Genomic DNA, 70,055 nt, shown 5'->3' on the forward strand with positions numbered 1-70,055 from the left:
GTGGGCTGTGCCTTTAAATCTTCAAGGCGCGGGGTGGGGGGGTGGGGGGGGGGGGGTGGGGGTGGGCAGCGTTGCCCACAGGGGACTAATTATCCTTCAGCCTTCAGCCGGCTCTTACTCAAACAGACAAAAGGGGGCTCGAAGCCCTGGTGGCGCTAAGCTTCTGCGGCACAGTGTTTTGTTTTTTTTTTCACCCTCCGATATGCAAATCCACCCTGATGTGTGGTCACTGGGGATGGCCAGATAGCGGCTCAGGGATTTTGAAAGGCCAGCCAGGGCACGGGCCTGGCAGCTGGACCGCCTCAGAGGACTGATGTGGGCAACTGGCGGCATCTCACGGTCCCTGAGTCCTGCTCCCCGCTGGAGGAGAGTCTCCTGGAGGCCAAGATGAAGGTCCCTCCCTCTCACCTTCCTTCAGAGGTGGGGACTCCTGTGGAGTGCCGGAGGGGCTCCCTCGGAAAGCCAGCTCAGGGTCCAGGAGCCAGCAGTCCAGATGGAACTCTCCTGTACACCTGACCCCCTCTGCCTTGGCACAGAGCCACCCGGCATGTTGCTCCCAAAGCCTTCCACAGTTCCCGTACCTGCTGCATGAGCCCCTCGGCCTGATGACCCCTGCAACCTCTGAAGCCTGTGCCCCAACCCAGAATATTCTACCCACACCCAACCCTACTCATGCTTGCTCACAGATCAAGGCCTTTGCTCCTCTGCTCTCTCTGCCCACATTCTGGGGAGCCTGGATATATGCTCCATAAATGGATCCACAGATGCTTAAAATGTCCCTCCTAAGCAACCACATGACCTGGGGAGAAGACAGGTCTGGATCAGAGACAGAAAGTTTGCTTCCCACTCGGTACCCAGCCAGCAGCTATAGGACCCTCAGTCTTTTCAGCTGTGAAATGGGAATAATGATAATGCTTACACTAACGCTACACACTAGCTTTAAAAATCCCGTGGTGCCTGGAAAGGGTTCTGTGAGGTGTGAAGGGGCTCAAGTGCCTTAATATTCACAGCAGGAAGTGAGGACAGTATGGGAGAGTTTGGGCAGATTTCCTCTCTCTCAGCCCCTCCAAGACCCTCATATCAGACTACATAGCCACTCCCTTGGGGAATCCAGTCCCCTACTGTGTTTGGATCTCTGCCTTACCCAACCCAGACCCCAAATCCTCTGGAGCATGTGATCTTACTGCTGTCTCAGCAGGAGGGACTTGGGACCTGACATTAGAAGTGGGAGGGGAGCTGGCCCTGAGGCAGGACTTCTGCTTGGAGCAAGACTGACTAGTCAGGATTTGAACCTGGGCCTTAGCTGGCCAGGGGCATGGGCACCCCGAGAGACTGGGTAGAGAGGGCCCTCAGCAGATGCACCACCACCCACCTCCACCGCCCCATGAAGCCCATCCCTTCATTCCTGCCTAAGTCTGTGAGGACCAGGGCCTGGTGTGCGGTGAGTGGGATTCCCAGGATGGGGAGGGGGCAAGTCATGAGGGCAAAGTGCCTAAAGAGGCTGGGTCACCAGTCAGGTGAGAAGGAGCTTTGAAGGAACCCACTGCCTTGTGGCTCAAGCCTCTGAAGGCAAAGCGTAACATGGTTGTCCAGAAGCACCACCCAGGAGGCTGAAAGCAGAAACACTCTGTGAAGCTAGGGGATGAGCCTGGAGCCTGGCAGAAATGGAGCCCAGTGTCTAGCACTTCTGGGCTGGCTTGCAGACAGGAGAGGACAATCAGCCAGAAAGGGTCCAGACACTGAGGGCGTGGGGCAGACGACATAAAGATTTCTTAAAAAGAAATTCAATGTGGCTAGAGAGGCAAAGACAAGGTCGGTGAGCTCCCAGGGGTGGGGAATTACACTTGCCCATCCCCAAGTACCCTGGGGCATTGTCCAGGCATGCCAGCCTCCCCCAGAAAGCCCTGGGAGTCTGGCCCTTGGGCACATCAGGTCCAGGCATTTGGAATAGAGAACCTGGCTTTCCAGAAGCTAAGGTGAGCCCTGGAAGGATGGAAGAGAGACCCTACCTCCAACTCCTCTGTACAGTTGGCTGTCACCCCAGCCCCTCCCCATTCACTGTCTCTCTCTCAGCTCCAGATTGACTCAGTACCCTTGAATCACGCAAGAGGTCCAAACATCCAGCCTGGGGCTCCTTCCTCCACACCAGAGACCTGGCAGGTAGCCTGAGGACCTCTCTCTATTGCAGTCTGCTCCAGGGCATCTTTGCTTCTGGCCTAGGGAGGGGACACTGAATGGGAAGCGGTGGACACACACGCCTTCACAGAAATGATGAATTGTGGAGGGGAGGGGTTCTGAAAATGAAAGTCTAGAATTCACGCGTGAAGCACGCTAATCAAAACAAATGATGTTCTACTAATAATCTCAAGTCATCTAGCCAAAGATGACTGAGAAGGTGGGTGGGGACCTCAGGAAGTTGTGCTGGGAAATGACAGGAAGGACTCAGGCTCCCGTTGGGTGATTCAGGGGAGACTTCAAGGACAGAGGGCTTTTCTCTAGTCAGATGCTCTCAGGACGGGGGATAGTTCTATAAGCAAGGATTTTAGTGATTCTCATCCGGAAGGCAGGGAAACAACGAAAACTACAACCGTTCTTGGTAAAGAAGCAGCAGGCACTTGTATTAGCCAGGGAAGGCTGCTGTCTTGTCACCCTTGTGGTTTGGGCAATGTTCACGTTTCAGCTGTGTTCAGACACGATTACGGAGTGTCTTGCTGGTCAGAGAGTAGCCTTGTCGATGCTGTGAAATTATGTTCAATAGGAGAACACCAGGGTCCAGGTGGGTGTGCCAGGCCAGCTCCTGGCATGTAAGGGGCTGCTGCCTTCTTTCTCGGTGACTTCAAGCAGAGTGACCAAGAGGAGAGGGAAGGGCTGTGTTGCACACGCACCAGGGCCAGGCCTGGTGCTCGACTGTTACAGACACTGCCCAGTTCATCTTCACCCCAGTCCTGTTCCCACTGTACAGATGAGAAAACTGAGGCTCAGAGTGGCCAAGTGCCTGGCAGAGCCAAGAGTAACTGGCAGGCGAACCCTGAGCTCCCTGGCCTCAAAGTCTCTTCCACCCCGCTGCCTTTCGTCTGGAGGCTGAACCTCTGCCCACTCTTTGGGGCCTGGGACCCTAAGTCGTGTCCCCCTAGGCATCCCAGCTCGGCATCTCTTGCTGCAGCGGCTCAACCCGCTGTCACAGTCCAGCCGGAGTGTCAGCAGCTGCCACGGCTCAGGCTGGTCCCCTGTGCCTAGAGGTGTGAGGGGTAATGAGGCCCCGTAATTAAGGTTTCTGGAGACACGGCCAGGAGATTTATAGACAGGCTTTGTCAATAACCACGTTAGCAACTGCAGACCCAGAGAGACATCGATAAGTGCTCGTTACAGCTTCTCACCCGTCCTCACCGCCCCCTCCATCCCTCCCAGGCCTGTCAGCCTGCCTGTTCACGGCACCTATGTACACAGGCTTCGCTCAATTAATTTGCACTTGTTGGTACCATCTGTTCTTTTCATGTGTCCTTATAGGGAGTGTGTGGGTCCTGCCTCCCTGCCAGACGTGCTCCTGAGCAGGCCCATAGCTCCCCCCTCGGACTGGGGCTCCCCAGGCAGGGCGTCCCCTCCCTCAATCTAGGACCACCCCCCTGAAGGTAGGACCAAGTCTTCCTCTTCCTTCATCTCCCTCCCCACCTCTAGCCCCTCAGCCCCGTGAGCTGATGAGCCGGGCCTGACCTGAGGTCCCTGCAGAGCCCCCCGAGCCCTCCCCAACCAGGCAGGGCCTTGGTCCTCCCATCCCAATCAAACTGTCCCCCAGAAAGCTGGCTGCCCCGGGGGCACCTAAGAGGCACAGCCTGAGGTTTTCAGGTTCCTGCTCTAAGAAGAGGGACATCACAGAGCCACAGGGTGGGAGGGTGAGAAGTCACAGCCAAGTCTGCTTCCTGTGAGGTGAGGTGGGGCTGGCCTGGTGGCTCCAAGATGTCAGGATAAGTGGCCCACCCAGAGAAAGGGCAGTATCCTAAGTGCACCTGCCGGAGGCTGGCTCCCCATCATCCCCAGGTTCTCAGCGGCCAACATCCCAGCCCAACCCTTTCAGGCCACTCTTTCCTCCAGAAGGTCTTGGTCCTTCCAACTCTGATAGACTGTTTTCCAGCCCCCAGCATGGATCTTGAAGCCTCCTGGCTTTCCCAACCCTGATGAGCTATGAATGCCAAGCTGGCTCTGCCACTGAGGTCTGTAGGAGGCAGGGCAACTCCCTGCCGTCTCTGGGCTCTGGTGCCCTCTGCAGCTTGCTGGGCATGGTTACAAGGCAACCAGGTCTTATCCTGGGAAAAGTGTGAAAGTGTTAGTCACTCAGTCACGTCCAACTCTTTGCAACCCTATGGACTGTAGTCCACCAGGCTCCTCTGTCCATGAGATTCTCTAAGCAAGAATACTGGAGTGGGTAGCCATGCCCTTCTCCAGGGGATCCTCCTGACCCAGGGATCAACCTGGGGTCTCCTGCATTGCAGACTCTTTACTATCTGAGCCACCAGGGAAATACCCAAAGGTCTCGGGAAATTCATCATCAGGCTTGGTGCCAGCATCTAGCTCCAGCCCAGCCCACCTCTCTTGACTATGATGGGCTTAGATCTCAGCCTGGCATTAAAGTCCCCATGACTGGGCCCTGCAGCCACACCAGCCTCATCTCTCACCACCCCTCCTCAGCACACATCCGGACTGTCTGCCCTTCAGCCAGTGTGCCAGGCTGTTTCTCGCCTTCCCTCCTTTGCTCCTGTGGCTCCCTCTGCAGGAACCCACTGCTTCCTCACTCCTTTCTCACCTGACACACTCCTACTCACCCTTCAAAACTCGTTTCAGCTCCGGGATACCCTCTCTTTACTCTTCTGCCTACATATGCATCCTGGGGTGAGGAAGGGCTGGCTGAGGGGCTCCCCCACTTATGCGCTGACCATCCTGTGTATCATATCACACTCTGCTTGCTGCCACATCCACTACAGGCTCCCCGGAGACAGTACAAGCCCCAAGCATTGATCACATGCGTGTCCCTGGTACGCAGTACAGGCCTGGTCAAACGGGGCTGCTGGGCAGTGGGTGCTGAATAGATGGACCCTAGTGCCCTTATCCCAGGTTGGAGAAGAGAGATACTTAAGCCTCCCCCACAGATGGGGGGCTATGTGCTTTCTCCCTGGGCTGCCTGCTAATAGAACCCTGGAGGCCTCAGAGGGGGCTGTGGATTCATTAGGGCCCAGTGCCCCACCAGGGAGGCACCCAAGGAGGGGGCTCTACCCAGCTCCCTGCCCACCTCCCCCAGCCCGACCCAGCGGCAGGCCCAGCACAAGAACCCCGTGTAGATGTTGGTGTTAGAGTCATAGTGAGTCCCCTGCCCAGCTCCAAGCTTATCCTGCCGGGGCTCCTGGAGCAGGGGTTTGCCTGGGCGGCAGAAGGGGAGGGACGTGTGATTCATGGCTTCCATGTGTATTTCAGACCCACTGGTGGCATTTCTGCCAGGAGAGGCTTTTAGAAATGGAGACCCACACCCCCTTCGCGTATGCCACGCCTCCAGGTGCTGATGTCTGAGCCCCCACACAGCCCATGTGCAGGGACACAGAGCCTGGGGTGCCCACAAGCCCCGTCCCAGGCTGAAGCAGAGGCCCATTGCTTGGCAGGGCCCGAAGAAATACGGCAACGTGCCAGAAGCCATGGGACAAATCACCTCGGTCCCAGCCTCCTCCTCTCCCGCGTGTGGATGTGCTTTATTGCAGGGAAGGGCAGTGCCCAGGACAGCCTCAGAATGTTGGAGCCAGTCTTGGAGCCTGTAGGGTGGGGGGAGTAGGTCAGGGTGGGTGTTATGAGACCTCCAGGCCCTGCTCTGAGTTCCCCTGAACTGGGAGCAGCGGAGCCCTAGGCCCTGCAGTGGCAAGATCCCAGCCCTAGTGAGTGAGGAAGTGGGGAGCATAAGCCCTGCCTCAGGGGACCCGAAGGCCAAGTGAGGGCAGGAGAGCCAGCCCCAGAGTCTGAGCAGGTGGTTAAGAGAGTGGACTCGAGCCGTCTCCTCCACTGGGACGGGTTCCTGCTGCACTGCCCACCTCTGTAGAATGGATGCAGTGGCAGCTGCCTCACTGGGTTCCTAGAGGGATGAAATCAAATTCATCTCTACAAAGTACTTAGAACAGAGCCTGCCCATGATGAGCGTTTCGGGTCTGGTTCAAGCTCTGGAAACTCAGCAAAGGAAGCTGCCATCGCTTCTCGCCAAGGAGAGTGGAAAGGCTTTGTCAGGAGGGAGACTGTTTAAGAAGGGATCTGCAGAGAGAGGGTGAAAGCGCCTGCATCTTGCCTGTGGAAGAACTGTGATGGCTCAGAGGAGAACAGGAAGAGCCTCTGTTCTTCCCCCAGCCTTGGTTCTGAGATGACAGAAGCGCTCGTGGAAGGGGAGCTGGGCTTTGAGGCTGGAGGGGGCAGGGCCAGGGCCACATTGGACCTTGACCACGGAGTTGGGTGAATAACCTCTGCCTCAGTGCCACCAGGCTTCCCTCTTCTTCCCTCAACTGCCTCCCCACCCCAACCTGGTGCCTACCCTGCTTTCCTGGAATCCACAGAGGAAGGACATCCCCCAGCCCCACAAAGAACCCTAGAATTTCCCTAGCAACTCTGCTATGCCTCACCATGCTTTAAGGAGTAGGGGGCTCCTCAGTACCCATTCTACGGATGAAGTGACTGAGACAAGGCTTCAAGGGGGCAGGTTCAAGTCTTTGAGTCCAGCTTCTTCCCACCTCCCAGCATCCCACATTTATGGGGTCCAGTGACGGACCCCCGAGGGCTCCACTCCCGCCTCCCACCAGAGCAGACTGGAAGACAGCCGTGTCTGGGGCCTGGCTGAGCTCAGCAATGCCTCTGCACGGTGCATTATTGATGGGGCTTCTAATTGTGCGTTTCCCAAAGTCTACAGGCCTTTGATGAAAAATTCATGGCACGCCCGAGGATGGGAGCAGATTCAATCGATAGGCAGCGCGGCAGGCGTGCGAGCCCAGGGCCCCTCTCAGTGAGGGGGCGGGCGGCTGAAGGCCCGGCTAGGAGGGGGTGTTACTCTGGCTTTGCCTATATCCCAGGCTTCTTCCCCGGGATCTTGGGATGGAGGTGGGTGGAGATGGGAGATACAGCAGAAGGCAGCAGCCTGTTTCCCCTGCGGGGACGCTGAGGGGCAGGATCAGGAAGGTCTAGGCCCATATCTGGGATGCCATCTGAGAGGCTGGCGCTGCCCAGAGAGGGTGGCCAAATCCCTCACAAGGCTCATTTCCTTAGAGAAGGGTTAGAACCCCCAGGGGTCCCACAGAGGAGATGATAACATTTCCAGAGCTGCTCATGTGCCAGGCACTCTGATTAGAGCTCTACCCGCCCCCTTGCCCCAGCCTCAGTATCCCTGCCCTCCAGCAGCTCTGGGAGGTGGGTGTGGTCACACTCTCCATCTCAGAGACGAGGAAACTGAGGCCCAGGGTGGGACTCGAACACAGTGCTGAACAAACACAAAGCCCACTGCCTTCCCACAGCTCCCAGCCAGCTCAGGTATAAGCCCCAGAGCTGTGTGGAGCTTATCCTGCTCCAGACTCCTGCCTTTATGATATCATATTCCAATGATAGAGAGGAAGAAACCCTATGAGGAATGAGTGAATTCTACAGGGTCTCAGAGTAAATTCAATGAGAAATGAGGCCTGCCAAGGAAAGGAGTAAGAGCCCACCTACAATACTGCCAGGGGCCCCCACCCACACAGAACCCTGGGCTAGCACCCAGCAGTCGGGGGTGGGGGTGCCTTAGACAGGCTGGAGCTCTGGAAACAGGTCAAGCTGTCTGTCTTGGACTGTCTTCTTGAACCACCACTGAAACCCCAGAAACCCCCATCGTTCCTCCACTCATTTATTAAATAGATGAGCAAATATATATGGAGTCCCAGCTTCATGTAGACATCTTGCTAGGGGCAGATGGAGGGGTGGGGCTATCAGAGGAGGCTCTGGGACCAAGTTTGCCTGAGATAGACAGGCTGGACCCAGCTCAGCTGGGGCAAAGCCAGACAGAAAACGCCAAGCCCTAGGAGAGTGTCTCGGCAGTCCCAGGCCAAGGGCAGTTGTAGCAGATGGCTTTGCCTTAGATACCAAGGCCGTTTCTAGGTGGTGGGCTGCCTTGTTTGGGTTTGTTTTCCATTTGCTTCCCAGGGAGTTCCTTTTAAAGACATCCACCCATGCTGTCTCCACTGAACTAACAGGAAAGGAATTTGTCCAGACTATCAGGACAGCAGAGATGGGAAGGCCCGGGGGGCAGGCTTGGGGCCCTAGGCCTCACTGTGCAGCTGCAGGAGAAAAGTGAGCCCGGCCTGGACCACTGCAGAAGGACTGTTGAGGGTTCAGGGGCCAGAGAGAAGGGATACTGAGGGCTAGAAATAGGAGGAGGCTAAAGGGAAGAGGAGAGGGGAGACTAGGCTACGGGGTAACCAAAAGGCAGAGACAGTGGGAATGGATGGCGAGACTAACGGGAGACTGAGGTCTACACAGAGGGCAGGTCAGGGGGGATGCTGAGACTGGGGTTGGGGAGACAGAAGGTCGGAGCCCTTCAGGGTCTTGCCCGTTTCCTGGTCTCCTGGCGCCACAGTCCTTTCAGGTCCTGCCATCTCCTTGCAGTTCCCTGGCTAAGGAATAAGCCTAGCCTGATTCCAGCTACCCCACCCAGATGCCCTCACCCTGGAACAAAGCGGGAGTGGTCCCCTGGGCCTGCCTGCTTCCAGCGCAGGGCAGGGCTTAGTCACCAGGCAGGCACTTGTTGTAGCAACGGTCCCTGGGGGCCCATCCTGGGGAACGGAACTGCTAGCAGGAAAGATGGGGGAACCAGAGTCTCCATCCCCTCCAGCCCCCCAGGCTGCCCCAGGCCTCCTGGACAGCCACTCTGTAAGTCTGTCCCCTAACCGCTGGTTCTGGGAGCATGGGTTGGCTCACCTAGCAGCCAGGTGTGTTGGGGTGTGTTGCCTAGCAACCCATAAAGGTATTCCCAGAGCAAGGTAGAGGGAGCAAGGTAGTGGCAGCCTCTGGCCACTGGGTGCCTGTGGTCACTGGAACCTCCGTGGGGCCCCCAGGCCCAGCCCAGGCTACCCGAGCCCACACCTGGGAACCCGGAAAGGGAAGAGAGAAGGACTTCCGGAAACACCCCTTAAAGTGACCACTGCATCCTGCTAACTCAGGGCTTGTCTCTGGTCTCTTGGAGGTCCAGCCCTATATCCTAGAAAGTGGCTGGGGCTGTGCTAGCCTGGGGCAGTCAGGCCAGGAGGTCTTGTTGATAGGGCCAGAGCTCATAAGGGCCAGTGAGGGTGAAGAACAAAGCAGATTATTCAGTCATCAAGTCATGTCAGACTCTTTGCAACCCTATGGACTGCAGCACGCCAGGCTCCCCTGTCCTTCACTATCTCCTGGAATTTGCTCAGATTCATGCCCATTGAGTCAGTGATGCCATCCAACCTTCTCGTCCTCTGCTGTCCTCTTCTCCTTTTGCCTTCCATCTTACCCAGCATCAGAGGCAGGTGGGGCCATCCAAAAGGAGGGGAATCAGCCTTAGGCCAAGGGGCCTGCCTTGCCTGGGATAGGGACACCTTTCTCCTTCAGACTCCAGGAGCCAAAGCCTTTGTTCTTTCTTCATGGCAAGAACCCAGAGCAGGCCCATGAGGGAGCATATCTCCAGCCCACAGATCAGGAGACCTGGAGTAGGTCAGAGCCTTGCTTAGGGTCACACAGCTGATTTGAGCAGAGGCTAGATTAAAACCCAAGATTGTGGACTCCAACCAGGGCTCTCCTCACACCCCACATGGAGCACTCAGGGACAGCAAAGCTCTAACCAGGGAGGAGGCTGGCCGGACATGAACACAGGGGAAGGGGTCCTTATGGGAGAGTAAGCAGAGCCTGTAAAGCCAGGGCAGGGATCTGTCTGCTCATCAATGCCATGAGTGCCTGTTCCTCAGCTTCCCTGGGCTGAGGTCAAAGGCCAACCCCAAGCTGAGTCTAGGAGAGGCAAGTCTCTGATCTCCAAACCTGAGGAGGTATAATGGAGGTGTGGCCCAGGAGATCTTCCTGGAGGAAGAGGGTCCAGAGTGGAGCCTTGAAGGTCGACAGGGAGGCCTGGGAAGGGAAATGGGAATGGGAGAAAGCATCCTTCAGGAAGCCCCTCCCCCAAGCCAGCTCCACCCCCCTCCATTGTCCAGGCCCTGCTCAATTAGCCAGCTGACTCGGCAGGGGCCACCTAGGCAGAGCTTGGGGTCAGCAACCAAGGCCTCGCCATCACCCCTCCAAGCTTCACTGTGCTGAACACAAAAGCTTTCCAGGTGCCGTCTCTGCTGCCACTGGAAGGAAAAGAAAGAACAGAAGGAAAGGAGATTTCACTCCTTTCGTTTCATTGCTGTAACCTTGGGCTGAACAAAGAGGCAACTGCCTCCCCCTCAGGGAACCTGTTTTGAACTGCAATTTGCACAGATTTGCTTGTGTTTGGGAGGCTCAGCTGACATCTGAGGTGTGGAGGTGTCGGGTGGAGGCACCAACTGGAAAAAAAATATTGCACAAGCTGAGATCTGTGAGTTCAGTTTTATGTAGGGTCTTAGGATGATAGCTCAGGAGACAGCCTCTCTCCTAGCTCTGATGGAGCTCCTTCAGAGAGGTAGTGGGGGAGGTCAGCAAGCACATATGTGACTGTGGAGAAAGGGGTCCATGCCACCACGCGCACATTTCGGTAGAAGGCTGCTCTTAGTTACGAGGAACAGATATCTCAGTTCATGGTTTTAGTGCTTTTCTAAGTAGGGGAAGATGCAAGATTCTGGATTCATACAATTTTCTCCTGAAAATGTACCTAACTATCTGAAGGCTTCTTCTGCTATTTTTCCCAGAGCACAGAGTGCCTCATTCCTGATTTTTGCCCTGAATTTCTTTCAGGGTGTACTATACATGGAACTGGATGAGGGAAAACATTCATAAATTCGACCAAGGTTTGGAAGGCGTTGCATGACCAATTTTTAGTAGAAATCCTCGTTGCTGAGTTGGGCAGGGATTCCATTGCTAGGTCCCTCGATGGACTATTACTGGACTAGACCCTGTTAAACGCACCCAGAAGTCTCTGGACATGTCTAACTAATCTGTTACGGTCTGGGAGAAGATTCCCTCTTGTTGCTTCTTCCCATATCTGCAACTACACTGTTGCAATCATTGATCCATTCATCTGGTCGGTCATTTCAAGTCACCCAGCCATCATTTTTATCAGTAGCTGTCACACATTGGAGAATACAAGAAATAATAATCTTGTCAAATAGGCAGAATATAATAATATGTGAGTGAGTGTTAGTTGCTCAGCTGTGTCTGACTCTGAGACCTCATGGACTGTAGCCCACCAGGCTCCTCTGTCCGTGGAATTCTTCAGGCAAGAATACTTGAGTAGGTTGCCATTTCCTCCTCCAATATAACTAGTAGGCTTTATAAGGTCATAAGTAAGAATTTAAGCCAAGAACTTCCATTAGATGCTGCCCAGTACATCCCTGGTCAGCTGACCCAATCTGTTTAGTATCCATCTCTATCTTTAAGGGCAATGATGTATTGGCCCTGTTCATAAGGCACCCAGCCCCAATTTCCTAGTGTTATTAGGCTGATTATCCTTAGTATGATTTAACTGTCCCTGACATAAGGGGAGAGGGGGTCCCTTCAATTTAAGCCATAATAGCCTGATGTATAAATCCATCCTATAACTGAGGGGGGGGGTCCCTCCTAATAATTGAGAAGTTGTATTCTTTGATTGAAATTTAGGTCATTTCTCTGATTGAGCCTGAGTAAATTTAAAGATCTTGCTTAGAGCCAGTATGATTGATTGGCCAAGTGGGTTCCATCTAGTAAGATCAATAGTGACTCAGACAGAACTACAACTTCTTTCTTCTAGAATAAATTTCCTAAGGGCTATCCAATTAGAGCCTCAGAAAGGAGAAATCCACCAAGAAGTACTGGTCATATTGCTAACTGACCATAAACCCAACACTTGGATTAATTTTGAAGTTCTGCATAGGCTTATGCTCATGGTAGAAAAAACTTTTGATTCATATGCAAAAGTTCAAGACCACAAAAACACTATAGATATTCACACAGATCAGGTCCAGCATCTCGGAATTGCTGTTGACTGCTGTGGTCAGGCACAACCTCTGTCCTCTCCCCTGCCTCCCTGAGACAGCTCCCCTGAAGTGAGCTCTTGCTCAGACTTCTGATCTCAGGAACTACAGAAATGACACCAATTTGTACTGAGTGTTTCCATTTTAAAGAAATGTGGTTAATTTCCCCTTAAAGCTACAGATTAGCTAAGAGTGACCTCTCAGACATCCTGAGGGGACCTATAGGAGTTCTGCCCATCAAATGATGACCAATCTGGCAGGGTCCTTGGCCACCAGTCCAGGGCTGGGGCGGGGGTGGGTCTTCCTGACCCTACTTCCCCAACTCAGAATGGCAACCAGAGGTTGTGGAGAGGAGGAGAGGTCCTTCCATAAGTCAGGATCTTCCACAAGCTAAGGGCTTCCTTGGTAGCTCACACTGTAAAGAATCTGCCTGCAGTGCCGGAGACCCAGGTTCGATCCCTGGATTGGGGAGATCCCCTGAAGAAGGGAATGGGAACCCACTCCAGTATCCTTGCCTGGGAAATCACACGGACAGACTGTGGGGTCACAAATAGTTGGACATGACCGAACAACTAACACTTTCCAGGAGCTAAGCGGAGACTGGTAGGATAAGGAGTGCCAAGCTAGAGTGGGCGTGGAGGTCAAGGATGTCTTCTAGACAGAGCAGTAAGATTTCAGAGATAGGGAGGAGCCCGGGAAGGCTGGCCCCTGAACTTAGTGCCCAGGTGATATGGTCGTGCTGTGACAGATGGCCTTGAAATTGAGTTGGAAGCTTATTATGCAGGCACGTGGAGCCATTGGAGGACTCCTGAGGCCAGGCAGAAGGTTCCAGTTACCTCTTGCTGCATAATAAGCATCCCGAATTTAAAGCAGTAATGTCTTCTTTTATCATTCTCAGTTTTGCGGGTCAGGAGCTAGGCCAAGGCACAACAGGGAGGCCTGGTCTCAATCCATGATATGTGGGTTCACAGCCGCCGTGACTTCCCAGCCCGGGGAGGCTGGGGCCAGGCAGGCATCTCTCTCCCACACACTTAGTTTGGGCTTCCTCACAGCGTGGCCACCTCAGGGTAGTGGACGTTCTTCTCTGAGGGAACAGCAAGGCTTCCAGGAGGAAGGGTGGATGCTATGAAGATTCTGATGACCTGGCCTGAGAAGTCCCAGAACTTTGCAATGTGCCATTCTGCAAAGTCTCTGAGGCTCATCCAGATACACGGGGAGGGAGATTAGATTCAATAAGAGGAGGAACACAGCCTTTCTAGCCCCCTTTCATTGATCAGAGAGGTAGGCTGTGTATTGAGGGAGCACAAAGAAAGACCAAACGTAAGAGAAGCGGAGAACCATGAGGCCTGCCTACAGAAGGCTCCAGAGATCAGACCAGTCAGCCAGGAGCAGTGGAGGAGGCTGCCCCCCTCCCTGTGCCCTTCTGGGCAGAGGGAATTCCTGAGGGGAGGATGGATATACCTACATTCTTAGCTGGTTTCTCAAGGGCCGGGGGCTTCCCAAGTGGTCCTAATGGTAAAAAACCTGCCTGCCAATGCAAGAGATGCAAGAGACGTGGGTTTGATCCCTGGGTTGGAGAGGTCTGCTGGAGGAGGAAATGGCAACCCACTCCAGTATCCTGGCCTGGAGAATCCCATGGGCAGAGGAACCTGGCAAGATACAGTCCACGGGGTCGTGAAGAGTCAGACACGACTGAACACACACACACACACACAAAGGCAGAGGGATTATGAGGGAATAGAGATGGGCCCTCTTTGCTTGTGTAGGAGTCCAGGAACACCAAGGCCTGGCCAGACCAGGTAAGGGGGTATGTGGGTAGGAATGAATCTTTCTGTCTCTGACTCAAAAAAGCAGCTTCTAAGGGCTCCAAAAACACCTTGCTTGACGGGAATGTGCACACACCCACCCCGAGGCAGACACGTTACCTAGGAGATAGCCCCAGTCCTTGGAGAATGGAGAAGGTCAAGGGCAGGGTGGCAGCTCGTCCTGTCCCCTTGGAGATAGCAGCTCAGTAACCCTACCCCAGGCTTGGCTTCCTGGGCACCATAGCAGCCTCCCTCAACAATGCTCAGAGCGCCCCAGGTAGAACTGCAGCTCTGCCTCTGTGAGTGGGGCAGCCTTGAACACATCACTCAGCTCCTCCCACTCTGGGCCTCAGCTTCCTCCTCAGCAAATTGGGTCTGAAAATGCTTCCCTTGCAGACTCATTGCTCAGGTCAGAGAAAAAGTATATAAAGGGCCTGGCCAGTGACAGACGTTCCACAAAGGGGAGCTGCTGTCATGAGGCTCCGTGACCCTTACAGGTCAACCTGGGCTTTGTGTATCTTCCTGGGTGGATGGAGGACTTGTAAAGATTTAGGCTTTGGGGTGTGTGCGTGAGGGGGTGGCGTACACGTTTTAAACTGCACCCAAGTCCCTCTCAACTGTTCCTTTGGCACAATGGTCAGCTATGTATGTGTATGTATGTCAAGGTCGCTTCAGTGCTTTGAAATGGCTCTTGTCCCAAGTCCCATCTCTCCCTACTCAACCCCATCATTTTCCCTGGGGCTGGCTCAGGACAGAAGTCCCAGCTGAGGATCAGGATTTGCTGTGTGACCTCTGGTAAACTACTGCACCTCTCTGGTCTCCATGGGTAGTTCTCAGCAGAATCTCCTAGATAGAGTTCTGGGGCAGGAGGTGTGAGATGGCAGGTTGGACTACTGGGGGGAAGAACATGTGTGCCTGCGGCTGGACAGCACCCCTAGACATGCTCCCCAGGAGCACGGGGCCCACTCAGGCCATACTTCCCACTGCAGGCCGAAGCCAGAGCATCTGTGGAAGGCGAGTGCCCTCTGCCGGCTGCAAAGGCAGACCACACTGGAGGTAACCTGCCAGTCAGGGATCCCTGAGGCCTGGGGACCCAGATGTTGGGTGGTTTCCCAGGAAAGGGCAAAGTTGGAAGGGTGCATGCGCAACCCTGCAAACCCACCCGCTGGCTGGCTGGGCCTCCCACCCACCCTCTGCACCCACTCTACCCCCTGCAGAGCCCTGTCACCCATGCCACCTTTGATCTGCACACCCCAGGATTCTTCCTTCCCCTTGGAGCATGAAGCCCCTGCCAATGCCCTAAATCCCTCTGCTCCAATCCATGACCCCTAAACACCTCTCCCTGCATGTCTCCTCATCCTCCAGAAAACCCCCTCTCCATCCCCAGGTCTCTCTTCTACCCGGTATCCCCAGCTACCTCTGTCCTTTTTCATCCTCTGTCCTCCTCCTGCACACCCTCCTCCTGGCACTCAGAGTGCTGGCCAAGGTCACCAGGGGCCATTTCCTTCAGGTCACGCCCAGAGGCTTCCTGTATAGATTGGAAAGCTAGTAAACCTCACCTTTTATCAAAACCCTTTTAAATTGTGAAATACAACCCCTATGGAGACAATTGTGCTGAACAGAAAAATTAAACACAACCAAATTATCTTAAAGTAAACATCCATGAAACCAGCACTCAGGTCTAGAAATGGAACATCACCAGCACCCCAAGTCCCTGGTGCTGCTCATCTCCTAGACATGACCCCTGGACCCGCTCATGTCTTATACTCTGCTGCTGCTTCTTATTCTTCTTCTTTTTTTAAATTTATTTGGCTGTGCTGGATCTTACTTGTGGCATGTGGCATCCTTAGCTGAGGATACAGGGTGGAAAAGAGACCTAGGGATGGAGAGGGGTTTTCTAGAGGATGAAGATTTTTCGTTGGCCGCCCATGGGATCTAGTTCCCTGACCAGGGATCAAACCCAAGCCCCTGCACTGGGAGCTCAGTCAGCCGCGGGACCACCAGAGAAGTCCCATTTGCTTTATTTCTTTATATTATCAGCACCTCCGTACATCTCCCTCATCACTACGGCCTAATAGGCCCTGTTTTTAACTTTCTATAAAGAGCATCATGGGATGTATGTTTTATTTTGTGTATGGTTCATTTGCTCAGCTTTATGTGTGAGAGTCATCTGTAGGGTTGTGGGGTGCTGTGGGTCCTCTTTTACATTGTTGTATAGTATTCTATTGTATGGGTTCCTCCACCCCACCCCAGCCTCCTCTCTTACCTATTCCATTAATTCCTCACTGTCACACCAGTCCTTTATATGTTTAAGAAGGTAATTTCTACTTTGTATCCAGCTTTGCAGCTTATCTACAGGGAAAGTTGGTCTATCTTACTGCATGTGCCATTATCCAAGTTCAGTTCAGTTCAGTCGCTCAGTCGTGTCTGACTCTTTGCAACCCCATGAACTGCAGCACACCAGGCCTCCCTGTCCATCATCAATTCCCAGAGTTCACCCAAACTCATGTGCATCGAGTCAGTGATGCCATCCAGCCATCTCATCTTCTGTCGTCCCCTTCTCCTGCCCCCAATCCCTCCCAGCATCAGAGTCTTTTCCAATGAGTCAACTCTTCCCATGAGGTGGCCAAAGTATTGGAGTTTCAGCTTTAGCATCATTCCTTCCAAAGAACACCCAGGACTGATCTCCTTTAGAATGGACTGGTTGGATCTCCTTGCAGTCCAAGGGACTCTCAAGAGTCTTCTCCAACACCGCAGTTCAAAAGCATCAATTCTTCGGCGCTCAGCTTTCTTCACAGTCCAACTCTCACATCCATACGTGACCACTGGAAAAACCATAGCCTTGACTAGATGGAACTTTGTTGGCAAAGTAATGTCTCTGCTTTTTAATATGCTATCTAGGCTGGTCATAACTTTCCTTCCAAGGAGTAAGCATCTTTTAATTTCATGGCTGCAATCACCATCTGCAGTGATTTTGGAGCCCCCCAAAATAAAGTCTGACACTGTTTCCACTGTTTCCCCATCTATTTGCCATGAACTGATGGGACCGGATGCCATGATCTTCGTTTTCTGAATGTTGAGCTTTAAGCCAACTTTTTCACTCTCCTCTTTCACTTTCATCAAGAGGCTTTTTAGTTCCTCTTCCCTTTCTGCCATAAGGGTGGTGTCATCTGCATATCTGAGGTTATTGATATTTCTCCCGGCAATCTTGATTCCAGCTTGTGCTTCTTCCAGTCCAGCGTTTCTCATGATATACTCTGCATATAAGTTAAATAAGCAGGGTGACAATATACAGCCTTGACGTCCTCCTTTTCCTATTTGGAACAAGTCTGTTGTTCCATGTCCAGTTCTAACTGTTGCTTCCTGACCTGCCAAAGCAGAAGGCTATCTCCCCTCCTTTCTAAAGCTCTGTGGCCTTGACCAAGTCGGCCTGCACCCACCCCTTTTCCTCCCACCCTCTGGCAATTTCCCTGAACTTGAAGGCTCCTGTCCCACCATCACCCTTTTCCTTTGTCCTTGAACCCCTCTCCCCACCCTACACTTCCTCTGACTCTGGAAAACCTCCTCCCCGTCAAGGTTTCCATCACACCTGGGAGGCTGTCTTCCCACCCCTTTTTCTCCAGCTGAGATTCATTAGCTTACCACCATCAGCTGCTTGTGACCACCTTCACCTGGAAGCCACACAGGTACCTCCCACCCAGCCTGACTGCACCTCAGGCCAACTCCTCAGCCTCTGTACTCCATGCACGCGCCTCCTCCCCTGAAGACCCACTGCCTCCCCCTGATACAGGTCCCAATGAGTTCACCTGGCTCGCTGTTCTTAGCCTTCATTCTCCTGATTTATCTTCTGGGCTCAGCATCCTGAGAGGTCTTATCACAGGCACCCCCTGCCCCACAGCTTAGGCCCTTCCATGGCCTTCAGAACAGAGTCCTAGGCCCTGAGACTGGCCTTCAAGGCCATCTTCTGTCTGCCCAACTACCTCTCCAGCTGAACCCCTATTTCTCCTCCCCGCACCTGCTCTCATCTGCTTTGTTCCTAATCTCACCCTCTCTCACCTCCTGTCTTTGCCACAGCATCTCTTCTGCCCAGGGGCTCCCCAGGTGTCTCAGTGGTGAAGAATCCCCCTCCCAATGCAAGAGATGCAGGAGACTCTGCATCTCCAGGGGCGGGAAGGTCCCCTGAAGAGGAAAGGGCAACCACTCCAGTACTCTTGACTAGAGAATCCCGTGGACAGAGAAGCCTGGCAGGCTACAGTCCATGGGGTTCCAAAGAGTCAGGTATGACTGATCGACTGAGCAGTGTACACTCCTTTGCCGGGAGAGCCCTCTCTCCACCTCCAGAGAGCTCATTCCCAAGAGTCAACTCAGATGATCACTTCCTCCAGGAAGCCTTCCTGCCCCACCCTGCCCCGAGGCTGGAATAAGACTCTGAGTTTCCCTCTGTCACAGGCACTTCCTGCCACCTCCTCAGTGTAGAGGGGAGCCCACCACGTTCCTGGAACAGTCTGGACTCTTCTGGGCTCTGAGGCCCCAGCACAGCTCACATGTGGCACTCAGCAAGTGCTGTTTGACTGGGTGTTTGCTGAGCTGCTTCCAGTCAAGGCTTTATGACTGAGTTTCTGCGACCTTGGGCACACTGCCGCCTTCTAGCCTCCACTTCCCCATCTGAACAGTGAAGGTATAAGGCGTACCTGGGCTTCCCTGATAGCTCAGTTGGTAAAGAATCTGCCTGCAATGCAGGAGACCCCAGTTTGATTCCTGGGTCAAGACTCACCAGAGAAGGGATAGGCTACCAACTCCAGTATTCTTGGGCTTCCCTTGTGGCTCAGCTGGTAAAGACTCCGCCTACAAAGCAAGAGACCTGGGTTTGATCCCTGGGTTGGGAAGATCCCCTGGAGAAGGGAAAGGCTACCCACTCCAGTATACTGGCTGGGAGAATTCCATGGACTATACCATGGGGTCACAAAGAGTCAGACACAACTGAGCAACTTTCACTTTCACTTTGGCCAACATAGTTGGTTGTGGCCCCAGGGATATTTGAACAACCTCAAATGGCTGAAGTGCCTCTGATTCCACCGTAAGAAAATTCTTTGTGGGGGAGAGGGGCAAGCATTGTCCTCTTCAGGCTTTTGTGAAAGATCACCACCGCCCCTCCTCTTTTATTAAAGGTGAGGGAGGCTGAGGTGGATGCTGGGCCTCAGCTTCTGTAAAATGGGAGCAGTCAGATAATCATATCTTCTGGACTTGGTACTCAGGGCTATCACACAGATACTTTTTTTTAATCTATGTCCAATAATTCCTCATTGTCTCACCTGCTCTTTATATGTGTAAGGTGATTTCTACTTTGTATCCAGTTTGTAGGTTATCAAAAGTGGTACAAAGATGGGAGGTAGAGGGAGATCCCTAGCGGCCTAATGGTTAGGGTCCCAGGCTTTCACTGCTGTGGCCCAGGTTCAATCCTTGGTCAGGGAACTGAGATCCCACAAGCCAAGGTGGCCAAAAAAACAAAGATGGGATGTGGTGTCTTCAGGCAGCCTATATACCAGAGCCAGGCAGGCCCTCATCACACTTCCTGATTCCACAGCCACCGCTTGAGATGAGACTATTTTCCCATTCCACAGATGAGGACACTGAGGCTCAGAGCATAGTTACTACCCTTCCAGAGCCAGAGAGGAGGTGCATGCAGTAAAGGCCACCAACACCCTGTAGCAGGGGAGTTATGAACCCAGGGCCACCTGGTGCTTCTCACCTCAGCTGCTCAGAGAGCCGGGGTCCCAGTGGGTGAGGGGGCTACAGTGGGCACTCAGGGTCGGGCACAGGTAGAGTCCTTGTCCCTAGAGGATGTACAGGCCCAGAGAGATAGGAGTGAGGCTGATGTCCTGCCCATGACCCCCACGGCAGAGCAGCCTGGGAGCTGGAGCGGGAGGGGGCAAGTGGAGGGCCGGCACACCACAGGAATCTGGGTCATGGTGTCCTGGGTTTTCTCAAGGCTGCACTGTGACGCAGAGCGTGGCCCTGAGCCGGGAGCCCAGCCCAATCTGCTTGGAGAGGTCAGGGCTGCCGTCGAGAAGCACAGCTCAGCTGTAGGGGTGAGTGGAGTTGGAGAGGAAGGGAGGTTGCCGCCCCTCTGGGTCTCCTGGGATAGAGGAAGCCGGCAAGAGTAGAGCCTGAGGGCAGGTCATCCAGGGCCAGGTCCCTCTCCACCCCTCCAGGGGAGATTTGGCTGGGGGTGGTGGCGGGGCCTATGGAAGCTCAATAGGGCTAAACTCGGAGGGATCGAGCCCCCAAGAAACCATCGGCCATGTGGCTGATGTAAGGCCCCCCCACTTCAGCAGGAGCCACACTGTCCTCCTCCATTTCTTTTTTTCCCTTCCTCTGGACCTCATCTCTCGTTCTTTGTCAAGGAGGAGGTGTGTTAAGAATAGAGCTTTGTTCACCCCCAAGACTCCTGAGTGAGAGGTAATAGAGCATTAGAAAGGGTGAGCCCAATAAGAAGAGGAGCTGATTAGACCCATGGGGTAGGCCAAGGCCACAGCCCCTTCCCCAGGACTCCCTCCACGCACACATGCACAGGTGCACACACATGCACACTCAGGAGCACACACACTACCAGTCCTCATGCAATTACAAATTACTGTTGTTGTTCATTCACTCAGTCATGTCCAACTCTTTCTGACCCCATGGATTGCAGCACGCCAGGCTTCCCTGTCCTTCACCATCTCCCGGAGCTTTGAACCCATGTCCATTGAGTCGGTGATGCCACCCAACCATCTCATCCTCTGTTGTCCCCTTCTCCTGCCATCAATCTTTCCCAGCATCAGGGTCTTTTCTTCACATCAGGTGGCTAAAGTATTAGAGCTTCAGCTTCAGCATCAGTCCTTCCAATGAACACTCCAGATTGATTTTCTTTAGGACTGAATGATTTGATCTCCTTGCAGTCCCTTAGACTACAAATTACTGAGTGGACTATAAAAGATCAAAGATTAGGTAGTGGAAATGGGGGAGAGGTTCTCTGCAGATATTAATAGTTCAGCCTGAGTAGAGATGTGAAGGGGGAGATAAGAGTGCTGGAGGGGAAGGGTGGGGTTGATGGGCATAAGGGGATGGCTTGTAAGAGGCCTTGAATGCCAAGCCTTAGACTTTGCCTCTAAGTTTAAGCAGGGAGGGAAGAAAGCTGCTCCAAACCTCAGGCGTTCGTTCTGAACCACAGCTGTGATGATCTCAGCCCTCCCCACCCACACATACATAGACTAAGGTACCCGGACCCCAGCATCCAGCAGGGTTCTTCCCTGCCCAAAGCCTCTCTCCCTCCACCCCTACCTTGAGCAGGACCTACTGAAGGAGAAGCTGGTGAAGCAGCAATGGGATCAGGCCAGCAGTTTTCTCACTGTGCTAAGCAGGCTGCATGCCCACCTGTCCCAACACAGGGAGACCTGGGCACTTCTGGCTCCCTGAGGAGCAGGCTGGGGATGCCCTTCTTCCACCTCCACGGCAGGCAGCCTTGGCATCAGGGACAGAGGATACCCTGGGACCTTGGGACATCATATGGACACCGGTGCCTGTACTGGCCACCACCCCCATCAGTGCCCCTCAATTTCTGTAGACAGATTCAGCTACTGTCAAGGAAGGATCCCAATCTTCTTCCCTCTGGATGAAGCCCCAACCTGCCTCAATCCAGTAGGTGCAAAGAGCACAGGTTTTAGTGGGGTCTGGGTGCAAAGGCTCGCTTGACATTTGCAGGCAATGGGAAACGTGAATTAATCTGAATCTCATAGGATGTTCTGAGGCATCCTTTAGGCCCTCAACAAGGGCCAGCGTGTGGTCTGCTTGCTCTCAGGGGGCCCTGCCAGGGAGGTAGAGCAGATCTGGCCATTTCTCCCGGACAGGACTGGATAAGCCTCACAGGGTGGAGAGGCTGCTATCAGGGCCCAGAACCAGGGCCCACAGGGAGCACCCAAAGCTCAGGGCTGGAAAGGATCCCACTATTGCTGAGAACCAGGATGATCTCCAAAGAGGTGAAAATGTGGAGGCTTCCTGTATTTAACTGAAGTTGAATCAGGATTTCATTTCTTTTTTAATTCATTAAACGTTTTTAACTTTTTAATGTGAAGTACAACACCCATTCAAATAAACACGCAAAAGATAAATGTATTCAAGGGATGAATCATCGCAAGGTGAACACACACGTGTAACCCCCTATAGGTCCTACAGGTCAAGAAGAGCACTCCCAGCACCCCAGAAGCTCCCTCATGCCCTCATCGTCTCTCTACCTTCCCAAGGGGATCTAATACCCTGATTTCTAACTCGTCAAAGTGTACTTGCTCTTGGAGAAAATCTGTATGGAATTGTAGAGTAGGGGCTTTGTGTCTGTCTTCTTTTGCTCACGATTAGTTTGAGAGACTCCTCCACGTGGTTTTCCATGACCATCATTCATTCATTTGTATTGCTGTATACCGTCTTACTGTATGACTCTCCCACCATTCTACTGCAGTGGGTACTTGTGTTATTTCCAGTTTAAGATTATTACAAATAATACTCCTAGTGATGTTCTTAAACCAGCTTCTTGATGCATTCGCATGTGCATTTGGGGGGGTGGTATATACTCAGGAGTATAATTGCCAGATCATAGGCTATGCAGGCATTCAGCTTCAATAGGATCCAGTTTCTGATCTGTGAAAGGATGGTGGCACTTGACGTTCCCCCAGCAGGGACTAAGAGTTCTACTTGTGCTACCTCATCACCAACATTTGATATGCTCAGGGTTGTTTTGTTTTTGTTTTAGTCAGTGTGGCAGGGTATAGCAGAATCTTTTGGGTTTTAAAGGACTAATGAGGGTGGCCACTGATTCCGATGCTTATTGGCTTATTTTGTTGAGGGCCAGTTCAAATCTCTTGCCCATTATTCTCTTGCATAGTCTGTCTTTCTCTTATTGATTTGTGGGAGTTGCTTTTTTATAATTTTATTTATTTATGTCTTGTGTATTCCCTGGCTATGCTGGGTCCTCGTGGCTGTGCAGAGTTGTCTCTAGGTGCTTTCAGCAGGGATGACTGTAGTTGTGGTTCGCAGGTTTCTCACTGCGGTGGTTCCTCTTGTAGTGGAGCGTGGGCTGTAGGGCGCTTGGGTTTCGGTAGTTGTGGTTCCTGGGATCTAGGGCGCAAGCTCAACAGTTGAGGCCCTTGGGCTCAGTTGCTCTGCAGCATGTGGGATCTTCCTGGACTAGGGATCAAACCTGTGTCTCCTGCACTGGCAGGTGGTAAAGAATCCTCCCAGAGAAGCCTGGGAGTTGTTTTTATATCTGAATATGAGTTTATCTTTGGTTGTGTTTGTTTCAAGTATCTTCTCCCAGTTTTCTTGCCCATTTCACCCTGTTAAGGATGTCTTTACATGAATACAATGTCTTAATTTAAATGTACCAATTTATCAATCTTTTCCATCCCGATTTGTGCTTTTTAGGTTTGGGGTTTTTTGTTGTTGTTTTGGGTTTTGTTTTGCTTTTTTTTTTTTTTTTTGCCACACTGTGTAGCTTGTAGGATCTTAATTCCCCGACCAGGGATTAAACCTAGGTCCATAGAGGTGAAGGCCAGCATCTCAACCACTGGACCATCAGGGAAGTCTCCCCGTTTTTTGAGATGTCCTGTTTTGAAATACCTTTCCCTACCCGCAAGTTCATAAAGATATTCTTACCCTCATCTCCTGGAGGCTTTATTGTTTTGCCTTTTACACTTAGACCTACAGTCCATCTGGGTTTATTTTTAATTATGGTATGTAATAGGAGTCAAGTTTCCCTTTTCTCCAGATAGATATCAATTGATGCAGCACCTTTTATTAAAATGACTATCCTTTCCCTACCACCCTGTAACACCATCATATGTTAAGGGTCCATATATGTGTGGATCTGTATTCAGGCTCTCTCATGCTTTGGCCTGCTTGTCAAACTTTGCAGTTAGATTACCCTGTCTTAATTACTGTAGCTTTATCATAAATCTTGACAGCTGATACAGCAAGTCTTCCCACCTTTTTCTCTTCAAAAGTATTTTGGCAATACTTGTTCTTTTTATTTCTCATAGAAAGAGTTCATCTGTTTCTCCACATATACAAGAGGGTTATGATCTTAACTGAAAATACATTGAGTCTATGAATCAGTGTAAGGAAGAACTAACTCTTTAAACATTTCGTCTTTCAATCTGTGAACATGGTATAGCCCTCAATGTATTTCGGTTTAAATTAATTTTAATTAGACGAATAACATGAATAAATTCTTAGAAAAATGCAGAGATTAAGCAAGTGTTCCTTTTCCTTCCCAAACTGAGCAGTTACTACTGTTACTATACATCTGTATGTATGACTCATGCACACCTGTGCACACATGCATTCACACATACACATACCAGTTGAGGATGTGATCATATTAATTTGCCACATTGTTACTTTTTTTTTTTACTTAAAAATACAGTGTGGACATCTCTGCCTCAGAACAATTGAATCTAGGTCATTCCTTGTAAGTACTGCCTGTATCCAGAGACTGAGAATTTCCTAGAATAAAATCACACATTGCAATGTGTGGAGCATCCTTGAACTTGTTTTCTTGGACAAGTTGTGTTTTCTCTAAAAGATAATTCTAAATCAAGGAAACCCACTTGGATACTGCCGTAATTGTTCAGAGAAGACATGAGAAGAGCGTGAACTAGGCTAGGGAGGGAAAGGAGAGATGAAGTTTCTTTTTCAAAAATATCATGTGATTCCTCTTGACAGTGTACTGAGCCTCCCAAACCCCTGTCCATCAAGGGGCTGCTATACATCAAAGATGTAGAGCACAGCAGAGGAGGGAGCAAGGGAACCCAGGCTGAGGGTAGCAAGGACGAAGAGGAAGGGGTCTGACCTGTTAACTAAAGCTGGTGCTAGAACAGTGATGGGGTGGGATGGGAACTCAGGGCCCCTGAACTCTGACCTTGCAGCAACTCCATGCTCCTCCTGCCAGAGGAATCTGAGGCTCAGCAAGATGAAGGGGCTCGTCCAAGCTCACTCAGTGAGTCAGTAGCCAAACTGGGCTTCTGCCTGGGACCCGACCACAAAGCCCTGAGGGGGTGCAGTCTCTGGGCTGAGTGTCCTAGTTAATATAGCTGTCTGAGGGCACCAGATGGGCAAATCTACAGGAGCCAAGACCTGAAACTTGACTGGGGCAGGTGCTGGGGAGATGGGCCCAGCACTGGCACCATTCAGAGGCAGTCTAGCCAGAAGGCTAGACAGCAGCAGGTGACAAGTGGTATCTGATGAGCCCCTGCTGTCTGGAAACCCCGCCCTGGGAAGCCAGCAGCCCACCATGCAACAGGTTGCAGGCAGTGACTGGGAGCCAGGCCATATCCCCAGTCAGCATGGGGCCCAGGTGGGAGTTGGGGACCGAGCTCTGCTTCCTGAGGACTTGGGAGCCCCTTCCTGGATGGAGCCCCCACCCCCCGCCTGCAAGGCCTGCACAGTCTCAGGAAGGCCACAGGCCACAAGATCCCCCTGGCCTTGCTTCCCTCCTCCTGCTCCACCCCCAACCTAGCTCCTACCTCCTCCCCCTCCGTGGACCTTTCTGGCTTCACTCTTTTCTATTATGTTGTACTGTTTATATTTAAGAAACTACCTTCACAAAAGTGTTTGTAAATAACAGTAGGGAATTTCTGATTATAAAACAAATAGTGTAAATATAACCTATGAATTCTCTTATGTACACACAAGGGTAAACATGAATTTTTTCCCAAGTTGAAATCATAATTCTTTGTAATAATCTGTTTTCATCACTTCTCAAAATATTCTGAAGTTTCCCTATATGGGGCATCGTGACAGGATTGCACAGTGCTTAAGAACAAGGATTCAAGGGCCAGCAGGCCTGGATTTCAGACCCTGACCCTGCCACTCATTAGTTTTGTGACTGAGCAGGCTACTCACCTCTCTGGGCCTTGTCTTCATCATCGGTAAAATGAGGATGATAATAGCATCCATCCTCACAGGCTAAATGAAGGAGGCGGGCCTGACCTAGAACATGGTAAATGCTCACTGAACACCAGATATTAGTACTGCTGTTACTCCTAACCTAATGACAGAGCCTGGCATCCTGGCCCCACCTCATACCCTGGATCCTATAGCTGGATCCCAGCGCTGACCCTGAGTCCTTATCTGGGTCTCCCAGGCTTACCTTGGGTCCCTTCAAGACCCCTGGGCTGGCTGGGAGGCTGGTGCCCAGGGCCAGCTCCCAAGGGGCCTTCAGGGAGATTTCAGAGAGATTCTTCCCTGGGTTCTCAGTGACACAAGGAAGAAGAGGGATTAGAGAAGGAAGAAAGGAGAAGGGAGAAGGTCCTGGAGAGCTGGCCCGGAGCTTTTCAAGTCTCCATCGCTCAGGGGCTTCCTCAATGGTGTCTGAGGCCTGGGTCCCCCCTAGAAGGCATCTCATGAAAAGATGTAAGCCCCCAGAAGAGCACATTTACACAGCTGTTCTCATTGACCAGGAGGGGTGAAGACCCTGTCATGACCACCCCTCCAAGGAGTTGCTAAGACTTGAGGGCACAGCTTGGGATTCTCTCTGTTCTTTGGCCTCGGGAGTGACCTGCTGACCTCTAAGTGTGAATGTCGATATTGGGTGGCAGCCACAGTGGGGCTGGGGGTTCAGCTCTGAGCTCCGGGGTCCGCAGGAGATGAACAACTACCGGCGGGCCATGCAGAAGATGGCAGAGGACATCCTGTCACTGCGGAAACAGACCAGCATCCTGGAGGCAGAGAACCGCATGCTGAGAAGCCAGCTGGCCCAGAAGGAGGTAGAAGAGGAGTCAGCCAGCCCCGACAAGGCCCAGAACCTGGGTGAGGGCGTGCAGACCACCGAGGGAACAGGGAGGTGGGGACCTCTCCCAGGTGTGCGTGCTGCGGGACACAGGCTAATCAATAGGAGCCTGGGGTCTCTCCGGGGAAGGAAATTGAGAGTCCAGTCCTGTCTCAAGCCCCAGGACTGAGAGACTTCTGCCCTCCCCACCTGCCCACCCTCAAGTATTCCAATTTGAATTGGGAGGTGCCTCCTCCCTGAGCCAGCTCCCCCACCACCACTAGCATCCATGAAGCAGAAACTGCTGCTGACTGAGCTGGACATGAAGAAGCTGAGGGACAAGGTGCAGCGTTTGCAGAATGAACTGATTCTAGTAAGCCAGGGCTCAGAGGGCAGAGGGGAAGGGTGCTCAGGAGGGAATGTCTGAAAGAAAAAGGGAGAGGGACATAGGGGCCAGGGGGCCGGGGCAGTGGAGGACTTCGCAGAGGGGGCTAGGGCGGACCCTCGGGGCCAGGAGCACCCCTGTTCCCCCTTCTCTCCCCTCTATCCCCCCGCCCCCCACCATCAGAAGAATGATCGAGAAAAGGAGCTGCTCCTCCTACACCAGGCTCAGCAGCCACAGGCTGCGCTGCTGAAGCGCTACCAGGACAAGCTGCAGAAGATGAAGGCGCTGGAGGAGACCGTGAGGCACCAGGAGAAGGCAGGTGGCAGAAAGGCCAGGCTGCCCAGACCCGGCCATTGAGGGGAAGGTGTGGCGCCCCCGGGCCAGCCCAGCCTCTGTGCTCCACCCTCCAGGTGATCGAGAAGATGGAGCAAGTGCTGGAGGACAAGCTGAGCAAGAGGGGCAAGCCCCTGCAGGACAAGCCGCAGGGAAAGCCCAGCACGCGTGAGTCTGCTCCCCGGCTGTCGTCCTGCCCCTGGAGGCCCTGCCTTCTTGGAGCCTCTCAGTTTCAGCAGCACCTTCAAACTGCCCAGAGGTGCTAGTTCCCCATTCATTCAGACCCTCAGCACGTCCAGAGGCCCCCTGAAACTCCCTTCTCCTGCCAGGGAGCCCCTCAACACAAGGGAGGGCCACAGCGTGTGAACCATGCTAGAAAGAGGCTCTGACCTTCCAGAAGCAGCTCTGAGACTCAAGTGAACAGAGATGGGCTACCTGCAAAGTGGGGCTTTCCCAGGCAGCAGTTCCCAACTTCTTAACTCCAGGACCCTTCAAATTATATGCTCATCTCCCTATATCTTCAAAGAGTCTGCTTCTATAAAATAAACAGGAAAAAAATATTTTGGTTAAGTCCATGATTTGCTTTCTCCATCGATGTTAACCAAAGCCATCCAGAACTGCCCATCCGGGGCAGCTCTGATGAGCAGAAGAGAACCATGTCACATGGGATCAGGTCAGCCCAAGCAGAGGATTTCTGTGCCACATCACTGGGGACCCCCGTAAGCCCAGCCCTGTGACAGCCTTCACTGCATGGGGGTGTCAGTCGGGGGGGGGCATTTTTGAAGGCCTTTAACAAACAATGAAAGTTGAGCCTGCCTTTCAGGAACCCTGAGGTTAGCATGAGAGATGAGAAGGCAATCTTGGGAGAGGAAACAGTCAGGCCCTGGCTCAGGGAGTAAGGATGCCAGAAGCAGAGAAAGGAGGAGAGAGAGAGATGAGGAGCTGAAACAGACCCAGGACAAAGGGCGGGGTAGTGATTAGGGAGATCACCCAGGTCAGATTCTAAAGAGCCTAGAACGATGGCCTCAGGAGGCGTGTGGACCTGATCTCACTGGCAGTAGGGAGCCATAGCAGGCTAGGGAGCAGAGGACGAGCAGAAAGAAGGAAAACCCGGAGGCAGATTGGACCAGGCACATGGAGGCAGGAAAGCCCATCTCATGCACATCTATGGTCACATTCACAGCCTTCCCCATGCTCTGGGCCTCTGGCCTTCCTCTGGGTCCTACGGGCGAGAATCTGCCTATTGATGTCTACTCAGTGCTGCTCACGGAAAACTCGAGACTCCGGGCAGAGCTGGATAAGAACCGCCACCAGTCGGCCCCCATCATTCTGCAGCCGCAAGCCCTGCCGGTAAGAGCCACCAGCACAAGTGTGGTCCTGGGCCTGCCTACCCAGGTCACCAGGTGCCCAGAAACCACTCACCACACAATCCGAGGTGAAGCCCCAGACCAGGAGCTAGGTTTCCCAGGGTCTTCAGTGTGCCTGCAATCTCTGGAGAGTCTCTAGCTCTCGGGCCTTGGCTCTTTTCCCCGGGAAAACACTACGAGTCTGAAAGCTTCACCCTTACCCTCATATAGTATCCTGAGAGAGCAAGCAAGCCCCTAGCTGACCCCTGAGCCCATTTGCCACTGGCTGGCCTGCAGTGGGGCTCCACACAGGGCTCTCAGAACTCCATCCTGGAGCATTTCCTGGGATTGGTACAGCCTTGGAGAGCCCTTTCCTTGATCCCAGGTGGACCCTGGGGAGTTGGGAGCAAGAGGAGACCTGGCAGAAAGCCTGCAAGAGACAGAAGCCCTGGGCCACTCCAGGGGCACCCTGCCTGCGCAGGTGGGTGTCCCTGGCCCCTCTCTCCTTCTGAGGCTGTTACAGGTGTCCCTGCTTTATGCAAACCCAGAGACCGAACATTTGGAATTACAAGCCAGGTGGGCTGGGCACAGCAGAGTTTTTCTCTTCATCCCAGGATTTGCAGGAGGTGAGTTCTGTTTGAAAGCACCCTCGATGTGTGGACATCCAGGTAAAGTGCGGAAGACGGGGAACCCTCACTTTACAAACAGATCCTTTACTTTACAGGAAGATGCCCGCCCCCCACACCAGCTCAAGATTCCCTTCTGTGCACTAACCTAGTGCTCCCTAGTATTAATACATTTTTTCTTAAAAAGGATTTGTTCATTTACTTATGGCTGTGCTGGGTCTTCATTGCTGTGTGGGGGCTTTCTCCAGCTGCAGTGAGCAAGGGCTACTCTTCGTGGTGGTGCGTACGCTTCTCATTGCAGTGGTTTCTCTTGCTGCAGAGCGCGGGCTCTAGGCATATGGGCTCAGGAGTTGCAGCTCCCAGGCTGTACAGCGCAGGCTCAATAGTTGTGGCACATGGGCCTAGTTGCTTTCAAGTATGTAGGATCTTTCCAGATCAGGGGTCAAACTCATGTACCTTGCACTGGCAGGTGGGTTCTTCACCCCTGAGCCACCAGAGAAGCCCTCCCTAGTATATTTTTAAATTGTTAATTAATGTACAGAAATTTCATACACTCAAAATATGTGGGGAGAACAGCTGTGAAAAAGCCACATGCTAAGTGTGAAACCCTGGACAGGGGCTTTGGCCCTGAGTCTGAGGTTCTGCAAAGAGTCGGACACGACTGAGAGAACAACCGGGGCTCTGCACTGGGAGCTGAACTTGGGGCTTGGACCTGGCTGATTTCTCCCTCAGCGTCACCTGGCCTCCCAAGCTCACACAGCTGCAGCCCCTGACGGGGACCATGTGCCAATTTCTGCTGTGCCCACAGGATCTCCTTGCCAACGATTCAGACAAGTTTAACCTCCTGGCCAAGCTGGAACGAGCTCAGAGCCGGATCTTGTCCCTGGAAAGCCAGGTATGTGAGGCGAAAGGGTCACACAGGCCAGGGAGTCTCCACGCAGTCAGAGACCTGGCTCCACCTCTATATTTCACGAGGGTTGGGGCTCCGTGTGTGAAGAGGTTCAACTCCAAGTTCAAGGAGGGTTTGGGTCCATTTGTGGCCAGAGTCGGGGCTCTGTGTTTGAAAAGGATCAGGGCTGCATGTGTGAGGAGGGTCAGGACTGAATTCATGACCAGGGCTGGGGCTCCCTGTATTTAGAGTATCAGGACTCCCTATTTAACTACATTTGGGCTCAGTGTGTATGCATAGGGTCAGCACTCAATCTGCATCCAGGGTCAGGGGTCCATTTGTGACCAGGGCCCGGTGTGTGACTAGGGTCGGGGCTCCCTGTGTGATCAGGGTTGGTCCAGTGTGTGAGGGGGATTGTGTCTCTGGCGGTGATCAAGGTGGGGATTTCCTCTGTGAGGAGGGTCGCGGCTCAGTGTGTGACTAGGGTCAGTGCTCTGTATGAGAGGAGGGTCAAGGCTTCGTGTGTGATCAGGGTGGGGGCTCTGTGTGTGTCGAGGGTTGGTGATGGGTGGTTTTATTTTTAATATTTATTTATTATTCGGCTGCTTCGGGCCTCAGTTGCAGCACACGGGGTCCTCATTGTCATGCAGGATCTTTCCTTGCAGGGCACAGACTCCAGCTGTGGAGAGCACGGGCTCAGTAGTTGTGGCACACGAGCTTCATTGTCCCGAGGCATGTGGGAGCTTAGCTCGCCTGCGTCCCCTGCGTTGCAAAGGAGATTCTCAACTGCTGGATGACACGGGTGTCTCAGTAACCAGTTTTGGTCTCAGGTCTGGACTTGCTGTGTGAGGAGTGTCAGAGCTCAGTGTGTGAAGAAAGTCGGGGTTCCCTTTGTGACCAGGGTCAAGGCTGCACGTTAGAGTAAGCTAGGGCTCAGGTCAGTCTCCATGCGTGATCAGGGTAGAAATTCCCTGTGTGACCAGGGTCAGAGCTCTGTGTGTGGCCGGCACTGCTGATCGGTGTTTGTTAGGGTCGGGACTCCCTGTATGAGGAGGTTGGGACTCCAAGTGTGAAGAGGGTCAAGGCTTGCTTTGTGAGCAGGATTTGTGTTTCAGGATGGTTAGGGCTCTGTGAGAAGAACTGGGGCTCCACCAGTGACCAGGGTCCGGTCTGCATGTCAGAAGAGGCTTGGGGCTCAGTGTGAGGAGGGTTGAGGCTCCGTGTGTGACCAAGCTCAGGACTCAGTGTTCGTCCAGGGTCTGGGCTCCCTGTGTGACCACGTCTGGGCTCAATGAGGAGGGTCAGGGTTCAATCTGCATCCAGAGTCCGGGCTCCATTTGGACTAGTGTCCGAGTTTGGTGTATAACTGGGTCCGTGCTCCGTGTGTGATCAGGGTGGTGGCTCAGTTTGTGAGGAGGATCTGGGATCTGTGTGTCAAGAGAGTTGGGGCTCCATTTGTGATCAAAGGGGCTTCCTTGGTGGCGAGACCCTGGGTTCAATCCCTGGGTCAGGAAGATCCCCTGGAGAAGGGAACGAACAGCTACCCACTCCAGTACTCTTGCCTGGAGAAATCCATGGACAGAGGAGCCTGGTAGGCTACAGTCCATGGAGCTGCAAAGAGTTGGACACAACTGAGCGACTTTCACTTTGTGACCAGGATCAGGGCTCCCTGTGTGACCAGGTTTGGGGTCAGTGAATGAGGAGTTTGGGGACTCAACTCGTGAAAATGGCAGATGGTGAGACAGGGCTTCCCATACGTATAAGGAGGGCTGGAGCCCCGTGGTGGAGGATTGGCTGGACTCATTATAATAGTGTCTGAGCTCAGTCTGCTGGTGGAACTAAGAGAAGATCCATCAGCCACAGTCAAGCTGTCACTTAGTCCCTCTTCACCCACTCTTGTCACCCTGAGGTCTCTAAGGAGGGTAGCTAGCCCACATGACCCAGGGTTTTGCTTTTTCCCCAAAGAGCAGGCTCAGGTAGGTTGTCCTAGCTCTCAGGGAGGGGCCCTGCTGCCTAGTGGTTCTCCATCTATGCCTCTTCATGTCTATAGTTAGAAGACTCAGCTCGGCGCTGGGGACGAGAGAAGCAGGACTTGGCCACACGGCTGCAGGAACAAGAATATGGCTTGTGGCACCCTTCCAACATGATCGCCACAGACATGCCCGTGAGTAATCCCCATGGGGGAGCTCACTGGGGCTCGGGTGGTGGGTCTGGCAGCCATCCCACCTCCAGAGTCACTGGACCCTGAGAAAAACTGTGCAGGGGGTCCTACTTCCCGGCTGGTAGTCAGAAGACCCAGGCTCAGCTTCTGCTCAGTGCCAGCTGAAGCTCTTGCCCAATCTCAATGTCCCTGGTCTAAGGGGAATAGTGAATCCTGCCAAGGCATGCCCTCCCCTTCAGGTAGTGATGAGTATCACCAATGAGATGGCTGTGGTTGACAGGTTGCCCACGAGGGCATTTCTTGAATGCCCTGGCACTGGCTGTACCTTAGGACTGGATTTGCTCATGGGCAGAGTGGCTGTGGGCCCACCCCACCCCACAGTGCCTAAGATTCTCCCATGAACATGCCCTTCTCAGGCAAGTGCAGTGCTGCAGACCTGCCAGAGATGGGATCGTGCTGCCAGAGAGAAACCTTGCCAAGAACAGATAGGCCCCTCAAGCTCAGCCCTGGGCCACCCAGCCCCACAAAGCAAACCCCCTGAATGCTCCTGCTCTTGAATTATCAGTATTCTGCTTCTTTCCTGGCTCCTGGACAGATCTGAAAAGGATGGGGGAGCTGGGGGGTGGAAGGAATACCGAGCTACCTTAGTAGACTCGCCCACTGAGCCCTGGACACTCTGGGAGAAATTAGGTATGACCTACTGTGGTTAAATGGGTTTGGAAATATTTGAGAAGCCATGACCCACTGGATTTCGAATTGTCTGAGGCATGACTTTCCAGGAAAGATGCATTTTATTGGATCACTCCTCTGGGGGCAGGGGCATACTCACTTCATCTCACTTTGCCACCACAGAACCCGTCCAAGGACCAAACGCAACCCTCCAAGTTGGATCCCTTGATGCCCAGCTCAGAGACTAAGCTCAACAAGCTCTCGAAATCTCAACAGACTAACTCCTAGCAGGCCTCCCCCTCTGTGTGCTGGAGTCTCAGCCCCACCCCCTTAAAACGACTTTATTAAATGCTGTATGTCAGTGAACATTCACCCTTTTCCCAGAGCAGGGCAGCCTGGGGTACCTAAGCTTCCTCCTTCCAGACCCCACTCTGGGTCTGGGCCCTCTGCTGTAGCCCTATAGCCTCCTGCCTGTCCCAGGAGCTACCCTCTTTAAAGAGTCAAATGCCATAGTGGACTCAGGACAGGGGTGGGCAGGGAGAGGGAAGAGGCCTTTCAAAGCATGAACCAGGGAGACAAGCCCCATTCAGACCTCCAAAAGAATTGAGACCACCAGAGGTCAGCTGGTAAGAGAGACTGGGATTTTCTACCTGCCCCTCAACATGTATCATATCTGAAATCCTTTGTTTCAAGTTTGGTTTATCTGTTTCTTGGGAAGGAAAAGACTTGAAGCCTGCCTGTAATAATCAGTTACATGTTAGTATGAAATACTCCATTCACAAGGGATAGGCTGAGCTGGCAGTGTTGTGTCTAAACACATCCAGGGACAGAAAAGCAGAAGGGGCTAGAAGAAGGAGCCCTCCACTGAAAGTTAGGAGGCCTGGCTTCTAGCTACAAGCATGCTGTGTGACCTTGTGTGACCCAAGCAACCTCTCTGGGCTAACATCTGTGACTGTAAGGCCCTCCAACTCTATCATTTCCAAGCAAAAATGACTCAAGCCTGGAGAAAGGAAAGGAAGCAGGAAGGAGAGAGAAAGACAACAAGGAAGAGGATTGTGATGAGGAAAAGCAGAAGGGCTCCAAGAGTGAATTCAGAACCTGCAGATCCTGGTAGAAGAGGCCAAGCCATCTGGGCTGCTATCCTGAACAGCACTAGCCCCTTATGTCTGCCTGACTTGGACTTGGGTAGCCAAGGGTCAGGGAGGATCAGGTACCTGGTCAAGTCAGGAGTCACAGAACTCAGAGGGGGCCAAGGGGGTTAAAATTGAGACCATTTTCAGGCAGTCCAAATAATGCACCAGAGACTCTGCCCCAGTCTCCCTGCCTAATGCCCAGAGCTTGGACCTGTGGGCCCATCCCACTGGTGCTGGAAGTTAAGGCCTGGGGAAGCCCAGAGAAGGGTGGTCAGGTGGGGTAGAGAAAGCATGCTGGCCTCTTCTTCCCAGAGTCAGTCACCTCACACCAGCCCCTCACCCACATCCTCTTCACCACATCATCCCCAGATATCACACTCGAGACTCCCATTGGCCTTTGGCAGGACGTCCTCATGGCCCCACTTGGCTACCCAAGGCTCAGCCAAGCAGAGCACTGTAGGAACCTCACCCATGATGAGCGGGCCTGCCCTGGGAGCCAGGATTGGCCCACACCTCTCAGGCTGCTCTGTTCTCTCAGCAGAACTCGGCCAAGTTCTTTATCCCCATGCCAGCTGCTCCAGTGGTGCAATGGCAATAGCCCTCCATCTGCTCTGCCTCATAAGCAACGGGACAACAGGGAGGTGGAGCCTGTTGGCTCCTGAGCTGCTATAGGTGGGTGGGTCCCGGCAAAAAAGGCTTCAAGGGCAGCAGCTCTCCATTCATGCCCAGATCTATCTGCTGACCTGGGTCAGAGAGCATCTCTCCAGGAGTGATGACTACCTTAGGGGGTCAGATGGAAAATGAAAGCACTTTGCAGTGTTCACCCGTTTATTGCCTTCATTGGGTGGGCGAAGAGGGGGAAGAGGTAGGGTGAGACAGAGGTGCCTCAGCTGAGCGGAAGCAGCTGACCCCTGAGTGCCAGCTCCATCTGGTCACAGCTGGCCAGAAAGGTGCAAGGGGTGTGGACTGAGCGAGCAATGGAGGTGCGGGTACCTCCATGGCCCCACCCCCTCGGGCCGTCCTCCCACACCCTGGCTAGCTGGATTGGTGGAAAGGGGAGTGCCCGCCCTCTCCGGTCACGCCTGGGGCGGGTCCTGGTTGACGGGTCGGAAAACAAGGAAGATGGGCTTGTCCGGAGTCAGGATGAGGTTGAATATGGTGCTCACATCACCGATATGCTGCATTTCAACCTTGAAGTTCTCCAGAATCTGAGAAAGAGGGGTGGTGGGCTTAGGGGAGAGGCGAGGCAGGTCTGTCTCCCCCAGCCCAGGCTCATTCACCTGGGAGCAGTTGCGAGTGATGTGAGATGCTCCAAGTGGGTCTACCTCCAGCTCCTACTGAACCCTGACCAGAGCCTGAAAATACCACTAACACTCTCCCCCTGGTTCAGGCTTTCACTTTGGTTTCTACGAAACCTTTTCCACCCCACCCTCCTCCCATCGTAAGTTCTGCGGAAACTTATGGCCAGGGAGCACCCGGGGATGGTGAGTGGATGTGCCCCAAAAGGAGACCGCAGGAGGATGTGGGGGAGGGGAGACCAAGTCCCGGGAGACAGATGTCCCCAGGTCAGACTCACGTGGATGAGGAAGAGGGTCATCTCCAGCTCGGCGATCCGCCGGCCCACACACTGCCGCACTCCCCAGCCGAAGCCCAGGTTCCGGAAGTGGATGAGGTCCTTGTCTTTACCCAGCCACCTGGTTGGGTCAAACTTGTCCGGATTGGAGAAGAAGGCAGGGTCTCGGCCCATGGCATAGATGGCCACTTGCACCAGTGTCTGAGGACCAGGTGAGCCGAGGTCTGAGTAGGCCTTACCTCCTCACACCAGGAACAATACCAGCACAGCATAATACCCACTATGTGATCTTGAATAAGGCCCCACCTCTCCCTGAGCCTCGCCCATCCAATGGGCACCGCTGAAGACACTAGGCTGGGGACGGGCCAAGGGATTGTCCTGCCCCTTTCCTCAGTCCCAGAGGACCCTCAGAAACCCAGGCAGCGCATGGAATCTCCCTCCTAACTAGAAGTCCAGCAACATCCCAAAACCACCGTCCACTGTGACCATCCCCTCTACCCTTCATTCACACTTGGACCACTGCTGCCAAGGACCCCACCAGCCAGCCCCAGGAAGAAAGGCAGGACAGAAGCCCCCCTTGCCACTATCTTATGCAATTGCAGTCTGCCCCTGGCCTCCCCTGTCTGACTGACAGAGCCTGCAGCCTTCTTGCCACACCTACCTTGGCAGGAATCAGGTAATCTTGAAGAACCAAGTCACTTTCAGGGTATCTCTGCAGGGTCACGGAGATAGGGTGGAGTCTGCCAGTGGAAAGCATTCAGAAGCTGATGCCCCAAGGGCTGGACAAAGGCCCGGCCCTCAGCATGGCAGCTCAGCTCCAGCTGCAGCACCCCGGCGGGGGATGGTGTTCTGGAGGCAGGACCCCTCCTCCCCATTCCCAGCTGTCTTCCCCAGACTCCTCACTTCCTGCTACCCATCTTCTCACCAGCCCATCCTTGTAACCCTGTGCTCAGGCAGCACCCTATCCCTGCCCAGGGATTTGAGGGAGTGGGGTGGGGCGGGGCAGGCATAGGTGGGAGTGGGCTTGCCTCAGCGTCTCCTTGATGCTAGCTTTGAGAAGTGGGACCATTTGCAGCATCTTGCTTATGTCGCCCTCTGCCTGGCGTCGGGCATTCAGAACCTCCTCCCGCAGCATCTCCTGCACATTCAGGCTGCGTGCCATCTCGTACAAGTGCCACTGCAACGTCATGGATGTCTGGTGGAGAGTGTGGGGGTGCAGAAAACCCAGAGGGCTGGTTACTCATGGGGCATCTAGACCCATGCTAAATTTTCATTGCCAAACACTTCCCCTCACCCTTGTCTAGGGATCCAGAAACCACTATCCACATAAAGCAAACCACAATTCAGAAGGCAAATGTCAGGACTTCCCTGGTGATCTGGTGGCTAAGACTCTGCATTCTCAATGCAGGGGTGGCCCAGCTTCAACCCCTAGTCAGGGAACTAGATCCTGCATGCTGCAACAAAGACCTGGTTCAGCCAAATAAATATTTTTTTAATTTTTTTTAAAGGCAAATGTCCAAGAAACTTTTCTTGTGGTCCAAGGAGGAATGTTTGGGGCTGCACTTATCCCTGCCCTCCCCACTCACATCACCAGAGCCCTCCCATCTTCGCAGCCAGTAAAGGGTCATCCCCTAACTAATGCCTTCTTCCAAAGGACTCCAGAGGCCTTAAGAGGCCAAATCCTACTTCTGTAATGGTTGTACTCCTGATGACTGCCGTTCCTCTTGAAATGCCTGTTAAATGAGCAGCCCTTCCCCAGTAGAACTTCCCTCTAAATGTAGCATCTGCCTATAGTAGTATAGCATAAAGTGAGGCTCAAAAATGCTGAAACCAGAACAACCAGACCTCTTTTATGTCAGAGTTGCAATTAGCATGTGGTCTATACTGAGACTGACCAGCTAATCTCAGTTAAGGTAGTGAGTGTTAACTTTCACTGGAGGTATGAGTGATCCTCCTCAGGCCCCATAGTACAGATTCTTCAGTGATGGAACTGGAATATGTCCTAGGGCTAGACACACAGTGTTGGCATATTAACTTGCCAAGGATCATATTTTGGTCCAAGAGGTTTGGACATGCTTCTTCTTCCTCCCAGTGGAAGCAGTTGTGAAAAAAAAATGCCATCCAGTCACTTCCCAGCTTGAAATCCTTGCCTGGATCCCTGGAGTCCCCAGATCAAGTCCAGAGGCTGTGACCAGACCCATGGACCCCCTCCAACACCTGCCGGTTGCTCTCAGCCCACTGCCACCTCTCTCCAGCATGCTCCAGCCACCTTGAGCTACACGCAGCTCCTGAAGCCCAGAAATCTTCCTCATGCCATTCCCTTTTCCTACAGTTCCCTTCCCCAGCCTAGGAAGCAGGTGTGTACCCCTCCCTTAAGGCTCAGATCAAATGCATGTAATTGTCTCACTCCTTCCAAGCCCTGACACAGCGTGGGTACTCAAGAGATACTTGTTTAATAAGTAACAGGGCTGAATGACGAGGCATCAGGTACTGACAACGCTGAGAAAAGAGGAGAGACCGACATGGCTTTTGCAGGATGAAGAGAGAGACTACTGGCTGTATTCAACTAAGTTAGGGCTTCCCTGGTGGCTCAGATGGTAAAAGAATCTGCCTGCAATGCACAAGACCTGGGTTCGATCCCTGGAGAGGGGAACAGCTACCCACTCCAGTATTATTGCCTGAAGAATTCCATGGACAGAGGAGCCTGGTGAGCTATAGTCCATGGGGTGGAATAGAGTCAGACATGACTGAGTGACTTTCACTTTCACTTTTCACTTTCACCTGAATTACTGGTTGTGTGACCTTAATGAAGTTCCTTAACCTCTCTGTGCCCCAGTTTCCTCATCTCAACAAAGGGGAGCAGTAACATACCGCAAAGTGTTGTTTGTGAATGCTAAACGAGTTAAAAGAGTTAATGTGAAAAGCTTAGGATCCTGCTTGCTGTATAGTGCTTGCTTAATAAATGTTACCCAAGAAGAACAGCTGCTCTGGTGCAGGTGAGCTTTTAGCGGGGAATCCCTTTTACATGACTGACAATGAACTATGTTTAAAATATGCTCAAAGTCTCCATCTGCAGCCCAGGAATGGAAACTCCTGCATTAGAGATTAGAGCACAATGTAAATAGAATACCTAGGAAATGAAGTTATTCACCGAGGGGCTTTGTCACCTGCTTCTCCCCCGTCCTGAAATGCTATTTCCTCTCTCTCCTCCTGGCACAAGAGGGAAGAGAAGTTGACTCCTCTGGGGAGTGCTCTCCCCGTCCTGCAAGGCCACGCTGGTCTCTCCCCTCTTCTTAGCATTGTCAGCACCCAGTACCTCGTCATCCAGCCCTATAAGGTGAAGAGGTGGTCGTCTGGGCCCATGCTGCCTCCTTGTCCTGGGCTGAATTATGTCCCTCCCAAATTCATATGTTGAAGTCATAACCCCCAGCACCTCACAATGTGACTGTATTTGGAGACAGGGCCTTTAATAAGGTAATTAAGGTAAAACGAAAGCTTCCCTGGTAGCTCAGCAGTATAGAATCTGCCTGCCAATGCAGGAGACACGGTTCGATCCCTGAGTCAGGAAGATCCCCTGGAGGAGGAAATGGCAACTCACTCCAGTATTCTTGCCTGGGAAATCCCATGTTCAGAGGAGCCTGGAGGGCTGCAATCCATGGGGTTGCAAAAGAGGCGGACACGACTTAGCTATTAAACAAGGTAAAATGAGGTCATATGGGGGGTCCCTAATCGAATAGGATTGGCGTCCAGGTAAGAAGAAAAGGGAGTGTTAGTAGCGGCACAGGAACTCTTAGTTGAGGTATGTGGGATCTTGTTTCCCAACCAATGATCTAATCCAGGCCCCCTACATTGAGAGCAAGGAATCAGAGTTCAAATGCTGCAACTAAAGATCCTGCATGCTGCCACTAAGACCTGGCTCAACCAAATAAATAAACACTTTTTTGAAAAGAAAAGGAAGTAAGGAAAATCATGTGAAGATGTAGGAAGAAGACAGCCATCAACAAGCCAGGCGGAGGGGCTTCAGAAGAACGCAGCCTTGCTGATGCCTTGATGCAGAATTATGAGACACTACACTTCTGTGGTTTAAGTCACCCAGTCTGTACTTCTTTGTCATGGCACCTCTCACAAACTTATACATGCTTCCTGTCTGAGCCATTTAGGATATCTGAGGTCTGCTGTATTCATCTTTATAGTCTTGGGGCCTGAATCATAACTAGCAATCAAGAAACGCTAATGAATTAACCCTCACCGTCACATTCGCTTGAGGAAGTTTAAGGTTTAGGAAAAGGGAAGGCACACAGGACAGAGAAATTTTGACATTCAAGAACAGAAGCTTCTGGGACTTCCCTGAAGATCTAATGGTTAAGACTCAGTTCCCAGTGCAGAAGGTCCAGGATCAATCCCTGGTCAGGAAACCAGACCCTACAGGCCACAACTAAAGATCCCACGTACCACAACCAAGTCCTGACACAGCTAAATTAATACAGTAAAATAAATACTAGAAAAGAAGTTTCTTGGATATTATTCTACCTGTGGACCTCTGGGAGACACCGTGCATGATGCCTTCAGACACTGGGGGCATCAAGGGGGACTGAGGTCTGGAAGAGGGGCCATGGAAGGCAACAAAAAGATTTGGAGGGCAAGCCCAGGGCAAATTCCACTGGTTGGGTCCCAGCTGCTCAGAGACCCGCCTGCCTTCCTGATACCGAGTGACCTGTGTCACCCACCTGAACCTAGTCACACCCTCTTCATTAGCTAAGAAAAAATGGTGGATCAGCCTCAAGGCACGCTCAGTGGATGACTGACTTGAGCTCGCTCTCCTAGATTAGCATCTAGGAAGTGGGGTCAGGAGGGGGAGATGGAGCCCTCATGGACAGGGGTTTCAGACAATGAGGAAGGCTGTGGGGAAGGGGCGCAGGAAGGGACCGGATGTACCCCTACGGCCACCTCACTGGGTCCTCACCGTGTCCACACCCCCGGCCAGCATCTCCGTAATATTGGCCTGGACATCCTCCAAGAGCATCTTCTCACTTTTCAGGAGGCGGTAGAGGATGCCTGGGTAATTCCTAAATTCTGTTTTCTGTCTCAGGTCCTGGTAGAAGATCTCAGTGTATTTTTCAGCTGTGGGGCAGAAAGAAAGAAAACAGAGGGAGGCCAGGAATTTCCCTGGCTGAGCAGGGGTTAAAAATCCATGCTTCTCCTGCAGGGGAGCACAGACTCAATCCTTGGGCAGGGAAATAAGATCCCACATGTTTCCAGGTGGCCAAAAAAAGAAAAAGAAAAAGCAGTGAGGCTCTCTGCAGAGGGGCAAGAAGGAGCACAAGGGCTTGAGGATTCTGGAGCCCTGCACTTTCTTAGCTGCTGTTTCTCTGAGGAGCACACTCTATAAATTTCCTCATATCTGTTGTGTTTTTTTTTTAATTAATAATTATTTAGGGTAAATGCTATCATGCCCATTTTACAGATAAGGAAACAGAAGTCCATCTAAGAGAATAACTTGCACAAGGTCACAAGGGTGTCCGGGCAGAGGCAGGATTTAACTCCAGACCTGGCATCATCACCACATCCCAGTCAGCTTTCTCCACCCTGTCACCAAAGCCCTGCTCTGTCACTAAGCACAGCTGTGTCTGAAATGCTGGTCTTTAACCCATGTTGGGAATCCCGAGCTCCTTGGAAGAATATGATAGACCTCTTTAATCCTCTTTCTTCAGAAAAATCTGATCATCCCCAGGAGCCAGCTTTCTGCCTACCATATTCAGGGGTTCCTGGTCCTTCCTGATGGCCATCCATGGGTTTTCTACACAGCAAGTCATAACTTGGGACAAAGCGGCAGGCCAAGGTCTGAGGCTCCCAACTTTCTCTCTCCCTCTGTGTCTTTCTCCCCACTCCCCTAACCCTCAACCTTCCAACCCAGGTCTGGATTTCCCATCTCCAGAGGCAGACAGGACTCTCCTGGCTCCCACCTATGACTGCCCAGGGTACAGCCCTCACCTTTATTGAAAATTGTGTCCCATGCGGCTACATGGTCCCTCCAAGTCTTGGTTCTGAACAGACGGTACAGTTCTGGAGGGAGGTTGAGCAGAGGGACACTGGTATGGAACATCTTGTAGACGGCATCAATGAACTTCTGGCCCTCAGTGTTCACTGTCTCCTCCAGCATCCCCAGGCGCTCCCCAAACATGATGTTGGTGATGGCTGCAAAGTTGAAGAGTTTCATCCAACCTGACCATCTGAGAGCCTCAGCTCCTAGGAAACCATCACCCCCTCCCCAACACATGGGAGCCCTTGCATCCAACCTCAGCCTCCTTCAGTAAAGAAACTGAAAGCTGAGTCCCAAAGGGCTGAAATTGCAGGAATAAGGAAAACTGCCTTTGTGGCAGCAGTCAGGCCCTTCAGAGGGTCATAGGACAGACCCTAAAAAAGGATCCCTCAAGTGGGAGGCAGAGCCTCCAGCACAGCTGAGAAAAGGCTCAGGCTGGGAGGAAACTGCTCTGTCCCCCTTCCACCAGCACCCCCCAGCAGCCTCTCAGCTTTCCTCCTGGGAAGAGAGACTTCTCATCTATAACTGACCAGAGTGGCTAAATACTTCCTGGAACAGGTCAGATGGGTGCCTGGGGGGACATCAGTCCCCAGTAACTGGCCATCCAGGGCCTACTCCGGCTGGTCATAAGAAGTCACAACCCTCAAGGGTTTCCCGCCTCTGGGGTCAGGAATTTTATGCCAAACCCTGGGCACTCCAAATTTCCTGCAGTGACCACAGGATCCCCATCAGGCCACAGGGCCTTTGCATGTGCTGCTCCCTCTGCCTACACTGTCCAACCTCTTTATTCCATCTGGAAAACTCCTACACATCCTCCAATACCCTGTTTCAATTACCCACCCAACCCTCCCCTCTCCTCCCAGACTTCGAAGGGAAGGTCTCTGTCCCGAGAGAGAGATCTGCTGAATGAAAGGCCAAGTCAAACCCTGGCATTTGGAGGAAACTGGTGATAGGGACCCACATTTTAGAAATTCTTGCCCCCATATCATGAATCAGATGAGAGCGTGCAGCTCTCCCCCGGGTAGCTGATGACAGAGAATGTGTTCAGCGGCTCCTCCCAGAAACCAATCCTGACACTTCTTCAGAGTCTATGCTGGGTCTCAAGGTGAGATGCTGGGTTCTCCCATCCCCAGGACTGTGGCCAGGTAGGTTCCAGTTCCTTACACTCAAAGGCAAAGTGAAACAGGTCCTCCTTGATGTCCCCTACAAACTTTCCGGAGCCCTGCTGCTTGATGCGCTTGTGCAGGAGGCTGACGAAGTCCTGAGACACTGGGTTCAGCAGTGGGATGAAGTTCTTTATTGCCTCTGGGGCCATCACCTCCGTGTTCAGGACCACCCGGTCTTTCTTCCAGGTTCCTGACTTCCTGAGAAAACATGGGCCCTCGGGCCCTCATGGTCACAAACCCCAGGCCTAGCAAACACAGAGGGGGCTGACTAGGCTTTCCCAGGAGGCTGAGCCACAGCTCAAAGTCCAGCGCTCACATCCACAGCCCTCCCTGCCCTACCCTCCTCCCCTGGCCTAGTGGGACAGAAGGGAGGGAATAGACAAAAAAAAAAAAAAAAAAAAAAGCTGAAGATCAAACCCCCAACCGTGCTCTACTCCCTCTGCTGCTGCTGCTGCTTTAAACAAGATGGAAATCCTATTCTTAGAACCTTTAAGTAACTGTCAAGCCCTCTAGTCTTGGCCTCTGCTACAGGCCTGCCCTCCCCACCACTTCTGCTTCCTCCTGGTCAATCTCACCTCCTACCATTCAAGGGTCCCTCTACATCACCTTTTCTGGCCCCTGCACGGACACAACTGACCAACCTCTGTACCCCCAATATGTCTCATTACTTTCATTGGTGGGGAATCTCAGGTGCCCAGAATTGGGTTAATACCCATTCCTATTCACAGCTTACAGCCCTTTCTTGAAAATAGATCTGCGCAAAGCCCTCTTTGTTATTTGGGGGCTTTTTATGTTTACAAGAATGTTATTATAAACTCACAATCCAACATGAATACTAGAAGCTTGATGATAACTTTCAGATGCCAACCTGGTCCTCCCACATCCTGCCTCCCTGCCTCCCAACCTGAATCTCTTGTTTGCTTTTGTAAATAGTTTTATCTGATCGACATATATTTCCAAAACGTGCTTTTTAAAAATGCATGCTTGTTTTCAATTTCTTATAAAAGCTGTCATGACTTGCTTTTTTCACTCAATTTATATCTCTAAGTATCATCTGTGTTGTTGTGAGACACTGAGTCTGTTCTTGTTGACTGGGGCCTGCCACCGTCACTCCTTTCACGCTCCCGTTCGGCATTTAGGTGATTTCCCAGTTTTTGCTATTATGAACAACTGCATTGCAAACATTTTAGTACATATCCGTCTCAGTGGGTGTGGTGGGGGTATTCTTTGGAGTATATTCCTGAGAGCAGAATAACTGCATTGTAAGTATGGGTTTATAATGGCTGCATTATAAACATTCAACTGCAGGAAGTAATGTCCAACCATTTCCCAAAGCGGTGACACCAGCTTTCAGTCCCACTAGCAAGCTAGGAGCACTCTAGTTGCTCCATATCCTCATCAATATTTGTTATGGTCACATTTTCTTTTTTTGATGAGAAATTTGGTGGAAAATGGTATCTACTGCATTTAGATACACTGATTTGTTCATGCTTCTTACTGCTCCTTTAGACTCTAAGGGACTCTCCTAGGGGCAGGGCCCTGCCCTACTTGTCACTCAGAGTCCAGCACCAGGACTGGCACATAGGAGACACTCAATAAAATGGGTCTTATTGGATGAACCAATGAATGAGAACTTTTCAAGGTCTTTAATTACTCAGTAAGATCTTCCTGACCATGTTCCTGAAGGTTGGCAGGGCAGTTCATCCTCCCCATCATCTGTTTGATGGAGGCAGGAAGATGACAGGGGTTTGTCTAGAGGCCCAGCTGTTAACAGAAAGGGCAGGAAAAGCACGACCCCAGCATCTCACCCCCAGCCTTTGCCCTTGCCCCAGCCACCAAGCATCTCCCTCCAGCCCCTGGGAGAGAGCCCAGGACTCACTTAAACAGGACTCCGATGGGTTTCTGATAATACTGGTGATAGGCCAGCCAGGGCGGGATGTCATATCTCTGTGGGTAGGATCCCTCGAACTTAAAGAGATGGGCCACGTCTTCAGGGTGAATGATATAAACTGACTCCAAATTGCCGAGCTTCTCCCTGGAGGGGCAGAAGAGGGGTGCTGTGAAGTAAGGATCTGAGGAGAGTCCTGCAGACCCTGAGCAATCAGGGCGCAGGACTCAGCTCCTCTGTAACCACTCTGCGGCTGACAGCACAGCGTGGACGGGCCTGGGAGTGGATCCTGGCCCATGGTTTCCTCACTGTACGGCTTGAGTCTCATCCTCTGAGTCTCAGTTTCGTCAGTGGGGATAAATACAGTACCTGCCCGACAGGATTGCTGAAGAATAAGATGATATGAAATCTACGAGTGTGACTCCTGTTGTGTGTGTCTGTGCTCAGTCTGATTCTTTCTGACCTTATGGACTGAAACCCACCAGGCTCCTCTGTCCATGGAATTCTCCAGCGAAGAATACTGGAGTGGGTTGCCAGGCCCTCCTCCAAGGGATCTCCCTGCCCAGGGATTGAACCCTTGCCTCTCGCGCCTCCTGCACTGGCAGGCGGATTCTTTACCCCTGTGGCACCTGGGAATACATTCTGTAAGTAACAGCTTCGTGCTCATCTTATCATCACAGTGGCTCCCACACATGCTCAGGACCAAGCCCACCCCTCCCCAGGGCCTCCCCTGGGTCATCAGGTCCTCCAGGGTTCATTCTTCCTGTGTGTCTACACCCTCAGCACCCTCCACCCTCTCACCTATGCAGAGCTCAGAAACATGGCACTTTCATGGCAGCTGGGAGTAACCCTGGACTAGGGTGACTCCATGTAGCTTGCTAGCAGGTCACACACTAGGCCAGGCAGTCCCTTCTAAGCTCTAGGACTGAAGTTCTGGGACTGGTCACCCTCCTCCAGGAATTAGATGCCCAACAAAGTACTCTGTCACTATTAAAATAAAACCGAGATAAATCATCAAGCCCCAGGTATAAATATACCTTAAGGCACTTTGCATAGTATTAATGTACAACTGTCATGAAACAACAGAAAATTCTGCTTCTCACTTGTATCTGCCTTTTGCATAAGAAAGTTAATTCAAGATACACTTCAAGGTAAAATATAAAAGCATACAAGTATAAGCCAAATTCTCATTCTCTCCTCTCTCTACCCTCCTTCCCGTCTTCCTCCCTCTCCCTTGAGAATGAGAGAGAGGGGAAGGGGAGAAGGCAAGGCTGTGGAGTGGGAGCGAGCATGGCTTCAGCCATAACCCACAGAGCCCAGGCCTATCTTCCCCAAGTCTCCTTGGCCAACCATGGCCTCCCAGAAAATCCCCTCAGTGTTTTCCCAGCTGCCACACATCCTCAAACCACTGACTCCATTAAAAACAGCTAAGCAAAGTCCTTGAACTGCTATTGTTTTTATCAATTCTACCTCTGGGAATCTAGCCCAAGGCAGCTATCTGACATCAGTGATGCCTGATTGATGAAAATGTTCATATAAAAAAAAATGGAAAAGGATGTCCAATAGTTAAAAAAAAAAAAAACTAGAGTGGTCTAAATATCCACTTTAAAAAGCTAGCTGAAAAAAATATACCTTATCCATACTATGGGCTACTATGCTGCCTTTTAAAATTATATTAAAGAGAGGAAAGAGAAAAGAAGTCCTTGGTACATTGTTATAGGACAACGCAAAATAGCATATAAATATTCACATTCTGAATGGTACATAAATATTATCAAAACTGAGGTTGTATTTGATGTCAATTTTTCTAAACTATTGAACAAAGAACAGGAATAGACTTGTATTAAGGGAAAGTCCATGATACTTGTAAATTCCTCATGTTCATTTAGAAATTTGTTATTTCAAGGCTATAGTTAGAATACTGACACCCTGAATAATATAATAATATGCATGCTCACTCATGTCCAACTCTTTCAACCCCATGGACTCTAGCCCACCAGGCTTCTCTGTCCATGGGATTTCCAGGCAAGAATACTGGAGTGGGTTGCCATGTCCTCCTCCAGGGGATTTTCCTGACCCAGGGATCAAACCTGCATCTCTTGCATCTCCGGCATTGGCAGGTGGATTCTTTACCACTAGCGCCCCCTGGAAGCCTGACACCCTGAACTGGAAGCTAAACAATCCGGGTTCCAGCCCTGGCTTTGCCCTGATGAACTGCGTGACCTTGGCAAGACCTTTCCTTCTGGGTCTCAGTTTTCCCATCTGTGAATTGGGAATAATGCCAAATTTAAGGACATGTTGCAAGACTCAGATGAAAGTGACTCAGAAAATAAGGGCTTTATAAAATAAAGAGTTCCTATAAGGAGCTAGGAACAGGAAGGAGGAGGAGGGGAGGAAGCAGGGAATAATGAAAAAATCCATGAAGTAAGACTGGGGAGAGAGGCTTAGAAGGGAGAGAAAGAGACAGAAAGACAAAGAAGAGAGACTAAGGAGCAAACTTCTTCCAAACCTAACATTCAGCCTGGGGCTAAGGGGGTGCCCTGTCTCCAACCAGTTCTAAAAAAGCACTTATAACTGTAAAAGGGGGACTTCCCTGTCAGTCCAGTTGTTACAGCTCAGTGCTCCCACTGCAGGGGACACAGGCTCGATCCCTGAAGAGAACTAAGATCCCACAGGCCACACAGTGCATCCCCCCACCAAAAAAAATAAAGTAAAAGTAAAGCATTATCCTTCCTGAATCCCCTCCCTGCCCTCAATCATCACCTTTGCCACCTCTAATCCCCCTCACCTATGCTCTCAGAAAGGAACCCAAATGTCTCTTGAAGCCCACCTACCTTAGAAACTGCTAAACCAGAACAAGTGAGGCCTCCCTCCCAAGGGCAGCCCCCAGACCTCACTCCCACCCCAGGGCAAGAAGGTGGGGTACAGCGAGGCCAAAAGACCGAAGGCCCTCCCTCCTGGCTGGATGCAAGGCAGATGTTTGGGGAAGAGGGACAGCAGCCAGGCCTAACGGAAGGGCCCAATCAGCCACTCAGAGCCCCACAGGCCCAGGGGTGACAAGACCAGCACCCTAGCAGAACGGGCTTCTAGCTGAGTGGTCAGGGCTAGAGTCCTAACCTCTCTGAACTTCCTTCTCCTCTGAAAATGGGGATGACAACCACACTTTGCAAAGTGTCCTGCAGACAATGGAATTACTGGGGCTTATTCTCTTGGCCTCCCCACCTCCCCAAAGTTTCTAAGGGTGTAGAGCCCGGGGACTGTTGAGGCCTCAGGGCTGGGAAGTGAACCCACTGTCTGGGAAGCATTAACTCTACTCCTGCCACCCCCAGGCAGGAAGAAATAAAGTCAGAGGTGAACCAGAGCCTGGAAGGGGAGGGCAGACCTTTCAGGGAGGGGGCCACCACCAGCTTCCCTATCCCGCCAGCCCCCATCCTCTGCCAGGCTTACCTGTAAATGGGGCCATACTTCTGGAAGTTCTCGATGTGGTGAAAGTGGATTCTCTGTGAGGACTTCTTCCTCCAGAAATGGTACAGGTTAATCCAGCCATTGTCACCAGGGGAGGGGATCTCACTGTAGGGGCGAGGGGTCCTAGTGGAGATGCCAGCTCCCTCTCCAGTGCCCACCCTGTGGTGGCCCCAGCCCTCCCTGCCCGTGCTCAGGAGGGGTGGGAAGGCTTTGACCAGGGCTGAGCGGAGGGGAAACCCCCTGGCCAGCATGCTGCCCCTACAGCTGCCGCTGTCCCTGCCCGTACTGCAGCAGGTGACTCTGGCCCTGGGGCCCTGGGACCCAGCTTATAATCACCAGCTCAAGGCTAAGTGAGAAGCTGACAGGGCGGTCAGCCTCCTCCAGCTGACTCCAGCCCACATAGCTCCTCCCAGGCTCCGTACTGTAAAGGAAAGAATGTAGCCCATCATTCCATTTCTACAAACATCAAGCATTAGCCACTGTGGTCACCCACCTGAGGGGACTCCCTCCCTCAGTGCACCCTGAAGAGATTTCAGGATGAAGAAAAACAGGAGGCATTTGCATTGTACTGGTCCCTAGATAAGATATATATCTAAGGGAAATTTTCCATGACCCCAGATTCTTGCACACATAACTTCTCTGGTGGCTGTCAGTAAAAAATCCACCTGCAATGCAGAAGACAAGGGTTCAGGCCTTGGGTTAGGAAGATCCCAGGGAGAAGGAAGTGGCAACCCACTCCAGTATTCTTGTCTAGAAAATTCCATGGACAGAGGAGCTTGGTGGGCTTCAGTCTATGGGGTTGCAAAAGAGTCGGACAGGACTTAGTGACTAAACAACAACATATATAGAAAAACACTCATTCACTTGAGATGTCTGTTGTTTGGGATTAGCAGTAATCTTTTCGTGTTTGACTACATATTCGTCCCCTTCTCCCAGCAAAAAAAAAAAAAAAAAGATTGATAGAAACCCTAGCTTTTCCCTTACTTCTTTGGAACAGATCATCGGAGCTGGCTCCTAGGCCAAAGTCCTGTAGGGGAGCAAAATCTGCCACCCAAAATATCTCTTTAGAATGCAGATTACTTAAAAATGAAAACAATCAAAGCCCAAAAGACTTGGGAAAAATTGACCTTCCCTCTAACTGCCTGAAGAATTTAAACAGAGGGCCTGTTTCAGGAACCACCAGGGACATCTGCAGAGAATATGGGCTTAGAGACAGAGATGAGACCCCTCTGTATCCCATTATCTCTGCATGGGCCAGCAAACACCTATTTACCAAACATTTGCTATTCCATCTCCATGCCTCTTCAAACCCCTTAAGCCCCTACCTCCAACATCTTCTTTTATGAGAAAAACATAAGATACTGGCCCCAGATAGCTGAGATACAAATGAAAAAAATTATTTCAGCGAGCCCAGACTCTTGTAGTTGTTGTTGTTTAGCGGCTCAGTTGTGTCCAGCTCTGCAAGCCCTTTGATTGCAGCATGCCAGGCTTCCCTGTCCTTTACCATCTCCCAGAGCTTGCTCAAACTCATGTCCATTGAGTCAGTGATGCCATCCAACCATCTCATCCTCTGTCATCCCCTCTCCTCCTGCCTTCAACCATTCCCAGCACCAGGGTCTTTTCTACTGAGTCGGCTTTTCGTATCAGGTGGCCAAAATATTGGAGCTTCAGCTTCAGCATCAGTCTTTCCAATGAATATTCAGGGTTGATTTCCTTTAGAATTCACTTGTCTGATTTCCTTGCAGTCCAAGGGACTCTCTTTCTCCAACATCACAGTTCAAAAGCATGAGTTCTTCAGCACTCAGCCTTCTTATTGTCCAACTGACACATCCATACATGACTACTGGAAAAACCATAGCATTGACTATATGGACCTTTGTCGGTAATGTCTCTGGTTTTAATATGCTATCTCGGTTTGTCATAGCTTTTCTTCCAAGGAGCAAGTGTCTTTTATTTTCATGGCTGTAGTCACTTTCCTCAGTGATTTTGGAGCCCAAGAAAATAAAGTTATTCACTGTTTCCATGATTTCCGCATTTATTTACCATGAAGTGATGGGACTGGATGCCATGATCTTCATCTTTTGAATGCTGAATTTTAAGCCAGCTTTTCACTTTCCTCTTTCACCTTCATCAAGGGGCTCTTTAGTTCCTCTTCACTTTCTGCCATAAGGATGATGTCATTTGCACATATGAAGTTATTGATATTTCTCCCAGCAATCTTGATTCCGGGAATCAAGTTTGTGCTTCATTCAGCCCAGCATTTCACATGATGTACTCTGCATATAAGTTAAATAAGCAGGGTGACTATATACAGCCTTGACATACTCCTTTTCCAATTTTGAACCAGTCCATTGTTCCAGGTACAGTTATAACTATTGCTTCTTGACCTGCATACAGGTTTCTCAGGAGGCAGGTAAGATGGCCTGATAGTCCCATCTCTTTAAGAATTTTCCACAGTTTGTTATGATCCACACAGTCGAAGGCTTTAGCATAGTCAGTGAAGCAGAAGTAGACTCTAACATCTTCCCATGTATAGAAAAGTGCTAAATTCATTAACTTAGGATATCTGGTTTCCTTTAATTATAACATTTTGATGTTCAGACTACATGCCCTTTGTTACAAAACTTCTATATAACCTGGCTCCTCGCCTCACCTCCTCAGAGAAGTTCTATCACTTGAGATGCTGTCTCCCAGGCTTAAAGTCCTAAAAATTCCCACCAAATAAAACATATTTCTCAACTTTTAGGTTGTGACTATTTTTTAATTAGACAGTATTTAAGGTGAAAGTTTCAAATATTTCAGTGTGTTAGTTTTTCTGGATCTCTCCCATTTATGTGTGTTGTTAAACTTCATTTTATTTTCTTCTGCTGAGACATCAGTCTCATGTCAATTTCATTCTTAGACCAGCAAGAGGAACCTAGAAGGGCAGAGGAAAATTTCTTCCTCCCCAAGAGCTGGCAACAAGGGTGGGATGCAGCTTTACTGGCTGGACACTACTCACTTCAAAGCTGCTACAGTTAAGAGACCCTAGGGTGATTGACAAAATTTAAGAATTCTTACTATGGCTGTCTCCTGCATCTCTATCTTCTAGATCTGTTGGAAGCAAGAGTGGTAAGTTTTTCTCTTTCCTAAAATAGATTATCTGGAGAAAACAGATATAAGGGCTAGCTGGATTTGGTGACTCTTGGCTTGAAATTTGGTAGAGTACTCTCAATTTGTTGATTCTTTTCCTCTCAGAAATGGTCACTGTTTTTCCTTGTCTGTTTTTTGTGTCCTTTGTCCTAAGGAAGAAAATCATTCATCTGATTAGGTTTTCCTTTCATCTTGTTCTGTGTTTTGAGAGCTTGGCTTGTAAACCAGTGAGAATACTCTCTATTTTCTCTACCATCTCTGGCAGGTGCACTTTTGCTGTTGTTGTTCAGACACTAAGTCTAATCTGTCTCTTTGTGGTCCCATGGGTTACAGCATGCCAGGCTCCTCTGTCCTCTATCTCCTGGAGTTTGCTCAAATTCATGTCTATTGAGTTGGTGATGCTATCCAACCATCTCATCCTCTATTGCCCCCTTCTCTTCCTGCCTTCAATCTTTCCCAGCATCAGAGTCTTTCCCAACGAGTGGACACATCCCATCAGGTGGCCAATGTTTGGAGCTTCAGCTTCAGCATCGGTCCTTCCAATGAATATTCAGGATTTATTTCCTCTAGGATTGACTGGTTTGATCTCCTTGCAGTCCAAGGGGCTCCCAAGAGTCCTCTCTAGCAACTCATTTTGAAAATGTCAATTCTTTGATGCTCAGCCTTCCTTATGGTCCAACTCTCACAAGGTGCACCTACCAGTGTGCACTTGTGAGTCAGTTGAATAGACTGGGATTCTTAGCAGTCTCTTGGTCCAGCCGTGCCAGTTCTCAAGGGAGTTTGTCGTATGGAGTCTCAGTCCATATGGGCCTTTGTTATCTCAACCCTCATTGCTTTATTAGTGATGTAACAAAAGTCTTTAATTTCTCAGACTATATTTGAGACTGAACTTTCTGGATCTTGTGAAGGCTGAATTCTTTACACTCTCTTGTGGGGATGTCTCTTGCATTTTGTTGGTTTCAGTCACTATTAAGATCCTTGTCAATGGCCAGATGAAGGGTCCTTTAAATTGGAAAAGCTTCTAAAGTGAAAAAATATTTTACAGAGTTCTCATCATAAGTACCTGTTTTATTGGTACCTATTAAAAAGAATAAATTAAGAGGGTAGATACAAAGAAATATAGCAACTAACTTTAAGAAATCCTTGATGAGAAAAAAAAAAAGAAAACAAAACCAAAAACAGTTTGGAAAGCCTTAAGGAATTTGGTGTCTCAGTTTTCCCTCATGGGGAACAAGGTGGAAATTTTAAGGGGTTATTCAAAAATAAGGTAAATAGAACAAATATTGTAAGTGGTAGAATAAAGAGAAATCAAAAGGGAAGAGTTACTGGACCCCTCAGGCAGAATGAAAATCTTTAGATATTTATTAACTAATCGGATAAATAAAACAGACATTGATGGGATTAAAACAAAGGTTTTAGGTTTACCTAACACTGGGTGGGTCAATGAGATCTCCCCTCCACTGGTCTCCCCAAACATTCAGTTCAGTTCAGTCACTCAGTCGTATTCAGCTCTTTGCAACCCCATGGACTGCAGCATGCCATGCCTCCCTGTCCATCACCAACTCCCAGAGTTTACCCAAACTCATGTCCATTGAATCGATGATGCCATCTAACCATCTTATCCTCTGTTGTCCCCTTCTCCTCCTGCCTTCAACCATTCCCAGCATCAGGGTCTTTTCAAATAAGTCAGTTCTTCGCATCAGGTGGCCAAAGTATTGGAGTTTCAGCTTCAACATCAGTCCTTCCAATGAACATTCAGGACTGATCTCCTTTAAGATGCACTGGATGGATCTCCTTGCAGTCCAAGGGACTCTCAAGAGTCTTCTCCAACACCACAGTTCAAAAGCATCAGTTCTTTGGCGCTCAGTTTCTTTATAGTCCAACTCTCACATCCACACATGACTACTGGAAAAACCATAGCCTTGACTAGACAGACCTTTGTTGGCAAAGTAATGTCTCTGCTTTTTATTTTTATTATTATTATTTTTTTACTTTACAATATTGTATTGGTTTTGCTATACATCAACATGAATCCGCCACGGGTGTACACATGTCCCCCATCCTGTACCCACCTCCCACCTCCCTCCCCATACCATCCCTCTGGGTCATCCCAGTGCACCAGCCCTGAGCATCCTGTATCATGTATCTAACCTGGACTGGCGATTCGTTTCACATATGATATTATACATGTTTCAATGCCATTCTCCCAAATCATCCCACCCTTGCCCTCTCCCACAGAGTCCAAAAGACTGTTCTATACATCTGTGTCTCTTTTGCTGTCTCACATACAGGGTTATCGTTACCATCTTTCTAAATTCCATATATATGCATAAGTATACTGTATTGGTGTTTTTCTTTCTGGCTTACTTCACTCTGTATAATAGGCTCCAGTTTCATCCACCTCATTAGAACTGATTCAAATGTATTCTTTTTAATGGCTGAGTAGTACTCCATTGTGTATATGTACCACAGCTTTCTTATCCATTCATCTGCCAGTGGACATCTAGGTTGCTTCCATGTCCTGGCTATTATAAATAGTGCTGTGATGAACATTGGGGTACACGTGTCTCTTTCAATTCTGGTTTCCTTGGTGTGTATGCCCAGCAGTGGGATTGCTGGGTCATATGGCAGTTCTATTTCCAGTTTTTTAAGGAATCTCCACACTGGTCTCCATAGTGGTTGTACTAGTTTGCATTCCCACCAACAGTGTAAGAGGGTTCCCTTTTCTCCACACCCTCTCCAGCATTTATTGCTTGTAGATTTTTGGATCACAGCCATTCTGACTGGCGTGAAATGGTACCTCATTGTGGTTTTGATTTACATTTCTCTGATAATGAGTGATGTTGAGCATCTTTTCATGTGTTTGTTAGCCATCTGTATGTCTTCTTTGAAGAAATGTCTGTTTAGTTCTTTGGCCCATTTTTTGATTGGGTCGTTTATTTTTCTGGAATTGAGCTGCAGGAGTTGCTTGTATATTTTTGAGATTAATTCTTTGTCAGTTGCTTCATTTGCTATTATTTTCTCCCATTCTTTTCACCTTGCTTATAATTTCCTTTGTTGTGCAGAAGCTTTTAATTTTAATTAGTACCAATTTGTTCATTTTTGCTTTTATTTCCAGTATTCTGGGAGGTGGGTCATAGAGGATCCTGCTGTGATTTATGTCAGACAGTGTTTTGCCTATGTTCTCCTCTAGGGGTTTTATAGTTTCTGGACTTACATTTAAATCTTTAATCCATTTTGAGTTTATTTTTGTGTAAGGTGTTAGAAAGTGTTCTAGTTTCATTCTTTTACAAGTGGTTGATCAGTTTTCCCAGCACCACTTGTTAAAGAGATTGTCTTTAACCCATTGTATATTCTTGCCTCCTTTGTCAAAGATAAGGTGTCCATAGGTGCGTGGATTTATCTCTGGGCTTTCTATTTTGTTCCATTGATCTATATTTCTGTCTTTGTGCCAGTACCATACTGTCTTGATGACTGTGGCTTTGTAGTAGAGCCTGAAGTCAGGCAGGTTGATTCCTCCAGTTCCATTCTTCTTTCTCAAGATTGCTCTGGCTATTCGAGTTTTTTTGTATTTCCATACAAATTGTGAAATTATTTGTTCTAGCTCTGTGTAAAATACCGTTGGTAGCTTGAAAGGGATTGCATTGATACTATAGATTGCTTTGGGTAGTATACTCATTTTCACTATGTTGATTCTTCCGATCTATGAACACGGTATATTTCTCCCTCTATTAGTGTCCCCTTTGATTTCTTTCACCAGTGTTTTATAGTTTTCCATATATAGGTCTTTAGTTTCTTTAGGTAGATATATTCCTAAGTATTTTATGCATTTCGTTGCAATGGTGAATGGAATTGTTTCCTTAATTTCTCTATTTTCTCATTATTAGTGTATAGGAATGCAAGGGATTTCTGTGTGTTGATTTTATATCCTGCAACTTTACTATATTCATTGATTAGCTCTAGTAATTTTCTGGTGGAGTCTTTACGGTTTTCTATGTAGAGGATCATGTCATCCGCAAACACTGAGAGTTTTACTTCTTCTTTTCCAATTTGGATTCCTTTTATTTCTTTTTCCGCTCTGATTGCTGTGGCCAAAACTTCCAAAACTGTGTTGAATAGTAGTGGTGAAAGTGGGCACCCTTGTCTTGTTCCTGACTTTAAGGGAAATGCTTTCAATTTTTCACCATTGAGGATAATGTTTGCTGTGGGTTTGTCATATATAGCTTTTATTATGTTGAGGTATGTTCCTTCTATTCCTGCTTTCTGGAGAGTTTTATCATAAATAGATGTTGAATTTTGTTAAAGGATTTCTCTGCATCTATTGAGATAATCATATGGCTTTTATTTTTCAATTTGTTAATGTGGTGTATTACATTGATTGATTTGCAGATATTGAAGAATCCTTGCATCCCTGGGATAAAGCCCACTTGGTCATGATGTATGATCTTTTTAATGTGTTGTTAGATTCTGATTGCTAGAATTTTGTTAAGAATTTTTGCATCTATGTTCATCAGTGATATTGGCCTGTAGTTTTCTTTTTTTGTGGCATCTTTGTCAGGTTTTGGTATTAGGGTGATGGTGGCCTCATAGAATGAGTTTGGAAGTTTACCTTCCTCTGCAATTTTCTGGAAGAGTTTGAGTAGAATAGGTGTTAGCTCTTCTCTAAATTTTTGGTAGAATTCAGCTGTGAAGCTGTCTGGACCTGGGCTTTTGTTTGCTGGAAGATTTCTGATTACTGTTTCAATTTCCATGCTTGTGATGGGTCTGTTAAGATTTTCTATTTCTTCCTGGTTCAGTTTTGGAAAGTGGTACTTTTCTAAGAATTTGTCCAATTCTTCCACATTGTCCATTTTATTGGCATATAATTGCTGATAGTAGTCTCTTATGATCCTTTGTATTTCTGTGTTGTCTGCTGTGATCTCTCCATTTTCATTTCTAATTTTATTGATTTGACTTTTCTCCCTTTGTTTCTTGATGAGTCTGGATAATGGTTTGTCAATTTTATTTATCCTTTCAAAGAACCAGCTTTTGGCTTTGTTGATTTTTGCTATGGTCTCTTTTGTTTCTTTTGCATTTATTTCTGCCCTAATTTTTAAGATTTCTTTCCTTCTACTAACCCTGGGGTTCTTCATTTCTTCCTTTTCTAGTTGCTTTAGGTGTAGACTTAGGTTATTTATTTGACTTTTTTCTTGTTTCTTGAGGTATGCCTGTATTGCTATGAACCTTCCCCTTAGCACTGCTTTTACAGTGTCCCACAGGTTTGGGGTTGTTGTGTTTTCATTTTCATTCATTTCTATGCATATTTGGATTCCTTTTTTGATTTCTTCTGTGATTTGTTGGTTATTCAGCAGCGTGTTTTTCAGCCTCCATATGTTGGAATTTTTAATAGTTTTTCTCCTGTAATTGAGATCTAATCTTACTGCATTGTGGTCAGAAAAGATGCTTGGAATGATTTCAATTTTTTTGAATTTACCAAGGCTAGATTTATGGCCCAGGATGTGATCTATCCTGGAGAAGGTTCTGTGTGCGCTTGAGAAAAAGGTGAAATTCATTGTTTTGGGGTGAAATGTCCTATAGATATCAATTAGGTCTAACTGGTCTATTGTATCATTTAAAGTTTGTGTTTCTTTGTTAATTTTCTGTTTAGTTGATCTATCCATAGGTGTGAGTGGGGCATTAAAGCCTCCCACTATTATTGTGTTATTGTTAATTTCCCCTTTCATACTTGTTAGCATTTGTCTTACATATTGTGGTGTGCCTATGTTGGGTGCATATATATTTATAATTGTTATATCTTCTTCTTGGATTGATACTTTGATCATTATGTAGTGTCCTTCTTTGTCTCTTTTCACAGCCTTTGTTTTAAAGTCGATTTTATCTGATATGAGTATTGCTACTCCTGCTTTCTTTTGGTCTCTATTTGTGTGGAATATCTTTTTCCAGCCCTTCACTTTCAGTCTGTATGTGTCCCTTGTTTTGAGGTGGGTCTCTTGTAGACAACATATATAGGGGTCTTGTTTTTATATCCATTCAGCCAGTCTTCGTCTTTTGGTTGGGGCATTCAACCCATTTACATTTAAGGTAATTATTGATAAGTATGATCCCGTTGCCATTGACTTTATTGTTTTGGGTTCGAGTTTATACACCCATTTTGTGTTTCCTGTCTAGAGAAGATCCTTTAGCATTTGTTGGAGAGCTGGTTTGGTGGTGCTGAATTCTCTCAGCTTTTGCTTGTCTGTAAAGCTTTGATTTCTCCTTCATATTTGAATGAGATCCTTGCTGGGTACAGTAATCTGGGCTGTACGTTATTTTCTTTCATCACTCTAAGTATGTCCTGCCATTCCCTCCTGGCCTGAAGAGTTTCTATTGAAAGATCAGCTGTTTTCCTTATGGGAATCCCCTTGTGTGTTATTTGTTGTTTTTCCCTTGCTGCTTTTAATATGTGTTCTTTGTGTTTAACCTTTGTTAATTTGATTAATATGTGTCTTGTGGTGTTTCACCTTGGGTTTATCCTGTTTGGGACTCTCTGGGTTTCTTAGACTTGGGTGATTATTTCCTTCCCATTTTAGGGAAGTTTTCAACTATTATCTCCTCAAGTATTTTCTCATGGTCTTTCTTTTTGTCTTCTTCTTCTGGGGCTCCTATGATTCGAATGTTGGGGCATTTAACATTGTCCCAGAGGTCTCTGAGATTGTCCCCATTTCTTTTAATTCGTTTTTCTTTTTTCCTCTCTGATTCGTTTATTTCTACCATTCTATCTTCTACTTCACTAATCCTATCTTCTGCCTCCGTTATTCTACTATTTGTTCCCCCAGAGTGTTTTTGATATCATTTATTGCATTATTCATTATACATTGATTCTTTTTTATTTCTTCTAGGTCCTTGTTAAACCTTTCTTGCATCTTCTCAATCCTTGTCTCCAGGCTGTTTATCTGTGATTTCATTTTGTTTTCAAGATTTTGGATCATTTTCACTATCATTATTTGGAATTCTTTATCAGGTAGGTTCCCTATCTCTTCCTCTTTTGTTTGGTTTGGTGGGCATTTATCCTGTTCCCTTACCTGCTGGGTATTCCTCTGTCTCTTCATCTTGTTTATATTGCTGTGTTTGGGGTGGCCTTTCTGTATTCTGGCAGTTTGTGGAGTTCTCTTTATTGTGGAGTTTCCTCGCTGTGGGTGGGGTGTACAAGTGGCTTATCAAGGTTTCCTGGTTAGGGAAGCTTGTGTGGGTGTTCTGGTGGGTGGAGCTGGATTTCTTCTCTCTGGAGTGCAATGAAGCGTCCAGTAATGAGTTATGAGATGTCAGTGGGTTTGGAGTGACTTTGGGCAGCTTGTATATTGAAGCTCAGGGCTATGTTCTTGTGTTGCTGGAGAATTTGCATGGTATGTCTTGCTCTGGAACTTGTTGGCCCTTGGGTGGTGCTTGGTTTCAGTGTAGGTATGGAGGCATTTGATGAGCTCCTGTCGACTAATATTCCCTGGAGTCAGGAGTTCTCTGGTGTTCTCAGGATTTAGACTTAAGCTTCCTGCTTCTGGTTTTCAGTCTTATTTTTACAGTAGCATCAAGACTTCTCCATCTATACAGCACCATTGATAAAACATCTCCTTTCAAAGACAATGGGCTGCTTTTCTGGGTGCCTGATGTTCTCTGCTAGCATTCAGAAGTTGTTTTGTGGAATTTTCTCAGCGTTCATATGTTCTTTGATGAATTTGTGGGGGAGAAAGTCGTCTCCCCGTTCTATTCCTCTGCCATCTTAGGACCACCTCCTCTCTGCTTTTTAATATGCTATCTAGGTTGGTCATAACTTTCCTTCCAAGGAGTAAGAGTCTTTTAATTTCATGGCTGCAATCACCATCTACAGTGATTTTGGAGCCCCCCAAAGTAAAGTCTGCCACTGTTTCCACTATTTCCCCATCTATTTCCCATGAAGTGATGGGACCAGATGCCATGATCTTAGTTTTTTGAATGTTGAGCTTTAAGCCAGCTTTTTCACTCTCCTCTCTCACTTTCATCAAGAGGCTTTTTAGTTCCTCTTCACTTTCTGCCATAAGAGTGGTGCCATCTGCAAATCTGAGGTTATTGATATTTCTCCCAGTAATCTTGATTCCAGCTTGTGCTTCTTCCAGCTCAGCGTTACTCATGATGTACCCTGCATATAAGTTAAATAAGCAGGGTGACAATATACAGCCTTGACGTACTCCTTTTCCTATTTGGAACCAGTCTGTTGTTCCATGTCCAGTTCTAACTATTGTTTCCTGACCTGCATATAGGTTTCTCAAGAGGCAGGTCAGGTGGTCTGGTATTCCCATCTCTTTCAGAATTTTCCACAGTTTATTGTGATCCACACAGTCAAAGGCTTTGGCATAGTCAATAAAGCAGAAATAGATGTTTTTCTGGAACTCTCTCGCTTTTTCGATGATCCAGTAGATATTAGCAATTTGATCTCTGGTTCTTCTGCCTTTTCTAAAACTAGCTTGAACATCTGGAAATTCATGGTTCACATATTGCTGAAGCCTGGCTTGGAGAATTTTGAGCATTACTTTACTAGTGTGTGAGATGAGTGCAATTGTGGTGTAGTTTGAGCTTTCTTTGGCATTGCCTTTCTTTGGGGTTGGAATTCTGGTCAGATTTTTCAGTGTATTTTTTTTCCAGTTTTTAAATTTTTCTCAAATGGGAGTAAACAAAGTGGACTTGTTTAGGAAAATTTAAAAACTGGAAGAAAAAAAATACACTGAAAAATCTGACCAGAATTACTTACGGTGACAGTTAGACCAATTAGTCAAGTTAAAGACTGACCAAAGAACCTGAGTCCCTTGGCTCCATCCTTCAGTGATAACCCAAAGCCTTTTATACTGGAGTAGACAAAACACCAGGGGACATCTGAACTATCACAACCTTGTTAATTGGCTATACTCCAATATTTTAAAAAGTTTTAAAAAAATAGCCAGAGGATAAAACTTTCTGGGACTCATTGAAAAACTGAGTTCCCCCTAAAACTGAGTTCCCCTATCAAGTTTGTGATTAACTTCTCTGTCCAAAACACTATTCTCTTTCTTGTCCCATTCCTGTTCCCCCCACAACTGAGCAATATCAAAGACAAGAGGAAATTAAAACTGAGCAAGATCCTGTCAGGCCTTCCCAGTGACAAGACCCCTCTGTGTCCCCCACTTCTTGTTTGTAGAAAAAGCTTTCATCTTCTAGACCTTCCCTGAGTTCCAAAGAGCAGGTTCAAGAAGTTAGCAACTAGAGAAGTGAGGGAATGCAAAATCAAATGAAAAGCTGTCCATCAAGAAAAAGAATGGTAACTTAAACAAATAGTTCAGTAATAAAAGAGTCTTGGTTCTTCCTCAAGGGCTCTAGATAACCATCTGATTCAGAGCTTTGAGTAGTTTTGCAGAAACTAAAACCCTCCCCTGGCACAGAAGGAGACTCACTGACCACAAGGACATGGACCCCAGATTGGCTGGAATCAGAAGGCTGATGATAAAGATTCCTGAAATATCACCCTGTTGCCTCACAACCAGCCAATTAGAAGAAAGTCCACAAGCTGCACCCATCACCCCTAATGTTGCCTTTGAAAACACTTTCCCGAAAGCCCTTGGGGAGTTCAGGTCTTTTGAGCAAAAACTACCTGCTTTCATTGCCTGGTGCTCTGCAATAAACTCTGTACTTTCTTTCACAACAATCCAATGTCAGTAAATTGGCTTTGCTGTGGAGTCAGGCTGCTGCTGCTAAGTCGCTTCAGTCGTGTCCGACTCTGTGCGACCCCAGAGACGGCAGCCCACCAGGCTCCCCCGTCCCTGGGATTCTCCAGGCAAGAACACTGGAGTGGGTTGCCATTTCCTTCTCCAGTGCATGAAAGTGAAAAGTGAAAGAGAAGTCGCTCAGTCGTGTCTGACTCTTCGAGACCCCATGGACTGCAGTCTACCGGGCTCCTCCGTCCATGGGATTTTCCAGGCAAGAGTACTGGAGTGGGGTGCCATTGCCTTCTCCGGTGGAGTCAGGCAAAGGAACCCAAATTTGGTTCAGTAGCAGCTGTAAGACCAGGACTTGCTGATGGGGTCCTAATGGAGGCTATGGTTAAAAGCATAGGAGTTAACAGAATTGAGATGAAAGTTTCTAGGAAAACTGAAATATCTGAATGGGCTTTTTGTAAGATGGTGGCATCTCTTTTGCCTGAGAGGAGCCTGGCAGGCTACAGGCCATGGGGTCACAAAGAGTGAAACACGACTGAGCAACTGAACAACAACAGTCGTGGGGACAGACATCGTGTCTCACTGGGGAATGTTTCCCCACCTGTAACACAGGGCACAGAAATCCAGCCTCAGGCAATGTTAATTAAACACACTGAAGAAACTAGTAGGGATGACTGAACCCATACAATGTGAGGTAAAAACTGGGGACTCACATTGTGTGGGTTCAGTTGCCCCTACTAATATCAAGGGGCTAAAATGAGCAATAATGGAAGCTTTTTGCCCATAGGGTGAATTGATCTGGGGTTGATTTGTGTGTTCGGAAAAGGGGTCTTTGTTGAATGCCTTGTGCAAACTTTTGAAGGCATAGTACACTGAACTCTAAAGTTTTAGAACATAAAAATCTTTTGATTTCCCATTTAGTTGAAAATCTCACTGATATAAAGAAGCAAAGTGAGAAAAAATGTAGTTGGGGCAAATCAATCTTTTAATATCATTTAGACAGCAGTCCACTTCTTTGGGGAATTGAAAGTAACTGTCTTTGTCTTGAAAACTCTACAAAGTCAGAAATATAAATACAGCACACGATAGCCTGAGACTGAGCCTAGTTAACTTGATCAGGTGAAACTTGAAACCAAAGAAGAGACCTTTTAAAAATTATAAATTGCTGGAGTTCTCCCTTACCCAAAAACTAGTTCACAGGGCTTCCCTAGTGGTTCAGTGCTAAAGAATTCACCTGCCAATGCATGAGATGTGAATTTGATCCCTGGTCTGGGAATATCCCACTTTCTGCGGAGCAACTAAGCCCATGAGCCACAACTACTGAAGACTGGGCCACCTAGAGCCCCTGCAGCAAGAGAAGACACTGCATAGAGAAGCACTCGTGCCACAACTAGAGAGTAGACACCGACTGCCGCAACTAGAGAAAAGCCTGCACGCAGCAACGGGGACCCAGCACAGCCCAAAACAAATAAATGAAATTATTTTTAAAAAACTAGTTCACAGCCCACGTAAAGATTTATTCAGGACAAATACAAATCTTAAATTTTTTTTCCACAAATAGTGAAAAGCCTTAGCCATCAGAGCAAATAAACTTAACTTATTCCAACTGCTATTTATAAACTAATGAGTTGTATACTGTTATGTCTGATTCATGACTAAAAGTTTTAAATGCAAGCTATAAGATCTCTGGTTGTGTCTGTCTTTAAGTCTAAATGTGTACATTATAGATGTGGTAGTTTTCTACTTCTGGATGTATTGCCAAAACTAATTTGTAAAAGATCTCTATTTAATGGGCTTAAAAGTAAACACTTACAAATCAAATAACTCTAAATCTCAAGAGTGTAACAGAAACTAATCCAAACATTTTTCAATTTCACACGTTCTGGGACTACTGCATGCGTGCATGCTCAGTCGTGTCTTACTCCTTGGAGTCCCAGGACCTGTGGCTCCTCTGTCTATAAACTTGTCCAGGCAAAAACACTGGAGTGGGTTGCCATTTCCTACTCCAAGGGTTCTAGGACTAATCTTTAATAAATAAAAGCTTAATTATTGGCTTAATTAAAATAAGCATGTTTTTACTGTTATCAGCATTAAACGTAAAACTTTTATGGTACTTAGGCTTACCAAAAGCCAAATAAGCTTATGCTATCCCTGTTACAAAATCTATCAGCCAGAAAAATAGCTTGGGATGATGGGTGATTTTACAGAGAGAAAAAAAGTGTTTCGGCAGAAACTATAACACAGCAGTTGTGGATGTTAGATTCCGGTTCTGTTTATTATCTTTGAGGTTTTTGTTTTTCCATCAGTGAGCTGGACTGGATCCTGAATTCTTAGGGTTTCCTCAAATATTTGACTACAGCTCTCCACATTCTTCCAATTTTTTTCCTACTTTGACTTGGAATCATTGAGAACTAAAACTGTCCTTTTTCCTGAAGCCCTGCAAACTAAACCTGGATGACTGGATAGAAACTTCAGAGAAATCACCACAACAGCTCATGTTTAAACAGCTTTCACTTCTGTTGTTGGGGCCACTCAGAAAGTTTACCTAAATACCTGACAGCATCATCACAGACATTTCAAACTTCAACAGGTGGTTCTACCCTCACACCTAGAAACCTTGACTGGTAGCTTTCAGGACTCAGACATTGGGTTAATAATTTGCTCTAATCACTAACCTTTGTTTTCCTCCATAGAAATGTCTCTTATTAAATACCTGATTGCTTGCACCTTGTAGACCTAACTTTGAGAATGCCCCTGTATCAGCATCTCCTAAAATGAGTCCTATTATCAGGACTAAGAGAGATGGAACAAGCCACCAACTCAGCTTCTGGAATGTGAAACTTCGGAAAAATTTCAAAGGCAGGACTGCAAAGGAAGCAAAACACGCCCAAAATATCTCTGAAATCCGTATTGTTTCAAGATGGAAACAGAAGACTCAGCTAGAAGCGTTTCATTTTCTCCCAGATTCCCTGAAGAATTTAGATAGAGGGTCTGTTTCAGAAACAGACTTATTATCAGAAACATCTACAAAGAATACAGGCTAAGTACCATGAGGTCACAGAGTCCAACACTACTGAACAACTGAGCAGGCACGCATGCAGGTACGAGCATGTGCATGGGGGCAGGGGCAATGCTTGGAGATAGGAGACCACTCCATCCCATTGTCTCTGCATGGCCCACCAAACATTTATTTACCAAGCATTTGCTTTTCTGTCTCCCTGCCGCTTCAAAGTCTTAAACTCCTTCCTCCAGCATCCTCTTTTGTCTTCAGTTGAAGATGGTACCTGTGGTGAAGGTTTCAGCCACTTTGGCAACTTACTCAGTTTTTCTGGGTCTTTCCCATGTATTCATGTTACTAACTTCGTTTTATTTTCTCCTGTTAATCTGTCTCATGTCAATTTCATTCTTATACCAGGCAGAAGAACTTAAAAAGGTAAAGGAAAATTTCTTTCTCTCAACAGTCTTCAGGTAAGTCCCAAAATAAAACTGAAATCCACTCTTCTCACCTTGTATGTGTGTGTGTGCAGTTTTTTTTTTTTTTCAGTTGATAGTACAAAGGCTTGACCTGGAATTCCTGCAGTCAAAGAGGCTCCCCAAAGCACAGGAGACCTCTATGTCTCTAAACTCAGTGCCAGTCCCAGTGGGCCCTTGTAATGATGCAGAAATGATTCAGATTTACACCTGTCTTCTACTGGGGCCCTTTGCTAACCACCTCTGTTGTGGGACCTATTGTAACTGAATCCCCCTAAAACTGAGTTCCCTTACTGAGTTTATGATTAATCTTCTTTTTTAAAATGTATTTGGCTGCGTCAGGTCTTAGCTGGGGCACAGAGGATCTCCGTTGCAGTGCTCGGGCTTTTTTCTAGCTGTGTCGTGCAGGTTTATTTGCCCCACAGCATGTGGGATCTCAGTTCCTCCACCAAGGATCAAATCTGAGTCCCATGCATTGAAAGGTGGATTCTTAATCACTAGACCACACCAGAAAAGTCCCTGATTAATCTTTATGCTTAAAACTTTATTCCTTTTCTTTATCCCCTCTGACCTCAATCCTGTGCTAAACAGAGTTAAGTGAATAAGTGTTATTGTCGATAACATCATTAATGTACTAAAATTGCTGTTCTAGATATCATCATCAACATAAAAACTCAAGTTGTTTCTTCAGGACAGGATAAGCTAACAGATCCCCAAGCCATAGAGAATTATAAACCAGGGACATCTTGATTCCCAAAACTACATTCAAGAAATGCCACATATTTGTCATAAGACCATGCTTCATTCCAGTCTCTTTGCTCGTCCCCATTTAAAAAACCTCTAACTTGGACTTCCCTGGTGGTACAGTGGATATGAATCCACCTGCCAATGCAGGGGACACAGGCTTGTTCCCTGGTCCCGGAAAATTCCACATGTCAAGGAACAGCTAAGCCCAAGCATCACAAGTATTGAGCCCGTGCACCTAGAGTGCAGGCTCGGTAACTAGAGAAGCCACTGCACTGAGAAGCTGATGCACCGCAACTAGAGAAAGCCCGTGAACAGCAACACAGTCCTATGGCAAACTGAAATTAATTAGTTAATTAACAAAATGAATAAAAACTGCTAACTCAAAGACCAAGCAGAGTGGCTCTGAGGCTTGTCTCTCATTCCCTTGCTTGGCACCCTGCAATAACCACTGTACTTTCTTTCACCACAGCCTGGTGTCAGCAGGTTGGCTTGGGTGCAAGTCAGGCAGCCAGACCCAAATTTGGTTCAGTAATGCTAGCTGCTGCAGGACTCTATAAGGTTGTGCAGACAGCCTGGTGTTCGGGTTAATGATGAGGGGCCCAAGAGGAGACTGGAGCCACCTTGCAACTTTGGGACGACATACATCTTAGTTGCCACCTCATGATTTCTATGCATATGATTATCAACTGGTTTTGTACAGTTCTATGATTTTTCAAGTTCTACTTTTTCTGCTCACAAAAAAAAAGCCCCTATACTTCCTGAAAATGTTGTAATTGACAGGTACTGCGATTATTTTTAAAGATATTGTTAGGACCAAACTGGAGCCAGGACAGGCTCTAAGGGGCAGGCTAGGCCTGAGGTTTAGTCTCTAGGAAAGCTGAGGCACTGGGAACTCCCGCAGGCAGCGTAGCTAGGCCAATCAGAAAAATCCCCGTAGCCCCCCGGCCCGCGCCAGACCCGAGCCAATCCAGATAGAGATGCAAGGTTTAAAAGTCCCGTGCGCGCATACGGTTTAACCAATCAGCTATGCTGTTACAGAAACAAAGAACCGTCTGTATAAAAGTATATGTGATTCAGAGCTCGGGGCTCTTGTCAGATTCCACTGCGCTGGATGAGACTGGGCCCTAACTTGAGTTAGCAATAAACCCCTTTCTGCTTTTGCATTGCTGTGGACGTCTTATTCTCTCAGTTTTGGGGACTCGGACTCTGGGCATAACAATATTACTATCTGTAAAAAATAAACTGAATTACAGTAATGCTTGCTCACTATAGAACACTAAGGAAAAGGACAAACAAGAAAAATTGAAATCTCCTGAGCCTTTCATGTGGAGTGAAAGAAACCAGACATGAACGGGTATATACTGTTACATTCCATTTTGACAAAGTTCAAGAATTGGCAAAATGAATTTGTGCCGTTTAGAAGTGGTTCTCTTGCGGGATAGTAACTAGGAGAGGGAATGTAAGAACTTCCTGGGCTCCAGGGATGTTATCTGTCTTAATCTGTGTGTTTACATTTGTAAAAATTCACCTGAGCCATCAACTTGCAAGATTTGTATTGTATGAAATATACACAATTAAAATATAAAGAAAAAGAATGGGCCTTTGCAAAGAGAAAACTGCCTCACCTAGTAGGAGTTAAATCCAAATCAAGCAGATCCCGGATCCTTAGGCAGAGTGGAAAGAAGGAAGTCCTTGGTTGAGGGTGAGCACTGCAGACAGAACACAGACGATCAGACCAGGGAGGGTAGTGGAAGCCCTGGTCCTGAGAAGCTGTGCCCAGCACTGCCCTTCTGGTAAGGAAGGGCAGCAGTTCACCCAGTGGGTTCCAGCAAGGATGACAGCATTGCCCTACCCGAACATCTGTCTTGCTGGCCCAGAAAGTGGCCATCAGACTCTCTGTTTATGGAGCCAATGAATCAAAAACTGTCTTTTATCCCAAAAATGCTGGGGGACTTCCCTGGTGGCCTGGTGACTAAGACTCTGTATTCCCAATGAAGGAGGCCCATGTTTGATCCCTGGTCAGGGAACTAGATTCCACTTACAGCAACTAAGAACTTACAGGCCGCAACTAAAAATAAAAAGATCCCACATGCCGCAATGAAGACGGAAGATCCCATTTGCCACAACTAAGACTCAGGACAGCCAAAAAAAAAAACAAAATAACAGCTGGGCATCCAGGGCTGTGCTGTCCCAGGGACAAATGCCCACACATGGCTTTCTTTTTAGAGATTCTCCATTTAAGAACTCCACACCCCGTTTGGAGGCAAAAGCCAGAAGCTCCCTTTCCCAGCATCTCTTGTACCCTGTGGCAGGCCAATGACTTTGGCTCCACCAATCAAATGCCCTTTTTGTGAAATGTTAGTTCAGAAACTAGTGACATGGAGAGGTGGTACCATGGGGAAGGTATCTGGCACCTGTTGTGGCAGAGACTTCCAGGTTGGGCAGCTGCAGTGTGTGAGCCTGGGGCAGAGGGGAGTGCAGGGGGAGAGAGGGCATGGCAGGGATCAGTAGGTGGCCACCTAGGCAGCCCTGGGATGTGATTCAACTGATGTTTCTAACACCGTGGCATCCAAGCCTGATTAACTTCCCTCTGAGAGATTTTGTGAATGACACAGTAACCCTTGATAAGTTCCTTTGCTGAGAAATACTAGCTGGAGTAAATTCTATTCTTGACAACTAGCACTCTCAATGAATCAATAGCAAACAAAGTTGGCTTAAAGCTCAACATTCAGAAAACGAAGATCATGGCATCCAGTCCCATCACTTCATGGCAAATAGATGGGAAAACAGTGGAAACAGTGACAGACTTTATTTGGGGGGGGCTCCAAAATCAAAGCAGATGGTGATTGCAGCCATGAAATTAAAAGACACTTACTCCTTGGAAGGAAAGTTATGACCAGCCTAGACAGCATATTAACAAGCAGAGACATTACTTTGCCAACAAACGTCCATTTAGTCAAGGCTATGGTTTTTCCAGTAGTCATGTATGGATGTGAGAGTTGGACTATAAAGAAAGCTGAGCACTGAAGAATTGATGCTTTTGAACTGTGGTGTTGGAGAAGACTCTTGAGAGTCCCTTGGACTTCAAGGAGATCCAACCAGGCCATCCTAAAGGAGATCAGTCCTGAGTGTTCATTGGAAGGACTGATGTTGAAGCTGAAACTCCAATACTTCAGCCACCTCATGTGAAGAGCTGACTCATTGGATAAGACCCTGATGCTGGGAAAGATTGAAGGCAGGAGGGGAAGGGGATGACAGAGGATGAGATGGTTGGATGGCATCACCAACTCAATGGACATGAGTTTGGGTAAACTCTGGAAGTTTGTGATGGACACGGAGGCCTGGTGTGCTGCAGTGCGTGGGGTCACAAAGAGTTGGACATGACTAAGTGACTGAACTAAACTGATCTATATTGCTAAAAGTCCATCACACTCCTACATGTCAATCGTCATTTATACCTAAATTAATAAAGCTAGGTTGGATCATTTTGTATCATCTTACTTTTAATTTATCCCCTATGGATTTGTTATGGAGACATTCTGAGAACCAAAGAGAGAAGGTCTCATAACAAAGTGCTTTTGAGGGACCTCCCTGGGGGCCCAGTGGTTAAGATTCTGCACTTCCAATGCAGGAGACAAAGATCTCACATGTTGTGGGACATGCCCCCCCCACAAAAAAAAAATACCAAGAAGAAAAACAAAGTGGTGTTTGATGGAAACAGGGGGCTATGGGTTTGTCATGGGGACTGCCACTCTAATACCTGTCATTCTATCACACTAAGATAAACATAAACCAAATGTCAACTGAAGGAAAAAAAATGCACAACATGAGAGCTGTGAGGTCAGTTTTATTGGGAGACTTATTGAGGACTATAGCCCAGGACACAGCCTCTCAGACAGCTCTGAAGAACTGTGCCAAAGAGGTAAGGAGAGAAGTCAGTATATACGCGATTTTGGAGAAGAGGTACATGTAATCAAACACACATTTCGCCAGAAGGCTACTGTTAAGTCATGAGGAATGTTATCTCAGTAAATTTGTTCTTTTGTAAGTATGCAAGGTGGAGGAATCTGTTCAGACAATTTTCTTCTCAAAATATCTAACCTCTGGAGGCCTCCTATACTTGTTTTCCCAGAGCACAGACTGCCTCATTCTTGATCTTTGCCCTGAATTCCTTCCAGGATGAACTGTAGGTAGAACTTGATGGTGGACAAACATTTTGATGTCGTTCCTTTAGTCCTGTTTCCTAGCTCCTCATCCAGTTTTCAGGACCTTCCTTAGAAGGAGTGCACGGAAGGTTAAATGTTGAGATCTTGCTATTCTGACAATGCCTTTATTCTACTCTCAACCTTGATGGCGAGTTTAGCTGGATATAGAATCTTGGAACTGTTGTTGAGAAGTCCAAAGCCATACTGATTCCTGAACCTTCACATTTGCCTTCTTTCCACACTCCCCCCGCCCCCAACTATTCATAGAACCTTCTCTTTATTTTGGTTGCTTCAAATTTCACAATGCGTCTTGTCACATTAGTTCTGGGGCTGGACCCTTGGTAAGCCCTTTTAATCTGGAAACTCACATCCTCAAATTCGTGG

General features: G+C 48.8%; 2 protein-coding genes across 9 annotated transcripts; one reads left to right on the forward strand and one right to left on the reverse strand.

The window, feature by feature from the left end:
- The first annotated feature begins 8,613 nt into the window (after positions 1–8,613).
- On the forward strand, positions 8,614–33,522 carry CCDC33 (coiled-coil domain containing 33). Of its 8 annotated transcripts, none has more exons than XR_005723959.1 (12): positions 8,616–8,910; positions 26,623–26,788; positions 27,032–27,120; positions 27,316–27,447; positions 27,543–27,633; positions 28,649–28,815; positions 29,197–29,292; positions 29,426–29,437; positions 30,246–30,332; positions 32,377–32,490; positions 33,053–33,177; positions 33,340–33,432. XR_005723959.1 is itself a non-coding variant. In XM_040257228.1 (11 exons), exons 1-11 carry the CDS (start codon positions 8,842–8,844, stop codon positions 33,442–33,444), a joined length of 1,128 nt encoding a protein of 375 aa, XP_040113162.1. In that variant the 5' UTR covers positions 8,620–8,841; the 3' UTR covers positions 33,445–33,522. The 8 variants fall into 8 exon arrangements, 6 of the variants coding, with proteins under 6 accessions (XP_040113165.1, XP_040113167.1, XP_040113166.1 ...); XR_005723960.1 differs by having other exon boundaries at positions 8,619–8,910; positions 33,083–33,177; positions 33,340–33,455; XM_040257228.1 differs by lacking the exon at positions 33,053–33,177 and having other exon boundaries at positions 8,620–8,910; positions 33,340–33,522.
- A 1,577-nt stretch (positions 33,523–35,099) lies between these two features.
- Positions 35,100–48,739, reverse strand: LOC120875441 (cholesterol side-chain cleavage enzyme, mitochondrial). The gene is made up of 9 exons (XM_040257235.1): positions 48,404–48,739; positions 44,948–45,103; positions 43,067–43,266; positions 41,854–42,057; positions 40,826–40,983; positions 36,891–37,057; positions 36,524–36,602; positions 35,866–36,063; positions 35,100–35,497 (listed from the first exon to the last, which is right to left on the reverse strand). The coding sequence occupies exons 1-9, from the start codon at positions 48,670–48,672 to the stop codon at positions 35,366–35,368; spliced, it is 1,563 nt and encodes a 520-aa protein (XP_040113169.1). The 5' UTR covers positions 48,673–48,739; the 3' UTR covers positions 35,100–35,365.
- Positions 48,740–70,055: the final 21,316 nt, after the last annotated feature.

The sequence above is a fragment of the Oryx dammah genome, unplaced genomic scaffold, assembly GCF_014754425.2.
Source record: "Oryx dammah isolate SB20612 unplaced genomic scaffold, SCBI_Odam_1.1 HiC_scaffold_16, whole genome shotgun sequence".
Classification (NCBI taxonomy): domain Eukaryota; kingdom Metazoa; phylum Chordata; class Mammalia; order Artiodactyla; family Bovidae; genus Oryx; species Oryx dammah.

Bases quoted from the DNA above. Each gene is read 5' to 3' on its own strand.
- CCDC33 (XM_040257228.1), top strand. From the start codon at position 8,842: ATGGGGGAACCAGAGTCTCCATCCCCTCCAGCCCCCCAGGCTGCCCCA. The intron at 26,789-27,031 runs GTGAGGGCGTGC...CACCACCACTAG, and splicing joins CGACAAGGCCCAGAACCTGG to CATCCATGAAGCAGAAACTG. The intron at 28,816-29,196 runs GTAAGAGCCACC...CCTTGATCCCAG, and splicing joins TGCAGCCGCAAGCCCTGCCG to GTGGACCCTGGGGAGTTGGG.
- LOC120875441 (XM_040257235.1), bottom strand. From the start codon at position 48,672: ATGCTGGCCAGGGGGTTTCCCCTCCGCTCAGCCCTGGTCAAAGCCTTC. The intron at 40,984-41,853 runs GTGAGGGCTGTA...TCTGCCCCACAG, and splicing joins GGACACAATTTTCAATAAAG to CTGAAAAATACACTGAGATC. The intron at 36,603-36,890 runs GCAAGCCCACTC...TTCCACTGGCAG, and splicing joins AGCATCAAGGAGACGCTGAG to ACTCCACCCTATCTCCGTGA.